Genomic DNA, 67,390 nt, shown 5'->3' with positions numbered 1-67,390 from the left:
TTAAGAATGGTGTGAAACAAGGCTGCGTTCTCGCTCCTACCCTATTCACCGTCTTCTTCAGCATGATGCTCCAAAGGACCACGGCAGACCTCGATGATCAGGACGGTATCTACATTCGATATCGTACTGATGGAAGTCTATTCAACCCAAGGCGACTGAAGGCCCACACCAAGGCCTTACAAACCATCTTGTCCGGGAGCTGCTCTATGCTGATGACGCCGCCCTTGTTGCCCACACAGAAGCAGCTCTGCAGCGTTTAACATCCTGCTTTGCAGACGCTGCTGAGCTCTTTGGGCTGGAAGTCAGCTTAAAGAAGATAGAAGTTCTCTGTCAACCTGCACCTCAGGAAGTCTTCCATCATCCCCATATCACCATTGGCCAGTCCGAGCTCAAATCAGTCCAGCAGTTTAATTACCTAGGTAGCTTCATCTCCTCAGATGGTAAGATTGATGGGGAGATAGACAACAGGTTAGCAAAGACATATAGTGCTTTTGGAAAACTCCATAAAAGAGTATGGCGTAATAAACACTTGAAGAAAAGTAGCAAGATCAGTGTTTACAGAGCCATTGCGCTGTCTACTCTCCTATACGGTTCCGAATCATGGGTCATCTACCGCCACCACCTGCAACTCCTAGAACGCTTCCATCAACGCTGCCTCCGAACAATCCTAAACATCCACTGGTCAGATTTTGTGACCAATACATCTGTTCTAGAACAAGCAGCAGTCACAAGTATTGAGGCCATGTTACTGAGAACACAGCTGCGCTGGGCAGGGCACGTCTCAAGGATGAAGGACCACCGCCTCCCTAAGATCTTGCTTTATGGTGAACTTGCCACCGGCTGCCGCATGAAAGGAGCCCCAAAGAGAAGATACGAGGACTCCCTGAAACAACATCTCAGCCTCGGCCATATTGATCATCATAACTGGTCTACTCTGGCCTCCAATCGGGAGGCCTGGAGACATGCCATCTATAATGGTGCTGTTTCCTTTGAGAACGCACACAGGATCACTCTCGAGGAGAAAAGACAACGCAGAAAGAATCGTGCCTTGCAGAATATACCACCTAAGGAGTCTTTCTGCTGTGCCTTTTGCAATCGGATATGTCTATCTCGTATTGGCCTCATAAGCCACCAGTGTGCTTGTAACAAACATGGATAGAGCCTCCCTAAATCTTCATTCGTGAAGCCTAGCCATGAAAATTGTATACAATTGTTTTAACTCAGGAGAAATGTCCAGGTATAATGGTTTTCTCAAAATGCAGAAAAGATTTTCTGCGAACACTTAAGGCTGAAAGAGGAAAGGAACTATATCAGGATCTGAGTGCTCTGTAGGGAAACAGCCATCTCAAAACCATGACTGCAGTGATGACTTAATAACTGTGTTGACTATCAAGTAAGAGTTGGCACTATGAGGTCTAGCAACAAAGCAGATTGAATGAATTAAGTACTTGAAAAATTCCAATGCGGAATGACAACCATCCAGATTGATGCATGTGTTTTCAGACAAATCAGAGCATTTACAAAAATACTTTTTTGCATTAAGACAGCATGATTTACTGTGCCCTCCAAGCAGTAAGACAGTGTTTTCTCTCCACAACAGGATTATCTCAAACAGTTTATACTGTCTGTGATTAAAGACAAAAGGATAGGGAGCATGACACATGAAGAGGGATTGCAAATGCTGCCCTTAACTGCTTCTCAAACCAGAACATCTAACACTCTTAATGGAAATACAGGGTTGTACTCTTACCAGCTCCCTTATACTGAGTAACATGACAGCTCTGAATCCCAGTCCCAATAGTTTTGAGACAAAGCAGAAAATTGGTGACAGGCTGCTGTGGACAATGATGGATCTATGGTGATTTGGAAGAACACGCATTGTTTTGAAGGATTAGATGTTGTAATCTGCATAGTAAGTCAACAAGAAGGCACCTTAGCAGGAACAGGCAAGGAACAAGCATCCAATTATTAATGCAAAATAATGCAGCTCATACTTGATTCACCTACTGTGATCACCATTATCTTTTATAAAATCACTCTATTGCAGCAGAAACTGCTCGAAGTGACAACACGCTTTCCCCTTTGAAGAGCTTCTACTCTTAACTGCAGATGCATCCAAATTGTGAGGGGAACATCCAAAAGCAGGCAGGGAAAGAGAGAGGAGGGCTGGGCTCACAGAGCTCTCTGGGGTCGCAGCAGAGCAGTGGGACAGAGGTGTACCAGGGTGACCTTTACATCCTACTCCCTCCCTGCCACTCTGCAGCCACCAGTAAAAGCCCAGGGCTAAGGTGGGTTGTGTCTTGCACCTCTCCAGGAGGAGAGTTATGGTTTGAGTACAGGGTTATAAACAAGACACTACTGATTGCCACTTCTACCGCAGATATTGAAAAAGAGAAGACAGACTGAGGAGGACACATGGGCTCATGTGTTAACTGAATTAACCTCCAGGTGCCTCTGGGTTAAGTGACCACTTTCTTCACGGCCATTTTGGAACTACCTGGCTCCTTTACTACTTGCTTATCAGAAACATCTTGTTATTCTCTGTGCGTCTTCTCCCAGCAGCCCCAGCAGTGCTATAGGGGCAAAACAGCTAGTATATAGTGGCAAGATTCCTGGGGATTGTTATTTTCTCAGCTTGGGTCATTAAAGCTTTAGCAGCATTGACAAAGGTGGACATTAATCATGTTTGTCTCTCTGAGATTATGAGCGCACGGTGAGAGAGAACATACTAACACCAGTGACAGAGAAAATTCCACAATTATTTGGCACGAAACAAAATATTTTGGTCTTGTGGGATACTCTTGGGGTAAATCTGGCTCTTAAAATACACTGTAAGTTTGGTGAGTCAGTGTGGGTTTTCAATTCTATTTAATTATTTGCTTACAGCACTGCACGCTGCAGGGAGATGCGAGAGGAAGAGGAAAATGCAGAAAAGTAACTGCCGTTAACATAAAATGCATAAAATTGGATTAAAAACATAGGGCTAAAAATTTGCTTCCACTCTAGCTTGTGAGAATTTTGCTCTCAATGGCAGAAAGCAAAAGACATTCTCAAAAGTTAACACCAGTTTGTAACATGATTATACCTCAGAACAGAGGGTTAGCGTGTTCACACCAGTTCTGTGCTGGAATCTCAAAATAGCAGTTTCATCCAGTCACTTGCTTCTGAGAGCTGCTAAGGACAACATTGTGAAGAAAACCTTGGTTGGAAGCTTTTTCTATGAAGATCAAGTATTTAAAAGTTAGACAAAGTTGTACAAACAGCATGAAGCATTTGTGGTCTGCACAACAGAAGAAAACACCATATTCAGAAGAGACAGACGCTGAAATTTCAAGCCTGATTCTTTAGTTCACTGATTAAGAAGAACAGTAATCACATCCTACTTATCTCATTGATAAAGAGCATGGAGCTGCCACAGTCAACTTGGATGGATGCCAAGGCAAACCCAGGCAGAACTGAAAAATCCAGTTAAGATGACTGAGTGGCAAATGATGGTTATTTATTCTGTTCAATTTGTTAATTTATTTCTGGAAAAAATGGATTAATTTGTTTCTAATAAAAACAAGGACCTATTCATTACAGTAGGTAGGATTTCTAATAGATTTTTTAAAAAGAAGACAGATTTGGTAGCTCATCCCCAAAAGACCATTTGGGCTCACTTCCCTGGAACACACACTTCCTACCCCTTTATCCAGGCTGATTTCAAACACCATGCTGATGGGCCTTCTACTCCAAGATCTTTCGTCCTCCCAGTGCTGACTTTTCACCCTACTTTCAGTTGTTCCAGCTGTTCACCTCCTACTATACTCTCAAACACTAGCATCTAACCTCTTTCCTTTGATTACCATTGATTTAGTGAGGATAACCCTGTCTGCTGAGGTCTCTGTCACCTCTGCTGCTGCTGCCTAGACTGAGTCACTTAGAACTCAACTTGCCACAGTGCTGAGATTCTGCCTCTTCTCTCTCAAAAGGCAGGATTATAATAGTCATGAGACACAAGTAAAAATTAAATGCAAGATATAACTTATGTTACATCTGCCCTAGCAATCCTTCTGTCTAAATCTCTAATAATGTTTAATTTGTCCTTTTCTGAACCCCAGCCTCATTGATTGCACTCAGATAACAAGGTCTCTGAAGCCCATCCTGAGCAAATATACCAGCAGCAATTACATCAGTGCTCGGTTAATAGGTCAATGGCAATGTCTTCACTCCTGGCAAACCTGCAGGTGCTCCAAGAGGACAGGGCTGATGTTGGGACTGATCTGCAGCCCAAAATGACACTGGTCAGCTCCTATCCCTCGTTAAATGCTAAACGTTTAGTGCCAAAACATTTGGTATTGTTTGCTTAGTTGTCCCAAATGTGTAATTCTGAAATGACATTTCCCATTATGTGACCTTGCTTTTGTTCCCTTACTGATAACAGCATGAGCACTTTGGGGAGGCCAGGAAGTAGAAGAACCAGCAGCCCAGCAGGTGGGCAGGGTGTCTCATGCTGGAGCTGGGCTGGCAAGGCCAAAACTCCCCCCAGCCTCATCCTTTCCCCCATCATCAGCTGTGTCTTACCTCTCCAGTGCCAGCTGCTTGACACCCTGAGCATACAGAGCCTCACTAAAACCCCACCAATCAAGCGAGAAAAGCAAGCTCCACAATGAAGGGAGACACAGCAGATACGTACCAGCCTCTGGTGGGCTTGGGGCACACTCCCCTTACTGTGGGACATAGCATGGGGACCAGGAAGCAGCACATCCATCTCCCAAACAGGGTGCTGCTCACTCCTCACCTACTACCAGCCTTTCTCTGCCTACACTCCCTATGTCCTGCTCCATGCCCTTTTGCATCTTAAGTTCTTATTTTTTATGTTTAAACAGCCAGATTGAGTCTTAATTATTTAAGCACCTTCCAGATTTAGAAAGTCATTTTGGCTGTGAAAGAAACACTCAGTGCAATCATCTCTCATCAATAAACCATGCAAACAAATGTGTTGGGAAGGAACTTTATTTAACACATTGAAAAGTGTTTTAAATAAAGTGTGAAAGATGTGAAAAGACCTAATGTTTGTGATGTTTCAGTGAGGTCAGGCCATTTTAGCTCAAGTGAGAAAAAATGGAACTTGTCTCTTATTCCACTAATTTCACTAGGACCAAGATGGCTTGACTTCCAAAACAATCTTGGGCAAAAGGCTTCCAGAAAGGCAAACTCACTTGAGAGTTGTGTTGGTTTTCACAATTTTTTGCTGTTTTTTTTTTTCATAAAGTGTTAAAACACACAGGCAAGGACTGTTGTGAGTGCTCACACCTTACTGAAACCTGCTACAAAGCCTCAAATCACAGACACACAAGGCATACAGAGGTTTGGTTCTTCAGGGAAATGAAGATTTGTGTTTTAAAACAAAAAGGGAGGGGGGGAAAGCAGGCACAGCATCGCCAGTCGCTTGAGGGAGGGGATTGTCCCACTCTGCTCTGCGGCCTCACCTTGAATATTGTGTGCACTTCTGGTCATCACAATATAAGAAAGATATTAAGCTATTAGACAGTGTCCAAAGGAGGGCAACAAAGATGGTGAAGGGAGGGGAAGCTATATGAGGAGTGGCTGAGGTCACTTGGTCTGTTCAGCCTGGAGAAGAGGAGACTGAGGGGAGACCTCATTGCAATTACCACTTCCTCATGAGGGGAAGAGGAGGGGCGGGCACTGATCTCTTCTCAGGGGTAACCAGTGACAGAAGCCAAGGGAATGGCCTGAAGTTGTGTCAGGGGAGGTTTAGGTTGGAAATTATCCTCGATGTCTACTTAAGGAGCTTAAGGAAGATCATTTCTGATTCCACTGGGAAACACACTGTGTTATTGTGTTGCCCATTTCCAGCCCAGCATCACCTCTGGGGACTGTTTGCACACTGAGCTTTGACCAGGCGAGGTGAGGTGGCAATGCGCTGCTTCAGCTAAATGACCATGGGACCAGTGCATTACTGCTCCAAGAAGGGTACTGGACGTTGGGCTGGCATAGCTAGTCCTAATGGCTTCACCTTTGTGCCTGCCTTCTATAGCCATGAGAAAGCTTCAAGAAACCTTTTTTACTCCAACTTTCTAAAACTGCTAACTTCCCATGGAGTGCAGAAACTTGATCCTAAATAAACCCCATGCAAATTGCTGCTTGACTCCTCTTCTTTGCAAAGCAAAGCTGCTCTTTATTTATGTCACATTTTCATTTAATTAGCAAAGAGATGGAACAAACTCTTGGGGGTGGAAAAAATTAAAATGTCACCTTTTGCCATGAGAGAGGGAAAGAAACAGACTACTTTCTTCCTGTTGGCGACACTAATGCCAAGGCACCCTCGCTAATGCCCCATTAGGGCCTCTTGGAGGTAATGAAGTGTCTGGAGAGGGTGAACGGGACTATTCTGCCTTTGCTGAGCATCCCAGCCACTGGAGAGGAGCCAAAGAGGATGCTTTGACATTCCTTCCTCAGACATCCGACACTGTGGGGACAGGCTTAACGTACGCATGTAAATTACACAACAAAACTAGTGGGTTTATAATAGGACCAAATTAAAACCCTACCTAGTTACTGCAGCCAGAGCTTACATTTGAAAACGCTGTAACGCTGCAAAGCCCATTACTTCAAAACACAGGAAACACATCAACTGTTATCTGCCTGGGGCCTTTAATGTAGGCCTGCTGCTCACTCATTAGGATAGTCTTTAATTACACGGTCCCATATCGTTTTTCACAGGGGTCCCCTTGCCTCCATGGCCTGGGCTGGAAGCCCTCCCGGCCCGAGGGAACCGCTCGCTGTTCCATGCAAGGTCCCGACTTGTTGGACGGGACCCGAAGCCGGTCCCTAAGCGGCGGGAACCCCGCACGGAGCCGCTCCCGACCCTCCTCCCGCCGCCGCACTGGCTCCCGGCACCCGTGACGTCATAGCGCCCCCCGGCCGCCGCCCGTGCGCCCCCCGCGCCACTCTGACGTCACGGTCAGCCCACGGCCGCCCGGGGGCGGGACCCCCCGCCCCGCGCCCGCCCCGGACCCGGCCCCGCCCCCGCGGCGCCGCAGCGGGACAGACCGGCCGGTGCCGCCCGCCGCCCCCAGCGCCGCCGCCAGCGCCAGGTAGGGCCGCGTCCGCGGCGGCAGGGAGGGCAGCGCCGCGGCTCCCCGCCCCGCGGCGGGATGCGGCGCGGCCTCCCGGGCCCGCGGGAGGATGCGGAGGACGAGGGGGGCGGTGTCGGGTGGGGGCCGCGGCGGGCGGGGGGGTGCCGCTCCGCGGGGCGCGCAACAAGTGCGGCGGCAGCAGCGCCGGCGGAGCGGAGCGTGGGAGGGCTCGGCGGCCGGCGGGGAGCGGCGGGGCTGCGGCCGGGGACGGGGCGGCAGTGGCGGGCGGGCCGGGGGAGGGAGGGGACGGGGCGGCGGAAGGGCCGGGGCTCTCGCCGGGAGCGTCTTTCCCCCGGTGTAGTTCGACAGCATGATGCAATCCCGCATTGCCATGGATACTGCATCCCGGGCGGCGGCAGCGCCTTCCGCCGTGGCGGGGCACGGGGTGGGGAGAAATAACGGGCAGGAAGGGAGGAGACCCCGCACCTCAGCCCCCACCGTCGGCTGTGGGCCGCCTCCTCGGGGAGCTCGGGGAGGGCTGAGCGCTGCCACGGCTCCAGATAGAACGCCTGATCCGTTTTTTCCGGCGTGGCGGGTGTGCGAGGTGTGCATCCCGCAGCCCGGCCTCGCTGAGGGAGCCGCTGCCGGCGGGGGGAGCGGGCGGCGCGGAGCAGCCCGGCAGAGAGGGGCAGGGTGTCAGCGGAAGGGCTTGTCGGGCTCGGAAGGGAAGACTCCTTCTGCTTCTTCTTCCCTGAGCTCTTGCCCAGCGCCCCTGACCGCGTTGCTGGTTTAGGACTGGAGCCGCTGGCGCGGTGGTTCCCGGGTCTGTGTGTGGAATAGGGCACACGCCGCGCTAAACCCGCGCCGTGGAGACGTGCGGTGCTTCCGAAAGGTGCCGGCCCGTTTGAAAATCTAGATGCTTAAAGGGTAAAAGCATTACGAAATGAGCGGAAAATGAAGGGCAAGCGATAGAAATGTGTCAGTATGTCAGATGCCTGTGCGGGGACTTTCTTAAAAACTTTATGACTTTGCTTCTATCTTTTCCATCTCCTGGAAGCCCTCGGGCACTCGGAGCATTAGAAGTCGGCAGTGCCCGGGGTTATGCGAAGTATTGTCTTGGGCATTTGATAAGTGTTTTCTCCTTCCTTGCCTGCACTTGCTGCTTTTCTGCCCTCACTCCCTTCCCCTGATTCCCAAGGATGCAGCCGCTGAGGATCTGACTCCAGAGAGGTTTCCGGCAGTAATCTGTGCTCTGAGTCTGCAGACAAAAGGCCAGTTTTGCAGACCTGGGCAGGAATAGTAGCACCTTGGCTTGATCAGCAAAAAGGGCTCCTGGCAGATGACAAGAGGCGTTTCTCCCTCCGGCAGCTGGGTGCAGTGCCTGCTCCGTGTCCCAGCCACGGCTGAACGGCAGTGCCCCGTACGGCTCATTTGTATTCTCAGTGCTTTGGGTGATCTCTGATGCTGTGGGATTCAGTGCCATGGCAGAGCACTCGTGGCTGTGAGGAAAAACGCCAGCAAAGAGCTCAGCCGGCTGCCAGCGATGGTGAGGGAGAACAGGGCAGGGGCATGGCTGCAGTTGGGATGCTTCCGATCAGGAAGTCTGCGAAACCGCTCTGTGCAAATGGAAACACGCCCTGCAGCTGAAACCAGAGGAGGACAAGCGTGCAGGCGTCTCCCGTGGCGGCACAGCCTTTCGCCAGAGTTTTGGGCCAGGTTGCTTCCAGGGTGAGGTTATCTCTGCCAGAGCAGCTCCCTGCCTTAAACCGCCGGCTTAAATTATCGTCGGTGGCCGCGGCTGGGTGGAGGGTTTTGCAGTTGTGAAGTTGTTGTAGGTGCGGGCTGACAGTGCTGCTGCATCAATATTAATCTGCTAGCATAGAAGGAGGGGATTTATTTGGTTTTAATAAGAACTTGTGAATAACGCTGAGAAGCTTTGCGATATATTTAACCCTAAACCTTTCTTGTTCGTTCCATGTGGGCGCAGCCTGAGATTTTTCTTTGCTGTTAAAATACTCCATAGCTAGAGATAAGTACTGGTGCATTCTCACCTCTGCTAACAGCAGTGGAAGCTGTGTCAGGGAGAGTAAGCCTGTGGCACACGTGATCGTCTGATACTGTTGAGCAATAAAAGCTGGAGTTTTTTATGAAAGTATTCATGTATTTAGGTTGCACTAGACATAGTCTGTTTTCAGAGCAGCAAGTAGCCAAGGCATGTACTCTGCCTGGGGAGGTGGACTTGCAAGCACAGAGGGAGGATTTCGTGGGAAAACTTGTGGGACCTGGAGATGGCTAGGGTCAGCTGGGTGGGGGTCCCTCCTCAGCTTTCTGTGAACTGAGGAGCAAATAAAAAGGACCACTGTGCTGAGTTTGCTGAAGTTAAGAGTGGGTTTGCCCTTGAGGATGCTGCCAGTTGACATGGGTCGAGAGCACTAAAAGACATGCCTGAATTTTGCTTGATTTTACTGAATTTATTACAAGGCACACATTATATATGTCATATATGCTGGAAGCCCTGCTTTGTGCTTTTTATATTCTGCATTCAAATGCAACCAGAGAGAGCAGCAGCGAAATGAATATGCAGTGTGGCTTTGTCTTGCAAGCTGGGGAAGAGTCTGGCTGATGGTCTTCATGCCTCACTCTGCTTTTTAAAAAGCAATTGCACTTTTTGTGAGTTAGTGCCTCTTACATAGCAACAGCTGTTCAGATGAAGTATCTTTGACTAAAACTCGTGCGTACTTGGTACTTAAATACAGAGTCATTAATGCTACTTAGTTTATGTGCTGTCTGACCAGTCTCTGGGTTTACTTATTGCAGTATTTTTAGTAAGTTGATGTTCTTGCATTTCTCAGCAAATATTCTTCTTGTTACATTCCTTGTATTTTGTAGAGCCAGAATTGAAATAAAGTATTTTGAATTCTCTGGTCTCATCTCTTCTTTCCCTGTTAACCTTCTTTTTGTGTTGTTTACAAGAGGAATTAAAGAAGATAAACTTAACAGAACTAAAAAATGTAATTTGGAAATAATACTGTAAATCTGTCAGGCCTCTGAACAGTTCCTTTAATTGCTCATTCTTTTGTAACTTGCTAGGAGCAAGTTTTTGGAAATATGTCTGAAGACTCAGATTTTTGGGAATGATGGTGGAACTGACAGTATTTTAGGATTTCAGGCTGACCTGGTGCTTGAGTCCAGTGGCCACAGATGGAAAGCTCAGTGCTGAGCATGATCCAGAGCTGCCCCCTTGGGAAAGCATATTCTTTGTAAGTGACATTCAGTTGGTAATTGGTTAAATGTTCTCAAGTACTGAGCTGACCTCATTCCTTTACCTTCCTCATTTTTGGGGCAGTAAACATTGCAACATCAAAAGCTTCTGTTTCTGCTGAGCTCAGAAAAAAAAAGCCCATACAGAGCACAAGGTTAAAATGCTCGTCTTCTGCCTTCTGGTGGTTCTCAGCAGCCCTCACTCAGTGGCAGATAAAGCAAATCTCCCAGTCTGCATCCCTCCTGAGACAATTTTTTGGGAGAGGAACAGCAATTGCCTACAGTGCCTTGTTAAAACAGTTTCATGCCTCTGTGTACTGTTGTGCCCTCTGTCCCTCTTGGAGCTAGTGCTAAAAGAATGTCACCAAGGGATGTTCATGCAACAGGCAGGGCAGGAGCGGTGTGGTGGTGCAGGGCGGTGGGAGGGGGGGCTCAGCGCCGCTTTAGGTGTCACCTTGCCACCGGCATGGGAGGGGGCTTAGTCAGTGTTCTGGGTCTGGGGTTCCTGCCACAGCAGCAGGAAGACAGAGCTGCCATGCTGTGCACAGAGTTGTCTTCTGGGACAGGTCATGCCAGAAAGGCCCTTTTGGACTGGGAAAGCCTTTTGGAGCAATGGGGTTTATTCCAGATATGGAGGGTTTGTTCTCTGACTTCGAATGAAGAGAGACAGGGGTGCTTTTTCATTGCTGAAGAGCAGAGCCACAAATACCTCTACCTCTTATATCTTGGCATGTTGTTTTACTCCTGCGAGTGGCATGCTGTCTTAAAATGAGTTGCAAGCAAAATGTTGAATTCTCACAGCTACTAAAGCTTTACTTAGTGTTGGTCGCTTTTCATATAGTTTGTGAAGGCATGTATAGGTAATGATGCTGTTTACTATAAGCTCTACTGCATAACTGAACAACTTGTTTGTTTTGTCCTCTTAATCCTCTTTCTTTGCCTTCTTTCATTGCCATGTCTTGAACTGGTCATGTAGGGGTGAGATCTATGAAACTGTTCAGACATAGGAATACTTTGGGAGCGATTGCCTCAATTCTTTGCAGTAATGCTTTTGTTTTCTTCTTTTTATAGTGTACAAAATTAGGTTCTTCCAGGATGGAGCATAAGCTTTTTGAAGCTGTTTGACTACATAATAGGCTGAAGAAACTGATGCTTTCTGCATGACAGTCAGAGCACACTGCTCCATATGCATCCAGGCACTTCACAAAACTGACAATAATCCTTGTAATCTGTAGCTGTTTTGTCATAGTAATATAGTTGCTAATTTGTGATTCTTAAATGTGTTAAAAATGCAAAAGAACCCTGCAATCCAAACAGTTTATGCATGCTAGCATTGGAAATGCTTTTTCCTTTAAATGGAAGAACACCCACAAGGACAAATAAAAAGGGTAATCAATGAATTACATAGAAATTGGTTTGTTTAAAAACTTATTTCCAGGTCAGATTACTTTGCTATGACCTTTCCTAAGGCTGTTTAAATTTGGTAGTGCAGCAATACAAGGGCATTGCTTAGGCTGACATCCCTGCAGTTTGTAAGTGCTGACTGGTAAAAGTGATTTATACCTGGGTTCCTGAGGGCACTGAAACCTGTCCCCATTATCCAACAGAACAGCAGTTAGATCTCTGTTTGGTAAAGGTAATGCAAACAGTGATATGAATTGATTTTTTGATTGACAAATCAAATAAGTGCTACCTCTGATCTTACTGTGGAAATAACTTGTAGAGTTGTTGTTGACTGTGTACAGATCCTTAGATCTATTAATTGAAATTAATCTCCTGAAATTTATTGCCTTGATTTCTCTGTTTTGGTATTTAGGACACATTATCTTAGAAGGTAAATAAGAGCACAAGAGCAAACTTGTCTGAAGTATGTCCTCAGTAAATGCTTTCCTGCTATATTGGATGCGTTGGAGAATTACTTAATTTCCTTGGTGAAGTTAACTCGTGTGAAACACAAAGCCTTGTGCATTTAGAAAGCACAGGGCCAGTCAACTAAACTCCCTCACCAGGTGTAGAGATTTTAGAGATGCATGCTGCTAAGTGCAGTTGTTGCTTCTCCATGAACAAATGAATCACACTACCTGCACTGATCTCAGTGCTGAAAATTAAGAGTTGGCCTCAGCATCCCATTGCATCTGGGTATTTTTCATGCCCTTATTAAAGGATTATTAGAGGTTTTGCTTCATTAATGGTAACCTTGTTAATGACCTGCTCTACTGAGCAGGTAGAAATATAAAAACATTTCATGAACTTGTATTTATGCTCAAGTTGTCTGAATTTAATTGACCTCCATGTCAAAACATACTGAACATTTGCCTGCCAAGTGATGCTTTGGGCGATGACTAAATGTGCTGAGTTGCACTAACATTTACAGGAGATAAAACTTGGTTGTGCAAGGCTACAGCAAACATGGAATAAAACTTTTTTCTACATTTTCAAATTCTGCCCTGCTCTTTGATCTTCTCATAACTCTACCCCTTGAGACACTGGGTCAGTGATTTGAACAAAATGACTGTTCCTCTTCTGTTATGGCCTGAAAGCGCTCCTCTCCCTCTGTGACCTTGAGAAAACTGTTTCTCTTCCTGCCAGTTGCCTTTGCAGTCACTGGAGGGTAATTGCTTTCTTCCTATGTGCATGTTCAGGCTCCCTGCTGTAAAACATATGCTTGAGTTCAAAAAGGAAGTAGTCTTGATTTCAGGTAACACTCCAGCTTTTATGCTTGCTGATGGACCGTTTTCATTGGTGTCATCCTAAGGATGTTACTGGTGTTAAACAAAAACTAACAAGTATTAATTTGCAGAATAATGTGGTTTAGCTTATTAAACCAAGTAATACACCTCAAAATGTCTTATGGTCTTAGGCCATATGGTTAGTTAGTTAATTCATAAGCAGGCACATTTGCATTGCTGCCTTTTTTTCTTTTGTTCTTTTTTTCCCCCCTCCCTTTACCTTTATGCCTTCTTCCCTTGGATGCTGTACATTTAGGGTTTGGAGCAGATCATAAGTTGGTGGAGGAGCAGCTCCTCTCCCTCTGCTGTTAAAACCATGGTATCCATATTCAAATAGAGATCTTGAAGCTCTTAAAAACTAACAAAAGAAATCTACTCTCAAATTTGCCATTACTGTATCAATTGTCAGCATAGTGGTCCAAACATAGAGGTCTAGTTCTTGAGCTAGTCCTGTGTCCTCTTCTTTGCTTAAGTTGATGACTTGGGAAACTATAGGCCTTTATACCTTAATCTGTATAGGCTTCCCCTTAGATGTGCTATTTTTATGCACATAATTGAATCAGAAGGCTTCTGTTAACCTTTTCCTGAAGGAATATTTCCTGCTCTGAGGTTGATTTTAAAAATACTGGTATTTTGAATCATCATTTTGAGAATCGTCTCCTTGCCAAACAGTAGGGAGACCCTTTGACTTCAATAACAATAATTAAACCTTTAACCAGTTAGGAGGATGACATTCTCCAATGTTTAACATTGCCCTGCCCTTTAGAAAAAGAAACTTGAGAAAGCTTTTCGCTTGTTGAAGTTCAAGTGGCACATGTTACTTTGGGTGCAGGGCATGTGTGCTTACCAGAAAGCATCTACAGGTTCAGTTTATTCATGTGGCTACTTGCATGCTTTTGGGCAAGAACTCCTGTGGTGGCTGCAGGACAGTGTTGGTAGAGGCACACAGATTGGGATTTGCCTTTGAAGGACACGATGCTAGTTGTGCTTGCATTTTTATGTGTATATATTTGTAGACTGCAGGGTAGCACTTGGTTATGGTGAGTGTTTGGTTGTGGTTTGGTGGTTCATTTCTCTTTTGCAGTACTGGCATGGAGAGGTTGGTTTTAGCTGATCACAGACCCTGTGAATTGGTGCAAACCCTCAGCTGGTTGTCCTAAATTAGGGTCATGCGTTTATCCCTTGCATCACACACTTATCCCGCAGTTCACTCATGTACAGTGGCCTTTTGGTGTGTTATTAAGGTTTACATTAGTCTTGTGAGCTTGATTTATTGCATGCATGAAGCCTCATTAATGGAGAAAATACCTGCACTTGTAATGCGGTGCAGAATGTTCTTTTTTTATTAACATATGTGATATACTGTCAGAAAATAAGCTGCCAGTCCAGCAGGCCTTGTTACTTATGGATTTTTCTCTCCCTCTGTAACAGACCTAAGCAGAAAAGCCTCTTGCAAAAGATTTGAGCAGATTTTTTCATATTTTATTGAATTCTGGCTTATGTGCCACCCAGAAGGCACAGCTTAGATCATGGTTGCTACTGCAGCCCCCTGTTGCTCTGGCTGTAGAAGCAATGGCTGGGCTTGCCCAGTGCCAGCCACCAGACTCAGCTGTGGACTGGGAAGTTTTGGGTGAGTGTTGCAATAACCTTCTGCAAGAGGTTGAAATACAGTGTAAGGGCTAGAGGAAAACATGACTGCAAGGGAACAACCCCAGCAATATATGGGGTGGCAGACCCATTACATAGGGGCTGAGAGAGACAGCATCACGTCAGTCAGGAGTACTGCATTTGTCTGTTCAATTACAAATGAGGAGAAAACAGTAATAGTAATACAGGTAGTGACAGAAAGGCCACTGTGTTCCAGTGTAGATCATTGCCCTGAGTGCATGAGTTGCTGCTGCTGCCTCTACTTGTTTATAGGTAAAAATTGTGCATGGCCATAAAGCATTTTTATAGTCGATAATGTCAGACCACTTGTCATGTTAGTTTAAATAGTAGTAGCTCTCTGTCCTGGTTTCAGCTGGAATAGAGTTAATTTTCTTTCTAGTAGCTGGATACAGTGGTGTGTTTTGGATTTAGTATGAAAATAATGTTAACACACCGATGTTTTAGGTGTAGGAGTTACTCTAAATGCAGGACTTCTCAGTGTCCCATGCTCTGCCAGTGAGTGGGTACACAAGAAGCCAGGAGGGAGCACAGCCTGGACAGCTGACCTGAAGGAATATTCCATACCAGAGAGTATCATGCCCAGTACATGAACTGGGGGGAATTGGCTGGGAGGCTCTGATTGCTGCTTGGGGGACTGGCTCAGCATCAGTCAGAGGTTGGTTTCTTACTTGGGTTTTATTCCTCCCTCTCTCTTTCTGTTATCTTCGTTTCCATCATCGTTGTTAGTGGTGGTGGTGCTGTGGTGGTGCTGTGGTTTTTGTTGTTGTTTTGTTGTTGTGATGGTAATGATGAGGATGATTAACTTAAGAACAGTTTAATAAATGAACTAACCTCAACCCACAAGGCTTTACCTTTTTCTAGTTCTGTCCCCATCCCACCAGGTCTGCATAGGGGTGAGCAAGTGGCTGGAGGATATTAGTTGCCAGGTAGAGTCAAACCGTGGCACTCTGTCCTCTGGTTTTGCAGCCTTCATTAAGTTCCAAGTAATTCTCCAAAGGCCATACTTGATCCACCTTTACTTGATGGGTTCCCAGAAGCTCTAACTTCCCTACTTTTTTTTTTTAGCTCTTTCAAAACCGCCATCATCTCCCTTTGAAGCACACAAAGGCAGGCTGCAAGTCTGGCCATGCCTTGCAGAACAAATATAATATCCTTTGGTACTTCTTTGTATTGATTTCTTGTTCTATCACCACTGCTAAGTGGCTCACATTACGGTACAGAAAGGACTGCTAATGTTGTTTTCAGAGGGTTTTCTTGCATTTTTTTAAATCTTCTTAATTGACTCATTCCTTCTAAATTCAGTGCTGAACTTGTTTAGATCAAATATACAAATTTAAACTCAAGTTGAACAATTACAGAGCTGTAATGAATTTGAGTTTTGCAGACAATGTTTCTTGGTTTCACAAAACATATCAGGCTCACACAATGCACCAATGCAGGCATCAGTTGCATATAGCACAGTGCAATTTTCTAAGCGTTTGTGGAGTTTGACTTTGTGTCTTAAAATACACATTTACGAAGCTGGTAAAATACAGATTTGAGTCCTCAAGGATGTACTTGGTGAGAACACATGGATGTATCCAGGTTTTAACCACCATTTACGGTGTATGAAAAATGATCATGTTGGAGTGAGTGCTTTATTTACATCCTGTAGTGCTGTGTTGCCTCCAATATGGCCTTGGGAGGAGATGACTGTCTTTGAAGCTGCAGTGACAGGGGCTGTGAGTTGCCACTTGCATGTGTGAAGGAGCTTACAATGAAGTTAAGAAGTTTTCCACCCCTCTCCTCACTTTGTTTTTCCTTGCTGCTCCTTTTCACACTTTCATGTTTCTGTTTGCATCTATTTTTCAGGCTTTGCTTTTTAAAAATCTTACTCATCCAATGCCCTGGGAGGTTGTTTTGCAGAACAGAGGGGCAGGGATGGGTTTTGTCCTGAGCCAGTCAAGAAGCGCTAATCAGCCATTGGAGGCTCTTGACACCTCCTCTTCTTGCAGGCAGCATCATTGCCCTTCCCAATTCCCACCTAAGCTGTCAGTCCTTAATGTGAGAGAAGAATGTTAACAAAATCTGGGGGTTTGGTGGTTTGTTTTTATTTCTTCTCCTATTCCTCCACCACATACCAGTTCCTGTGTGGGGATTTGAGCTTGAGCATTTAGCTTCCCTGGTCCAGAATAACAGATCTCTTTAAATGAAGAGTTCCTTTGCTGCTGTTTATTTTGGAGATGACACATCTGTGTGGAGGGCTTGTATTACAGGGAGATAAAAACGTTGTGGAATAATCTGCAATCACTTGAATTGTCTTTGATACTTGAAAAATTGGTTCATGGAAGAGTTTTTTGCACAAAATCATGTTTTGCTTTTAGCATACAGTAGAAAAGAGCTGTGGTGGTGGTGGTGAGATTTCAGAGGAAAGCTTTCAGAGCTCTGCCAACATGAATAAGCAGTTTGACTGCCTGAAGCATTATTTTGTATCCTACACAATCTGTACAAAACATGTATGAAATAGGTGCATTCAGAATATAAAAGTTTGGGTTTACCTGCTAAGCAACTTTTAATATGTTGTCACCTTTATAATTATTGTGCACAGTCTTACTATAGAGGCTAAAGAGCTTGTCTTTTGCCTAGTGTTTAAAGAGTTGCTTTACAAGTGTACTGATGAAACACTTCTTAATTCTGTCCTATCTTTCTCTCCTGACAAAATATGAGCACTCATAAAATACACTCTAAGTTAGGTTTTCACTTTGCTGCAATTAACATAGTAATGGAAAAAGTTTTATTTTCCTTGTGTAAATCACTATCTAGTTTCATAGCAATGTGTTTTTCTCATAGAACAAATTTAATTAGAAGCTTTGGGAATTAAGTAAAAAATGTTCGGTATTATCAGAAAATCAAACTTCCTGTTGAAATTTGGTCTTGGACTGCTGTGCTCAAGATGTGTCTCAAATCACTAGTAAGGTTGTTGTTTGTTGTTTCTTACAGTGTAACATGCTGTAAGGCTGAGAATTAAAAGGGATTCTTCCCTCTGTCCTCAAGGCCCTCAACTGCAGGCTGGCCAGTGTGTAGTAAGAGTTTTTGGCTGTATTCACTGTCTGTTTAACTTTGTATTTAATCTTTTTCTGTGTATCTATTTTTGTTAGCTCTGTTTCTATTGGAATAGTTTTGCTTTGTTTAGACTTAATAAAACATTCATGTTGCCTTTTTTTTTTTGAAAAAGAACCCAATCTGTTGTTGATCTCTGTCTGTTGGGTCTCTCAATGGTTAACCTTCTTCTCTTGTTCCTTCTTCCTCTTTCCTTTTTACATCTGACCTGCCTTGATATTTCAGGGATGGAGGCTTTTTTTATTGTTTGCTCTTTACAGTGCAATAATCTACCAGTTCATGCTGCTACAATTACGTTTAAGAAATCTCTGTAAGTTAGCTTTGACATATGCTGTATGATCTTTTGTTATTTCATTTTATATTTTTTTCTGCAATTCTTGTACTTTTCACTAGTACCATTCCTTTATGTTAAATGATGCTTGTGCATTGCATTTTGTTTTGGCCTTTTCTTAATAGCTTTTTAGAATTCTGCTTTAAAGAGTCTACGTCTTCCTTCTTGTCTGCCTGTTTTATTTACCTTTCTTTTTGCTTCGGTTCCTTGCTGGGTGCAATACGATGACTTTGCTCAGCTTCAGTCAGGTAAGACCTCTTTGTCACCTACATGCCTGCCTTGTGCCATTGCTTCTCCTGTAGTAAATCAGGAGGTGGGATGGACCCAGCTGAAAGCTGATCTTCTTGCTTGGTTGGTTTCTTTTGGGCTGCCTCAATTTTTCCAGGTTCCCTCCACCCAGGCAGGGTGGAGAGTAGGGAAGGAATGAAAGCAGCAGTGTCAGATCCGTTCTTGGTTGCTCCTGGTCACCCCACACACCCTAGGTATGGTTTTATAGCTATGGACCAGGTTGAATGGAGAAGTTAGGGCAAGGGTGAGGTGATGTGGTGGCTGTTAGCCTGAGGGTTCCTGATGGGTGTGAGCAGACACCTCAACCGGAGTGAATAGGAAAAATGCCGGGTGGACGGAGATTATCTTTAGGAATGAGTAAATTGCTGCAGATGTTTAAGAGACTTTGCACAAGCAGCAGGGCAGAGGAGGCATATCTGATGCCGCCTTTTCCAGGGGACTGCTGCCCTGAGGAGGACTGGATAGCTGCAGGGTTGTGGAGGAAACCTGTTGCCTGCTGTTTGTGTGGATATTGGTTTATCCCTGTATTTAAAGCAGATATATTACATCAAATTACAGTACTGACCCTGCTTTTGCTCCAGTGCTTTTGAATGTATTAAACAAATGTAGTAAAACCTTCTGCACCTTGGTGCTGGAGCTGGGGGTTCAGTCTAGCTGTGTTTTTCCATGGAACAGATTTTAATGGCTGCAGAGTTTCCACTACACCATGAATTTGTTGCCTCTTATTGAAATAAGAGTGGCTAAACTTTGGAGGAAAGGGACTTATTTTCCTGGAATTCACTGTCTGACTTCTGCAGATAACTGAATCTTTTATGTTATGAGCTTGCAGAAAACAGTTTGGAAGTTACTGTTAATTAAGTTCTGCTGCTATTTAAAGTTCCTAGAAAGAATTTGTGATAAGATCATGTCAAGCTTTACCGTTACAGTATTTCCTTTTAATTGGTTGGTTGGTCTTTCTGCCCTTAAAACAAAAAGTAAAATATAATAAACTGCAGTACTTGCCTCCTGGAGCAGGGTCTTCTGATGAAGTGACATTTAGGAAAGTGCTGCCAAAATCAAACCACGGAAATGTACAGGCAGAAATACTTTCTTTTCTAATGACTCCAGGTGTCAGTCCTCTTTTTGGGGGGCCTTGTAACAGCAATAATTTGGCACCCCAATATTTGCTGATTCTTGGCAGAAACTGGTTTGGTGTGGGTCTGGTGCAGGCAACGATGTTCAGCTCCTCAGGACCCACCAGGCTTTTCAGCCCTGAGCTTCTGTAACAGAAATGCGGCTGCATGGTTTTGGCAACCATTTGTTTACAGATGTGCAAAGTGTTGTACAAGAAGGGAAAGGTGGAGGAGAATGATCTGCATCTGTAAGGAATCTCCTTTCTCATTGTTTTCTGTCCCTATGCCAGAACCTGATATCTTAACTTTCAATACTCCTTATAAGTCCTGGGCAGGAACAGGGTCAAAATCTTGCCTTACAGAGTGTTGACACCTTTATCCTTTGGAAAGGAGATTAGATTTTAAAGGCAGTTGATTTTCTGAATGATTTGTCTATTATTTCTACACTGTTTCAAAGGCAGGGGTGCCTACTGGCAGGGTTTTGTCCTGATCAGCATGATGCCATGGCATAACACTTGTACCTGAAGTAATTTTTTTTTTTTTTGTCTTAGTTCTCAGAATGGTGGGAAAAGGAACACTTTTTGTACCTATTTCTGTTTAAATTTAGCCATCATCAGGAGTAGTCAGCATGGATTCACCAAGGAAAAATCAAGCTTGACCAATCTGATAGCCTTCTATGATGACATGGCAAGATGGGTCGGTGAGGGGAGAGCAGTGGATGTTATCTACCTTGACTTCAGCAAGGCTTTTGACACTGTCTCCCATTACATCTTCATAGGTAAGCTCAGGAAATGTGAGTTAGAGGAATAGACAGTGAGGTGGATCAAGAACTGTATGAATGGCAGAGCTCAGAGGGTCGTGATCAGCGGAGTATAACCCAATAGGAGTCTTGTAGTCAGTGGCATTCCCCAGGGATCAGGGTCCAGTCTTATTCAATTTGTTTATTAACGACCTGGATGAAGGGTTAAAATGTACCCGCATCAACCTCAAGGACCTTGACAGACTGGAGAGTTGGGCAGAGGGAAACCTGATGAGGTTCAGCAAGGGCCAGTGTAGGGTACTGCACCTGGGGAGGAATAACCCCAGTTACCAGCATGAGTTGGGGGCTGACCTACTAGACAGCAGCTCTGGAGAGAAGGACCTGGGAGTTTTGGTGGATGAGACATTGTCCATGAGCTGGCAGTGTGCTCTTGCAGCCAGGAGAGCTAGTGGTATCCTGGAGTGCATCGGGAAGAGCACGGCCAGCAGGTCGAGGGAGGTGATCCTCACCCACTACTCTGCTGTAGTGAGGCTGCATCAGGAGTTCTGGGCTCCTCAGTACAAGAAAAACAAGGAACTGCTGGAGAGGGTCCAGCAGAGGCCACAGAAATGATGATGGGTCTGGAGCATCTCTCTTATGAGGAGAGACTGGGGGGAGCTCAGACAGTGTAGCCCAGAAAAGAGAAGACTGAGAGGGAATCTCACTAATACATATAAATAATTCAAAGGTGGGTGCCAAGAGGCTTGTGCCAGACTCTTTTCGATGGTGCCTAGCGACAGGATAAGAAACAATGGCCATAAACTAAAACACAAGAAATTTCACCTCAACATGAGGAAGAACTTCTTACATTGAGGATGGCAGAGCACTGGAACAGGCTGCCCAGGAGTCTCCCTTTCTGGAGATATTCAAAACCCACCTGGACGTGTTCCTGTGTAACCTGCTCTGGGTGATCCTGCCTTGGCAGGGGGGTTGGAGGATGCTCTCCAGAGGTCCCTTCCAACCCTAATGATTCTGTGATTCTGTTACTCATACTTGCCTGACTTTTGTTAGTATTGTTCACTGTGTATGATAGTACTGTCTGGCATGATGTTTAGTATCTTAAAATGGAGGCACCAAGTATTAGTACAGCTGCAGCCATACAGGATTAACTTGTCTCATGGGGGTACACCAGGAAAATAGAGAAGTTTCGAAATTGGCTTCTCATAGCATGGCTGGCCATATGACAAAACAGCAGCTAGGCAAGCACACGCATGTACAATTGTCAGTATGCATTTTTTCTTCCTTTAAGTAAAAGTGTAGAAATTCACTTCATTTTTATTGAAGAATGTAACTAACTCAGTGTATTACATGTAATTTTGTGTGTGTTAGGGCCCATCAGAGAATTTCACTCTCATAGCATTCCAGGTACCACTCCACACACTTTGGAAATACGAGTAAGTACACAAATAAATACTTAGCATACTGTTACTTTCCTGAGAGTGACATGTGTGCTTTTTCAGTGTGATCTGGTTTCCAGAACACAAGTGGTCCTTCAAAAGGTATCAGTTACCCACCTGAACACAGGGGTTGTAGTTTCACATCTTAGAAGGGCATCTTAATTAAGGTTTTATGTCGCTCTTCTGCCTGTACTAGTCAGATTTGCATGATGTAGCATTACCTTAGTGACTGTCACCCCCAGCTTTCATGATCTTCTTCTAATTTCTCCACTTTTTATTGGATTCATGTATCTAGTCAGCATGTGAACCCCAGATAACCTTTTTATAGCTTAACCTTGTTTACTGGATAGCTGCATGCAGGCATATTTTGCTTTGTACAGTGTTTCACACATGCAGAATTTTAAGTACTTTTTTGGATTAGATAGCAGACTGTCGTGTCAAGATACTAAATGCAAAGAAGATAACCAAGAATTATGTATCTGTCCTATACTTCCAGTTTTATTCTTGAGATGTTCCCTGAGTTCAGAGCTCAGTGCAGCAAGATTTTGGCAGAAGGAGGGGGCAAGCTGGTGACAAAGGCTCTCTCAGTGCTCAGATTCGGTGCCACAGCTACAGCATGTTGGAGGAAATGAGGGTTCATATGGAGGGACAGTCCCACTTGTAACTCTTTTTTTTTTCCTATTTCTCGCTTTTTAAGTTTTATTATGCAATTATGAGATGTGGGCATTTAAAGAAAGGGTAAATTGAAACTTACTGTCTTGAAGATACACAGTGCTCTTGAACTCTGCTGTTTGTAATGGTCATGCAAGGCAGGGCTTCTCCATCCCTTGGTCTTGCTGCTGTGTTCTCATCAGCTCTGTTGTTAGAAAATGCAGCCTTTTGACCAAGAAGGCTCATTAAAATAGGCTTTGGGGGCTGTAACTTTGTTTTACTCCTGTGGAAGTATAAAGCTGGTTTGAGTGAAGTACACAGACAGAGATTATAGGAGTCCCTTTATTAAAGGGGAGTAGAGTTTTTCAGACCTTCTTGCAGGTGGCACTTGAATAAGAGAAATGAGACCAGAAATGAAAGCCAATGTCCTTGTGGCCCTTTGGACTTAGCTTTTGACTCCTATCTTCTGAGCTCTCTTTAGTTTCCCTGGCTTCCTGAGGCCAATTTTCCATTGTGAGCTGCAGTAAAAAGAGGGAGCTTCAGATTCAAAGAGTAGCTGTTAATAAACACTGCCATACTGCTTGGGGTGGTTGGAGCAAAGCTATCTAGCACATGCTGTGCTTTGGCTTTCCTTACAAAAAAGTCGACTTGTCGCTCTTGTGCCATGTACATATTCTCCCTGTTTCCATCTCACATAGTTTGCTACAGATCCTCTCTTCCATTTCTTTCCCATTAAAAAAAAAAAAAAAAAAAAAAAGGCAGTTCTTTAAACCCAACCAGGAGTTGTCTGTGCAGTACCCTTGTACATTTTATAATTGCAAGCTATTACAAACACAGCAGTTGAATAAACCTGTGTGCTTTGACTTTTCTCCCACCACATTTTATTTCTGTAAATACTTTTGCACTCTGCACTGTGTTGCTCTTAACAGCACCAGGGGTATAAGCTGGCAGCAGCGAGGAGGTTTCCAGTATCGCAGTACGGGGATACGAGTGCAGTGGCTGGGCACAGAATACACCCCTGAACACTTTATTCCAGGAAAACGTATGCTGTTGAGAAAACCATAGTGCTGAGGGGTGCCAGACCTGCTGCTGTTAAGGTGGACTTTGCAGCATGAAAGATCTTTATTTGCAGGTGGATGCTGGATGCATCCTTCTGGGATGGAGAGGCAGTGGTGAGCCATTTTCCACAGATTCTTAGTAATTCCATGGGTGTCTTTGTGTGGTTGCTTCCAACATGCTCTTCCTGCTTGGCCATTGCCCTTGGTGTTTTCCCTCTGCCTGAAATAATCCCCGCCGTATCAAGAGCTGTTGACTTCAAGGGGATGAATTTTGTGTGAATATCCTAATCCTTGAATCAGATCGTAATTCAAGCTAGTTTAGATCTGCTAAAAGTGTGAATAAAACTGCAAGGACCTATGATTTTTCTTAACTTTTCTATATGAAGATAATTATATTCTGATTTAATGAGGTTTTGGGTATTGAGCACAATTATTTACTCTGTTTTGCAGTATCCTTTTCTTGTATTTGTTTCTGTTTTGTAAAATACTTTAATTACCACAACTGTGTTTAAGTATGAAGGTAAACATTACTGAAGGATTTGGGGAGGGGGGTAGAATGACAGGAAAAGTAATGGCATGAAATTATACCCTATAGTTCACTGGCCAAAGTCTTCCTTTACCCTCTACATTTCCAAGTGGTTTGAAATCCCATTGAGGTTAAACTGTTTGAAACTAGTTTCTCTCCTTTGTCCTGCATTTTTTCATGCTTCCCTGAATTTTATACGAATGATTTATTTCTAAGCTTCCTTATGCTGGTGCTGCCAGGGAGTATGAAAGCTCAGCACTGTGGGTCCTGATGTGTCAGCAGCAAGCTGGAGGGTTTGCTGCTGATGCTAGGGGGCCAAAAATGTGCATCACTTTGCTAGAGATACAGGTGCAAACTAAAGTTTAAAATAGTTTCTTGTATTTTAACAAAACTAAAGTGCAAAATCTGCAGCACTTATGCTTCACCTGATTTCCCGTAAAATAAATATACCTACACTTTCAGATCAATAAGGACTATAATTTATTCTGAACTCCTTTTTACTGCTAATATTAAGCATGCTTAGGATGTAAGAGGGTATTCAGAAAAAGGAAAAAAGGGTAATCTCAGTTTGGCAGGAAGTTGAAAGGCAATACATGCAAGGAGTGGTTAAGGCTTTGGGAATGGAAAGGAGAAGCTGGGCATCTTTGGCAAATGGACAGAAAATGGTTGACAGCTTTGATTATCAGTGCTGTCTTCCATCTCTCAAGCAGCCGAGCATTTTCAGTTCCAGTATATCTACAAAAGCAAAAAACAATGTGATTGTTGGGTTTTTGGATGAGAGATAGTTTGTACTTTTGGAGGAAGAAAAAGAGAAGTCACCTCTGCAGTAGCAGGGACTGAGAAACATCACTTACAAGAAAACACAAATCAAGATTTCCAAAAGCAAGTACCTAAAATTAGGCTTCGAAGTCCTAATTTAAGAATGACGAAAGTGGCTGTTTTCCAAGAAGGCTGAGCAGCCAGGCCTGACAACGGGTTGCTCTCAGAAGCCAGCACAATTATTTAGATGCCTATTTTGGGAATTTTTTTTTTCAACTCAAGTTCAGACACTTAGATGTGAAAACTGGGATCTGTTTCAGGGAGTTCTTGAGCAGCAGGGTGAGAGCTGAAGGATCCTGCTTAAAGGGAGCAGGCTCCCAGTGCTTTGAGCTTTCAGCTCAAAATGTTTTTTTGCTGCTGTTTGATTTGCTTTAAAAGGGTGCCATGGGACAGAGGGCAAACCTTTATATTTTTATGCATCATCTTTGCACCTGGAAAGTTACTCCAAGAAGAAACTCAAGAAACAACATTAAAATGTGGCCAAGAATTCCTAAATTACTTTTCATAAACTCCCCAGAATGTGTTTTCAGTGCAAAGCATAGGAGAGAATTTCCTTTTGAAAGGCAGGAGCTGGGTGAAATCCTTCAGTATTTAGTAGCCCTTTCCTCAGAGACTAATGATGTGCATTAGAAGAGCATGTTGGCAATGCTTATAGCCTGTATGAAGCACTTTTTATAAATAAACTTAAAAAATATATACTGCAAGAAAAGGCTTTGCACTGTATTTTTGATTGTCACACCAAGATGCACTGGGGCCATCCATGCCTGGACTGAGTGGCAGGGTAGAGCTCACATCTTCTGCCCAGACACATCTCTGGCTGCTGGAGCATGGTGCTTGTCTCAGCTCATAGTATCAAAGTGAAACAAGGATGCAAAATGACCTGTGGAGGTCCAAAAAAACCTGTCTGTCAAAATCCAGAGGATTATTGAAAAAGTGGGACTTGATCGTGTTGGAGCAAGGTACAAGTTTAGCCTTCGTTATGTTTGTGTTGCAGAATTGAAGTCCAGTAATCTTGTTTTGTTTAAAACATCAGATAGGTTTTCTCTGGATTAGATACTTGGACTTGAAGGAGTAAAATCTTTCAGATTGTAAACCTGAGTGCTTCCAGACTCTGATTCAAATTGCTGTAGTGTTCAGGGCCCTTACTGCAATGATAAAATTTGGTAGCAGAGAAGATGATTTTTTTTCTGTCCATTGTAGAAACTCGGGAAAAAATAACCGGTGTATATAGAGGTACATGTTTTAAAAAGTATTGTCTAGCATAATTGGGTCTCTTTTTTCTTTTTTACCTGACTGTAGGCACTGAATAAGGCTACAGATGTCATCTGTCTAGTCTTCTATAAGGCCTTTGGCATGTGCCCCCCCAACATCCTTCTCTCTAAATTGGAGAGATATAGATTTGATGGGTGGACTGTTCAGTGGGTAAGGAATTGGTTGGATGATCACATCCATAGGGTAGTGGTCAGCAGCTCAGAGTCCTGATGGACAAGTGGTGTCCCTCAGGGGTCCATATGGGACCAGTACTGTTTAATGTCTCCATCAATGACATGGACAGCAGGATCGAGTGCACCCGCAGCAAGTTTGCCAACACCACCCAGATGAACAGTGTGATTGACATGCCTGGGGCGCTGTCCCAAGGGACCCAGACAGGCTCAAGAAGCAGGCCCATGGGAACCTCATGAGGTTCAACAAGGCCAAGTATAGGTCCTGCACCTGGGTTGGGGCAGTTGATGGCATGAGTATGGTTTGTGGGATGAAGGGATTGAAAGCAGCCCTGCTGGGAAGGACTTGGGCTGCTGGTGGATGAGAGTCTGTACATGAGCTGGCAGTGTGTGCTCACAGCCCAGAAAGCCAGTTGTACCCTGGGCTGCATCAAGAGGAATGTGGCCAGCAGGTCAAGGGTCATGATTCTCCCCCTCTACTCTGCTCTTGTGAGACCTCACATGGAGTACTGCATTCACCTCTGGAGGTCCCAGATAAGAAAGACATGGACATGTTAGAGTGGGTCCAGAGGAGATCAGAGGGCTAGAGCACCTCTCCTATGGAGACAGGCTGAGAGAGTTGGGGCTGGTCAGCTTGAAGAAGAGAAGGCTCCAGGGAGACCTTATTGTGGCATTCCAGTACCTAAAAGGGGGCCTACAAGAAAAATGGGGACAAACTTTTTAATAGGGACTGTAGTGATAGGACAAGGGGCAATAATTTTAAACTAAAAGAGGGCAGATTTAGACTAAATGTAAGGAAGAAGTTTTTTTACAATGAGGGTGTTGAAACACTGGAACAGGCTACCCAGAAAAGTGGTAGATGTACCATCCCTGAAAACATTCAAACTCAAATTGGATGGGGCTCTGAGCAATCTGATTAAGTGGAGGATCTTGCCCATGGTAGAGGCGGTTGGACTAGATGACCTCTAAAGGTCCCTTCCAACCCAAACCATTCTGTGATTCTGTGAATAATGTGCCTTGCTCTGGGATGACTTCCAGGTAAAGGAGCACTGCTGTTGATCTGCTTGTGTATGTGGTCAGCTGCAGAATTTGCTTACTTTCAGTATTAGGAAACATGCCGATTGCAGTGTTCCAAATGGCCACTGGTTTAATTTTTCTGGGAGTCGATGTTCCTCTGAATTGGTTAACTATTCTAATTAAAAAAGAACCCTTGTAGTTGCTGCTGTTGAAGCAGTGTTTAATGTTGTGTGGCTGTTGGCAGGAGACTTGATGCATTTTCACATGACCCCCTCTGGAACAAAAGCAGATTGTTTCCTTCTGTTTTTCTGTTACACAAATGAGTTCCTTTTGAAACAATTTCTTTTTCTACAAATTCTGGAAATCAACACTAGGAGTAGTTTTTCCTTTGCTGTGCCTTTTCCAATATGCTGTCTGATAATACTGGCTCAAAAACTTGCTTTGGGGTACCAGCTCAAAAAAGCTGAGACTTCTGCAGAAAGACTCTTCCTCTTGGAGTACGAGTTTTTCTTCCAATTTTGTGGAAGGGTCGAACATGGAGTTTCATTTCTTTCTATCTTTGCTATAGCTAGGCAGAGTTTGTTTCTGCTTTCCTAGTTGTTTCTGCATTTTTAGTGTCAAGCAAACAACAGTATGTAGCAAGTTAGTTCTGAATTGAGCTTTTTTTGTATATTTTTGTGTAACAAACCCTTGTTTTTGAAACAAGCTCTCCCCTCTGAAGCCTTCCCCTGTGAGGAGGGGAGTTGAAATCAGACACAGTTGAGGGTTATTGGCTGATGCAGTGCTGTGTAACTAGATCAATCAGTACTGGATCAAAGGAGCAACAGACAAATTGAGTAAGTGGGGATTTCAAACAACAAAATGAGTTATCCGCCAGGGAGTGCTTTTCCTGGTGATATTTAATAGCTGACAGACTGAAAAAAAGAAAGAGCTGGGGTGAAAAAAAATGCTTTCTCTCATTATCTGTCTTCTCCTTGGAATTATATACTCATTTATCATAGCCTTCCTGATGCTCATGCTTCTCATAACACAGCATAGGCTTTCTCACTTACATTTCCTTAATCCTAGGACACCAATGTGCCAGTACTGTGGGCATGCACACAGATGCTCACAGTTTGTGTACCATAGCTGATGAAGTGATGTAATCCCAAAAATGCACTTTCTTGTGAAGTGTTTGCTTACTTGGGCTGGGCTTCTTCAGTCAGAAAGTAAAACCGGTATGAATTGGGACTACAAAATACTTTTAACACTTCTGCTTATTTTGATCAAGCTCTTTTGTTAGTGCCTGGTGACCAGATTCCAGGGATGTTTCTGTGGCTTTGTGTAGTCCAAAGCGGTTCAACACAGAGGGGAAAGTCTATTCTTTGTGTCCCTGAGAGCCCTGCAGGGAACTGATGGGCTGTGGTGCTGCCAGAAGTCCTTGGTGAGCATATCAGCCTCCTGCCTGAGGCCAGTGGTGGAAGGGATGTGGACTTCTGTAGAAGACCACACAATGTAAATGCATTTATCTAAGCCCCTTGTATTTTTTTGGTCCCATGGAAAGTCAAAGACCCTGTGGTTGCTGGGTGGCTCCCTGTCCTGCTTTGTACCTGGGAGAGAGCATTGTTTGCATCCTGCTTGGCTTTTCTTGCTGGACCCGGAAGAAATGGAAGTTTCAGTCTCAGCTGACTAAAACCAGAGGACATACTATTAATTTTACTTGCATATATCAGTACCCCTCTAGAGGTGAGGTTTTCACAGGTGGAAGAGAGATGTTTGTTTAGCTACAACTGAAAAAAAATTAACTCTTTTGTTGTTATCAACTACATGTAAGCTTGTGTGATTGTTTTGGTTTGTGAGTATGTTGGCAGCTTGTGTTACTTATGTTATTTCCCCGTAACAAAAAATTGCTACTAATATTAGTACTTTAGGGAAGGAGAAACATCAAGCAGTGAAAACCATCCTCTTAAGAACGGGTAAAATTTTATTAGTGAAAGCTCAGTGCAGTTCTGGGTAGAAAAGAGGAAATTTTTTTCTTAATCGAGAAGAAAATCGCTTCCTCTTCTCTTGAGAACAGCTTCTTGCACAGTTGTCCCTGCTCATGGAAAGTGTTGCTGCTTTCCTGCTTTAACCTTAGGGAGGTACAGCAATTTAAGTACCCCAGTGTATTGATCAGGTGCTACCAATAATTAGTGCCCATGTGAGGAGCTGGCAGATTACATTTGAATTCACTCTTCACTCTACTAATGTTGGATGAGCTTTATCTGGTAATGTTTTACCAGTAAGCAGTTTCTGGAACTTGAGATGCTCATGCCATGAACTGCAGTGTGTCCTCCCTGGCCTCTGCAGCCCCTCCTGTCACTCGGTGACTGTTGATCTTTTGGTTTTATGGGCTATTAATCAGGGCTGTAATCAGTCACCTATCTGCAAGTGATAGCAGAGCCAGTTTTCACTTTTTTCCCCCTTGCCTTCTCCCCAGCTAGCACTGCCAGCTATTTGAGTCTGTTAAAAGAGCTTCATAGTGTTTATTGGAACATTTCACTGTTGCTGGCTTTCTCAAAGTCCAATCCTCCTCTTCACTGAGGGATTTTGCAAGATTCCATTTTTTATTTGCACATACAAAATACAGAATTAAAAAGAACTTCAGGTTAATCTGAACTCATTATTTTAGCTTCTGTGCATCTAGATCTCTGATGAAGTACTTCAGTGGGAAATACAGCTCATACACCAGTGACTCGAGAATAAAATAAACTTTATGTACTTTGTATCTGATGAGAAAGTCCACTATGTTTGCTGGAATTTTTGCATACTAGTATTTTCTTTGTTAACCCTAACAGATGGTGTTCACATGATTAAACTGTTTTCATGAGCTAACTTTGTCCTCTTCTTTCCATTTCAATAGGTTGTAGAATGGAAGTTCTGGATAAAACAATCAATAGTTACTTTGGTGTTTGGCTTGGACCCAGAGGTAAGATTTCTCAAAAGTTAAATACATAAATAAAACTGATCTTACTAGAACATAAGAAACAGCTTCCCTGTGACAGGTGACTTTCTTAAGGATTGCAAAGCATCAAAATGCATGACAGTGTAAAAAACTAAAGTCTATTCAGTGCTTCTGATCTTTTGACCCGAAGACCTGCTAATTTTTCGGCTGTGACCATTATAGGTGCTGTTCTTCTCACTATCAGTTAAGCTCATGTTGTCATCTTAGTGACTGACTTACTGACTTACCTCACTCAGATCTTTGCCGTTGTTTTTTTTTAGAATTTAATAATAGCTTTTATTAAAAAGAAAAACTTTTAAAATTTGCATTTAATTAAAAATTAATTAATTAATTGAATAAATAAATCTTGCCCTCACAACTGGAGCTGCTTCGGAATTTTTCACTAGAAATATCTGTGGCTTTTGGAAAGCATTGCTGCTTTGAAACCTTTTTGTTTTAAAGAGGCAGTGTTCTTGGTAGGTTTTTCATTGGGAAAAAGTCTGCGGGTGGAGAACAGCAGCAGCGGGACCAGGACAGGCAGTGGCCTCATGCTGAGGGCTTGGGTAGGGATGGCTCCATTCCACCTCATTCTGACCAGGGGGGATTAAATGTCAGCATCTTGTGTGCATTGTGCATAGCAGTGCTGCACAGTAGCCTGTGCTTTCTTCCTCTGACTGCTGCAGTAACACCTTTTCTGCCTCTTTCTTTGTCCCAGTGAGGCTCCGGTGGTGGTGCCACTGCTTCGCAGGACAAAGTCAACAGGAGGTGAAACAAGCCTCTGATTCTTCAAAGTGTGTTTTCTATTTGCTTTTATTAGTATCTTTGGTGCCTTTGTTGCCCCTCTCTTCATACTAAGCCTGTTTAAATTAGTCTGGATGTTCTGATATAACTTATTGTGAGTGCTGGCATATGGTCTGTATTTGCTGTGTGTTAAAAATAATGAACCGTAAAGGTGGCAAATCAAAACAATTCCCCAACTTGCTTAATTACTTCCCAACCAACATTTTAAGGCATCATTTCTTACATGCAAGATCCACATATGAGTCCTTTAAAATTAAGTCAGGACTGTGAATGCTAGCAATACTTGAATTGTTCATTTATAGTTTGGTAAACTTGGTTTCAGTACTTTGGGCCGACTTCAGTGAGAGGAGTGAAATATTGCACTGTTGCTGGGTATGGACAACACAGTTGTGGTTCAAAAGGATCCCACGACTGTTACAAGTGTTCCCCTGAAATCCTCTTGTTCCATGTGGTTTATGCACTTTCCCTGAGAAGTTAATGTGTTGCCAGCTGGACTGGTTAGTCAGACTGGACTGACTGCTCTGTATTTCATTGCTCATGCAAGGACTCCAAAATTTAATTCTTTCTAATAGCACATACATAAGTCTAATTGTGTTAGTACTGATTAGAAAATAATTATCAGGATCATCCACTGATAACCACAAAGGGATCTGCTTCACTCCTAGGTTTGCTGACTCTGTAGGAGATAATGTGTGCACCATCGGGAAGGGTTGGTTTGAGAAAATAAGGGGGAGAGATTTGTTGAAGGTTTTCTTTATAGTTTAAGCTCATCTATGGTATTCAAGTGGATGACAATTCTGAATGGTAATGAGTATTTAAAAATAATAGTAATATCTTAACTTAATAAGAATATTTTTGCCTTAGGAAGAGAATTATTTCTGCTTTCTTTAACAGCTGTACAGCTAAAACCTTGTTGTTTGTAATTAGCACTGTGGCCCTCAGTAAAAGGGCTTGCTGCACTTCCTTCATCTTTCTCTGTTATTCCAGCACTGGATGCATTTTGGGTACAGCTATTTTTGTGTGCTTTGAATTCTTCCCCTTACAAAATCCAAGCGTTTCTATATTTTTGTTTGTTTATTTCAGACCCCAGAGTAAAAGGATGGCTTCTTCTGGAAAACTATACACCTACCTTTATCTTCTCGGCCTTGTACTTACTAATTGTTTGGTTAGGACCGAAGTACATGCGGAATAAACAGCCGTTCTCATGCAGGGGTATTCTGGTGGTCTACAACCTTGGACTTACACTGCTTTCTCTGTATATGTTTTACGAGGTAAGAGAAGAGGGATTGGGTCAGGGTTATTTTGCAGTATCTGTTTTAACTATATTGTTTTGTGTTGAAAATTTTATCTCTGAGGACAGTGCTCCTAAACTTGGGGAAGCATTTGCAAAAGTGTTTCAACCATTTTCAATGTCACTTCTGTGGGGAGAAAACTGTAGTTGTAATGTTACCTCTAAAGATGGTGTGAAACAAACCTTGCCTTAAACATCCTTGCTGACCTTGGTTAGCAATGTTTCAAATGCACTTTTCTCAGTGGAAATGAAAGCCCGATCTTTTGTTGTGAACCTGGCTACTCTTTCAGGAACTCCTTCTTGCTTAGAAGTCTTGCTCAGTGTGATTGTGCTGGTGGATTGTGCAAAGTATTTCATAGCTAAACTGTGGCTTGATCTGGATGGGAAAACGTGGTTTATTTACTTTTATTTAATCACACACACACTCCTCACATCTGTTTCTGTAAGCTTGCAATAGCTTCTTTTGCATCCTCCTTGTTTTGCTGGGAAGAATAAAGTTGCTGAAATAATGTTGTTGTGCTTCATCTGTTTCTTGGAACTTAAAATCTAAACATACAAATATATTTCAAACCGAATTGACCTTTCTGTGGACTTATTTCCTTTCATAAAAACCCGAAGATTTAGGCAGTGTAAAGTTTTCTACATCCCAGAGAGCCCTTTAGCTGCTTTTACTCAGAACTGTATGTTCTTATTCAAGTGAAAATGAAGAGCTGTAGTAGTCTAAATAACAGTGCAGTTAGAAAATGACTATGTCACTTTAACGTACAGGATACTCTGGCTTGCTTTTAACCAAAGTATTTCTCATTTCTGTAAGGAGATATTTCATTGTCAACATCCTCTTTTCAATTCTTTCAGTATGCTCTTTTCAAATACAAGCTAGGGCTAAAACTACTATTCTATTTTTTTTTTTGCCTGTACATACAAGCTGTAATTTTCCTTTAAGTTTGTAGTTAATTCTACAGTGTTTTACAAGGTGAGTGTTTAGAGACGAAGTGATTTAAATGTAAAGTTATTTCTCTTGTGTAGTGAATTGTCTAGTCAAAAATTACTGAGTTGGGTTATTAAGAACTTAGATACTTAATTGTTCAGTTGGGAGCAGTTTTGGATTCAGTAGATGCTTGGAACAACTTGCATTCTCAATGTGCTTACATTTCTAACCTCCCTGTCAGGATGTTATAATCCAGAAAAAATTGTGTGTTGATCTATTTAACTTGTATAAACTTAGTGTTGATGTGGACTGCAATGTACATTTGCATTATTTTATGCAGATATTATTTACAATTATATAATGATCTATTGTTTTAACCTTTTGTATATTTATGTTATTGAGGATTTACAAGTGTTGACTTTCCCTCAGTTGTACCAAGTGTGGATAAAACTCTCAGGATAGCCAATCTTTTTTCCCTGAATATTTGGAATAATACTCATAGTTTCCAAATTACTGTAATATTCTGCCATGTTACAAAACCTGCTGATAAATTTAAACAAGAGAAAATATCTGAACTGTTGATCTTATAAATGCCTTTTTCTTGCTAACAATGAACTTGGTTACCAAGAAAGGGCTGTTTATTATTATATGCCAAAGAATAGCTTTTATAATGTGAAGCAATGAGGCAACTAAAATACAGCGAATATTAAGGATCCTCCTTCCTATATAGTGAAACTCTTTACATCAAAGCAAGTGTTGCTCTTAATCTAACATTATCCATATGGAAGTGTTCATTAGTATTGTTCTCGTTATAAATGGACATAGATGAGGCTAGAGCATTATGAAGACTATTAAACTCATGATAGTTGCAATGAAATGTGGTTGGCAGCACTTGCTGCCCATGTGAGGGCAAGCGATGCTCTGCAGCAAGGTAGTGATCCCCTAAAACTGCTGCAAAGCAGAGTCTCGTGCTAACACCACATTGCTTGATGTTTGCAGGGAGAGAGCCAAAGGGCGTAGGGGAAAAAATCATGTCCTTGCACCTCCAGGTATGTTCTCAAGCTGAAGTGCCTATGCAGTTACCTCTATTGGTGCATGGCACGTGATGCCCTTGCTTGGATCTCTTCCTTCTTGGAAATTTGGCTTTAAAGGATTAGCCGTGTATCAGTAGCACTTTATAATACACTTACTCGCTTTTAAGATAAAAAGGTGATGAGCAGCATTCAAAAAATTTATATAACTCCCTGTTCTCTTTCTTGTTGTCATTTTGAGTTTCAGTTGGATTAAATTTTTTTCAGTCCTGCTGTGAGGAAGGTCATAAACATTATCATTTATGAACTTGTTTACTAGCCTGTCTGAAAAGAAGTTGCTTTAATAGCTTGTATACAATACACCTGAAACTCTGCTTTGGAGTTTTTTCTGAGTTATGGCTGTGGTGATTCAGGTCATGATTCATAGCATCACAGCTTAAGTTACATATTATATGACGAAAACAAGATGTTAAATGGGGCATCCTCCCATCTAGGATGAAAAGGATAACCTGCTTGTTTCTTTGACCTTTACATCTGTGTGTCGGTAAACAATAAATGGGGAAATTTTGCATTGTATGATTTGTATAATTCTAGGTATTGTGTACTTGTACCATTTGACCTACTGATGTAAAATAATATCATCATCATCATCATCATGGCTAGGCTTCGCGAACAAAGATTTGAGAAGGATTCCATCCACACTTGCTACAAGCGCGCTGATGGCTAAAAGGGCCAATGCGAGATAGACAAGTCCAGTTGCAAAAGACACAGCAAAATGTCTCCTTAGGCAGTATTGGCAAGACATATTGATCATCATCATTGGTCTACTCTGGCCTCCAGTCGGGAGACATGGAGACGCACTGTACATAACACTGCTGCTTCTTTTGAGTACACACACACAGAATCATTCTTGAGGAGAAAAGACAACACAGAAAGAGCCATGTCTTGCCAAAATAATATAACCTTGTTCTAAAATCACTAGAAATCTTAGACTTCTTATTTGGAATTCCTAGTAGTTTCTGTGTGTACTTGCTATAACTTATTTGGGTATTTAATGACCAGGCTTTGATACTAACAGAACAGAGTAGTGGACTGCACTTGTCCCAGACAGTAAAAAGGCAAGGCAGATCTAGAGGAGGGAGAGTTTTCTCTAGGCTGGCTTGTCACTCCCATACTTCAGGAGGAGGGAATGCTCTTTAGGGGCAAACAGTGTTTTATTCTGTAAAAATGTACAGTGCTTGGGTGTTGAGGAGAAATAACACTCCTGTCTCGGGCAGGGACAGCAAGGGGTGGCCTCCTGCATGCTAGAGAAGGTGTGTAGTGGGGTGGCTGGCAGAGGGGTTACAGGACATGGCTGCTGGCTGGCACGGCTGTGCCTGAAGGATCCGTGGGAGCAGCTGGAATAGCAGAGACAGCACTGCTTCCACCTGTGCCACTGCTCTGTGCTGGGGTCATGAGTCAAGTTGTCTTGCAATGCTGTGAGTAGGGCCTATGCCTCTGCGCAAGTCTCAGCTGGGTAATTCAGCAAAGAAGGGAGAGTGCCAGCTACCAAGTTACACAGCACAGAGACCTGTTATTATGAGGGTGTTTGTTAGCAGAACTAGCCACATGATTTGGACCACCCAGGCTTATATTAAACTAGTCAGTGATGAGGGCTCACTTTCTTAAGGGATCTCTTTACTGTCTTTTTTTCTTCATCTGAAAAATTAATTCCATGCTGAATTGATCTGCAAAATGTCTTGGATTTTCCTGATGAGGGAGGTGTTGCATATGCTGTAGGAAAAACATCCTCAGATCTGCACTCTGTTTTAGGAAGGAGGGTACTCTGTGAAGAAGTGCCATGGCATGTGAGCCACAGGTGACAGCTAGACTGTTCTTTCCTCTCCCCTTTCTTTCTCTACTGTCTTGAAGTCCTTATCTCTGTCCCGGAGTGACTGTGTTCCTGTAAAGATAAAATTCCATATCTCAGCAGGCATTTGCTTTCTTTGATCAGAGGTGTGAACTTCTGTTTCTCCTCACTCTAATCTAGCTGTATTTTGAAGCTTGTAAACCCATCACACCTTGACAGCGTGATGCAGTGCTGAGCACCTTATCTGCCCCACTCCAGTGAGTCTCAGACTTTAGTTTTATCACAAGAAAAAACAAAATCCTCCCCAGTAGCATCTCTCATACAGTCCAGTTAGACTGGTGTGCTGGTGTTAGTGTGCTGGTTTATTTTGATAGCAGAGTTGATAGAAATAGCATGTGGCACAGTGTTTTAAAGAATTCAACAATGGAATTACAAAATGAAAGCCATATGAAAAAAGAAAATTTCAGTGCAGGGGAAGGAAGTGTAAGTTGCTTGAGCACAAAAGCGACCTTGAGCTACAGGGTTTTCCTCTGAGCCAAGGGACTTAACATTGACTTTGAGTGCCATTTTAATTGGCTTATGAAGGAGCTATCTCTTTTTATGCTGTTTAGAAACCATGTACTCTGGTGAAAATAGTTACAGTTGGCCTTTTCTGGACAGGTCACTTTCTCGAGAGAAGATGTGCTTGCAGTTGTGCATCAGCAGTGCCATTAGCAAGCCTGGGCTCCTGCCAACCTGGAGATGAAGGACTTCCTAGGGCCAGCAGGCAGGGAAAGGTTGTTTCAAGGCTGGGTTGGCTGAGGAGCCACCAGTCTGTTGCTGGGCATGTTTCAGACCTGCTGTCCAGTGGCTGTAAGAAGGGCTTGGAAATTATGGCCGTCCAGGGAGCAGACCACAACAAGCATGAGCAAGGACTTGAATGCACTAGCTGGCAATTTCTGACCCCTCCTTATTGTTTCTGTGGTGGCAGGTAAGCAGCTCCCTGGGGCTGTGCATAATGGAGCCATCTGGGAGCCACTCGTGATCAGGTCTCAGAGCAACCCATTGGTTTTGTATTTTGAACCTTCCAGCATGTGCTGCAAGTATTGTGGGTGCAAGAAATAGTGGTGCCAGGCAAAGGAGCTGCTGGGTAACTGGGGAAAAGGATTATTTACATGTTGCATGTTGCACTGACCGAGGTTTATGGGCAGCACCAGCAGTTTGTGGGCAGCAGTAGCAGCTTTTTACCTATTAGTTCCTTCTGCAAAGGGAGGATTAAGTTATTTTTGTAACTGTACTGACTATTGATATGATAAAAGATGTTAGCACTTTCTACAAATGCTGCTTTGCTTCTGTCTTTTAAACCCCCATGGCTGTGAGGGTTTTTCAGCTCCTAGCTTATAATATGTTCTTTTGGAAACAAGGGAGTATTCGGGTTTAGCTGAAGCTATTGCCTATAGCCACACTGATGCAATTCCCTTCAAAGAGGTGGGATCCCTGCTGACACCTGTGGTTGCATTACACTTTGGGTGGTGAACCTGTATTGTTTGCTGGAAAAGCTCTTTGGGTTTCACTGTGCTGCCTTTACTTGGAAGAAGTTTATGGAGTGCAGCATTAGTGATGGATGCTGTTTGGATTAATTACAATATAAACATTGTGATTATCCTTCTATTCGTAGCACTTCTTTGAACTGTATGAAAACATCTGTAAGTTCTTAACAACACAATCACAGCACAATATGGTGGTCTTCTGAGGGACTGGTGGGCACTTGCAAGGCCACAGTCTTTCCCTCAGTGCCCTGACAGTGTCTTGGTGCAAAGCTTGTTTCAGGATGTAGCTGGTCCTTTAGCAAGGTACCACTCTTAAACTGGTGTCCTTTGCACAGCCATGCCTGCCTTATGGCTGGAAGAGGATTCCTTCCATGGCTGCCTTCTCTTTGCTGCTTGGGTCCAGAAACTGCCTGGGTTGTTGATGTGCATGGCTGCCCTGCTCTTGCTGTGGCTGGGTGCTATTGATTTATCTCTGATATAGGAGATAATTCCAAGTCTATATGTTATAATTAGATGTAATTTTTCTCCCCCTAAATAGGGGTAATAATTCTATCTCGGAAGGTCAAAAATAATGACCTGGGCTAACTGGGTATTTTAAAAGCTAATTTAGGGGGGAAATGAGGCATGAAAGAAATAACATTAGGGAAAAGTAGATCATTTAAGTGATAATCTTTATTGTACCTTTTAAAATTAGCTTCCTATTCACAGTTCTGAGCAGCATTTAGTCATAACAGGTTTTGTACTCCTTTAATCAAGTGATCATTTAAAATGACTTATGGTACAAGGCGTTTCCAAAGTAGCTTTGCAAAGATGTTTTTTATCCTGCAGGAGAATAGATAAGGCCAAAACCGGACAACTTGCTTGTGCTTTTCAAATGTGGTTTTTTGGAGATACCTAGCAATTCTTTTTTTCACTTAGGAGTCATCTAAAGTTGTTACTCCTCTCTTCATTCTATTCACAAGAGGAAAAACATCTTTGTGAAAAATGTCCAGTGGTCCCTTCTGCTGAGATATTAAAGGGAGCTTGCTCGTGTCCTTCCACCTACTCCCTCCTCTCATTCCACCCTCAACCTGTCCCTCCATCTCCCACCCATGAAAGGATGAGATGTGAACATCCAGCTTTCATCTTGCTTCTCTGTGGATTTCAGCCAGCCCCACTGCAGCAGGCACCTCGTCATCCTCTCGTGACTAATAGCTGGTCGTTACTCTTATTAAAAATAATTCCGTTATGTTTGAGGTGTTATGCCAGGAAGTCAGGCAGGCAGTGGCATATCCTGCAGAGGAAGTCATTTATATTGGGAAGGATGTAATGTGCTTGGCATGAGTGAATTGCTCAAAAATATCTTGAAGAATCACAATGCAGTGAAACATCCATTGTCAGCTGTTAAAGATAGCAAAGCTGAAGATTTGCTCTGTTATGTAGTTTAAAAAATTATAATCACATCTCTCTGTATAAAATTTCTTAAAAATATAACTTTTTATTTCCAAAAACAACCAGAAGAAAAATATATCTACTTCACTTTGATCGTTTACTTTCTCCTGCAATGAGATCATCAGCCCAGAAGGGGATTTCTTGAGAATCTGTGTGGGATAAGTGAGCATAAGATGCTACCTCCTATTTTTATTCTGGTATACACTAATAGGAAGAATTTGTTAAATCATCCTCCACTGTGATTGGATCACTGCTTGGAAGTTGAATTCAACCTGGTGCCGCACTTGTGCCCACGAATCTCTCAACACCAGAGCTGCAGTGGAGGTTTATAGGTGCCATGGGGTTCAGCCTTCTCCCCAAATAACGTTTTATTTTTTTCATTTGCTCAGCTGGTGACAGGAGTGTTGGAAGGAGGATACAATTTCTTCTGTCAGGATACGCACAGTGGAGGAGAAGCTGATATGAAGGTACCATAATTGAGACTTAAAGCTGATAACATTTCCAATTGTCTACTTTAGTGTAAGTGAAGAGCACAACAGTATTGATTATGCAGATTTTACTTGAACTATATGCTTTTTTCCCTCCTTTTGCAGTACAATGGACAGTGCACTGTCAAACATAATAGTTAATATTACAATAATCATACAATATATTCATGGTTGGGTAAGTAATTATGTGTAAATTTTCAAGTGTTCTTCTGGTCACACTTCTGACCTCTCCTTTACAGAGAGCACTGTAGCATCAGCTCTGGTTAAATATTTTGTTTCTCCCAGGACACTCCAGGTGCACAGCAGCAGCCTCATAAAACAGTCGTTGTCATCCTGTTTTCAGCTGTAGCTGTGGATTTGTACCTGAGTCAGAAGCATTATGGAAGATCCTAGCAGAGTCGTCAGTCCAAGTAGTGCAGGACAGATTCTGGATTTTAATTACTTAGGTAGCGGAAGGGTTGAAAGCCCCCACAAGGTGCAGTGCTTCTAAAACTTGCTTCCTCCTTTCTAGATCATACGTGTCCTCTGGTGGTACTATTTCTCCAAACTCATTGAGTTCATGGATACCTTCTTTTTCATTTTGAGGAAAAATAATCATCAGATCACTGTTCTGCATGTCTACCACCATGCAACAATGCTGAACATCTGGTGGTTTGTTATGAACTGGGTGCCTTGTGGTCACTGTAAGTACTGGGTTATGGTGGGGAACATCTGCAACACGGGCTTTGTTTTGGTTTTCTTTTGGTCAAACCAAACATCTCTGGTCCCTTCAGCTGCAGGATTTGTTCTGTCCCATATTAAGCTGCTTTGCTGAATCGCAACTATTGCAGATAGTTGCAGGAATTAAGCTGCCAGCACAGCATCTAGAAAAGGAATGTCTGTGTAGTTTGAAGAATTTGTGTGGCAGTGTGGCCTTTAGGAGCTGCAGTAGCCCAGGTCAGATATCTGTCAACCTTGCTCTCTCTGTTTTTGTGGTAGTTGCAGACTCTCTAAAGAAACAATACTCTTTTTGAAGTCAGGACCAGAAGCTTGTTTCAGCTGCAAGATGACTAATAGTGACTCTTGTCCTTGTATCTGTCAAGTTCACTTGAGATGTTAATTTCTTAATTTAATCTCATTACACCACTAGCCATAACCAAATATTTCAATTAAAATCGTGTTCCCTGAGCACTAATGAACATGACTGAATGCATTTTAAGTTGAAGATTTCCATGTCTCTCTTGTCTAAATCCTGCTAACCTCTGGCAATATGGCTTTGATTCTCTACTTTCATTGTGTTTAGTTGGCACCTAGTTTCCTAACTGCATTAGCATTACTTAGTTGTGGTTCACATGTGCAGTTTATAGATACTAACTGTTGAACACTCCCTCCAAGAGAAACCTTTTCAAATCCAATGGATGTGAACCACTGGCAGTGCAGACCAAGAGGCTGCGTTCCTCAGGAGTCTGCTCTCTGAGCCAAACAACATAGAAACTGGTATTTGTTTTGTGTTGTCAGCACAACAGTGAGTAATGCTGAACTTATAAAAAGTGTGCATCTGGAAACATATTCTCCTCCAAGGAAGTCAGTCCCTGTTTATATAGCAGTCAAAAATGCAGACACTTAAGAGTCTATCTTGTGTTTGTGTGGTCTTGAAAATACTTTTGTGCTACTTCTAGTCATCTGTTTTTCTTCTTCCAAGCTTTTTGTTCTGCTTGGTCATCACAGTTCTGTGCAGTTCAGTGTTAAGCTAAAAGTTTTTTTTTCATGACTAAAGGTGCTGTAAACAAGGACCAATAAAATGGCTAACTTGAAGTTTCTGAAGATATCTGTTGTTTTTGGCTATAAATGACAAAATAGGCTCCTGCCTGGAAGGAATGAAATAAGCCTAAAAGTAGATGAGTGAAGTTGTCAGTTCGTGGGTATGTGAGTGTGCCTGCTTTTTATCAGCTTCCTCAGTTTTTTGAGAAACCATAATGTAGATGTGCAAAAGAGTGGAGGAAACAAACCAGAAGACTGGTATAAAGTGCACAACTGCAAAGCAGCTCAGCTACTGTGTTGGGTGAGCAGAATAAAAATCAAAGTGGAAAAAAACCAAACTTTCTTGCGTTTCTTCTAAGAGAAATCATATTTTAAATAGTAACATTTTGAACTTGTTATTTTTGTAGGTTCCATGAAACAGCATGTTCCTTCCTGATAATGCAGTGTACTCTCTTTTTCCCTTGCCCTTTTTTTAGCTTACTTTGGTGCCACACTGAACAGCTTTATCCATGTCCTCATGTACTCCTACTACGGACTGTCTGCTGTTCCAGCAATGCGTCCTTATCTGTGGTGGAAGAAGTACATCACTCAGGGGCAGCTGGTGAGTGATTTGCTCTTCAGTGCTTCAGCAGGCTCTTGTATTGGTGATGAGGTCTTTTTGTCTTTACTGAGTTAGGAAATTTTGGAAGGGAATAGAAAAAGGGATAATGAGGGCTAGTACCTTCTGCATCTTGTATTGCTTAAATCACCTTAGAAATCCAGTTCCTGCACGTCCATTTGCCCTGTTTTCAGGACCGTGGGGAGCTGGGGATTGATGGTGTACATGAATCAGTGCTGAGGTCTGTGGGGTCTTCACCTCACCATGTTGTATGGCTAGATGTATTTGGGAGTTGTGGTGCTGGGTTTTCTGGGACTCAGTAGCCAGGGAGGAGGGAGAAGTTTTTCTTCCAAGGCCCCTTGAGCTAACGTGCTCTCCCCTGTGCTTGGTTGGTCAGGCTAATGACAGACCAGAAACTGAATGCAATGCAGTCCATAACTTGTGGCCCATTCTAGTCCTGTGGGACAATGCCTTTCCTGTCTCACTTTTGCATGCAGTTGCAAATTGTTTATTAAAAAATATTCAATATTTCTGCTCTCTTTCTGCACTTTGAATGGGCAGATTTTTTTTGTCTTGTAGTTCTGTGTTGGACTCCTTGTATCCATTTGCATTGTTTCCGGTGTGTACAGTGATGAAGCCTGAATGCTGTGTACTGGAGGTGAAAAGAGCAGTGAAATTAAGCACTATGGCACTTGTTGTAGTGATACTGCACGAGAATCAGGTTTTCATGTGTACAACATATCAGAACACCACAAGGAAATAAGCATTGGTGTTTCATTTTCCCCGTTTTGTAGGGGAGGAAACTGAAGCCTAGAGATAGACTTTTCTGTTATCTTCCCCCCACCCATCCTCCCTTAACACCCTCTCAGAGTTGTGAATAGTTTTAATAACATTTCTGGTGATGATTAATAACATTTGCTGCCAGCAATTCAAGTGTTGATTCTTAACATCTTTATTCTCTCCTTCCTGAAGGATGGCCAAGTGTTGTAGCTGTGGGCTCATTTTGTTCCTGGGAGGGATGGGGCAGTTGCCTTGGTTTGGGGTTTGTTTTTGTTTTTCCTTCCACATTTAGGCTCTATTCTTCATTCTGGTGGTTCAAGTGCAGTGTCTCAGTGCTTCAGTTACTCCCCTGGCTATTGTCAAAGCTGCTTTCACTTCCTTGCCTGCTCTTCATGCATAGCTGTTAAAGCTGCAAAATAGCAAAGCAGAACAGTATTTCCCTTTTTAAATAAACATTCCCTAATCTGGTAGCCTTCATGTAAGGATGAATTTTGCTTAAGGCCCTCTGCAGCACTTAAGCCCAAACTCTGTTTTTCCAAAAGAGATAATTGTAGATAACTGGATCCCAGTCCTCCTTCCTGACTCCCCAGCTTCCCTGCAGCCTTTTACTACAATATTTCTTCCACTGGAGCCATGTGCCAGACAGTTCCTGTGTGTGGGAGAGGATTTCACTGTCTATGTGTAGACCAAGTGACCCAAATCTTCTGCAACTGAAGCAGTGAGATGCAGATCTACTTCTTTAGGATAGTAGAGTCAAACCCCACTGAGCTGTCACTAGGAAGAAGGTGGTCTTGTTCCTTAGGATATCTATGAGTCAAGTCTACATTACTTACTCTACTGTTCTGAAATGGAACAATATAAATAAAATAAACAGGCTTAAAGAACAGAATACCACAACCTGAATGTCTGCTAACTCAGGTTTACAGAGAAGATAAACTTGTTAAACACACAATATTACGTATCTTTTACTTGATTTAGAAATACCTGTTGAGATCTTTGTCACTAATGGTTTTTTCCCTTCTTCCATTAATGTGCTCCATTTCTCTTGGTTTTTTTTCTCTCCCCAGATTCAGTTCGTCCTGACAATCTTCCAGACCAGCTGTGGTGTTGTTTGGCCATGTGCATTTCCTCAGGGGTGGCTGTATTTTCAGATTTCTTATATGATTTCTTTGATTATCCTCTTCACAAATTTCTATATTCAGGTAAAAGTAATATTTGTCAACTCTTTCTAGCGTTCTGCTGGCAGTATCTCTCTGGAAAGCTGTTTACAGAAAGATATGCTTGAAATGTCCTTTCGCTATCTTCCACTAACATGCACGTGGTTCTTAAAGTATTGCACTTGTTGATCTACTCTCCACTTTCAGATCTCTTGGTGTTTTGTATCTGCAGTTCAGAATGATAAGTAATTTCAGTAAGCAGAATGGCACACAAAAGTGGCTTACTAGTGCAATTTTAACTGCAGATAGGGAGAGGAATAGCTTTATGTAAGAAGCAGCTTTCCACTCTGAAATAAACCAATAGCATGTGAACCTGTGAAGCACCTGAAGGAATTGTTCATTACTGCTTTGACAAGGAGAAATTCTTGTTTTATATCCGGGGAAACATCTTAAATTCCCAACACACAGAGAAATCTGGTTCTGGTTCACCTTTACAGGCATTAGTTTGTATTTTGGAATTTTCCTATGGAAAATTAGTGTTATGAGTTATGTTTCTACAAAGCTGATTTCATGTCTGAACAGATCCAGACTTGGTATGTGTTGTTCTGAGCAGTTCATAATTGGGCTCTGTACAAAGATGCACCCATCTTCAGAAAATCAAACCAGCACAGCCTGCTGTCCCCAAACAAGCAAACTCTGTTACATTTTAAATGTCTTTTGAGAGATTTGAGCATTGTGGTTCTGGTAAGAATGATTCATGGAGGGAAACACTGCAGGCTTTCCCATCTGATCTTTTTCTACTTCTTAAAATCAGTCCGATGATTCCTATCACTTGCTGCATCTGAACATGCTAAGTAAACATTATAGTATATTCCAAATATTACTCAACTTTCTTCATCAATTTTACTCACATTTTAACTTTTAACCATTTAACTTCCTTTCACACACAGAAATTCTGGGAAATGTACTCTTGTCAGGCAACTGAGCCCCTCTGAAAAAACTAATTAATATATATTTTTTCTCTAATTTGTTTAGACAGAGTCCCTTGTATCCTGTTAGTTTTGTGATTCTCATGTTGGCCAGTGGAAATTTCTTTCACATTTCTGTCTCTAACTTCCCTCATTGTTCTTGTTTACCTACTTCTTGTTCTGGCTTTGTTCAACATACTGTCACCTGCAGTGCCTCAAACCTCCTTCCTCACTACTTGTTTTGAGTATATTCTTGTGCTGTAGTCTGCTCATAAATTCACTTCCCTTGTTTCTAATTTACAATTAACATAACACTAGCATCATACTGCCAAGCCTTTTTCTTTTCAAGTGAACTAATTCTCTTGCTGTGATGAATGAAAGGCATAGTATAGTTTCATACACAAGAAGTGGTAGAGCTTGTTAGACTCTACCACCGGCACAAGGTCTTTAAAAATGATGAATGCAAGTTTCTAGAGTTACTCTGAGGAAGTGGTTATTTATATCTAATTAAGCAAAACCATGTGTCTTTCCCTATATTCTAGACTTACAACAAGAAGGCATCCTCGAGGAGGAAAGAGTATCAGAACGGCTCTATGGCCACTGCAAACGGGTACACAAACAGCTTTTCTTCCCTTGAGAACAATGTGAAACAAAGGAAACAAAGGAAGGATTGAAGACCAAACTGAAAAACCATTTTGATAACCCCAACAACAAAATCATCTGATTGTAAGCACAATGAGAGTTGTGCACTAATACTCTAATGGCTACTGTAACTATTCCTGCCTAGAATAGTGTGATTTATGTAGGACTTAACCAGTGCAAACACCCTAGAAACTGTATACAGAACATAAAAGTAGGTTAAAGTTTAAAAATAATTCTGGGCTGTCACTGACCCTGCTGTAGACTGTGGAAGGGAGTATTACCATATTATCCAACACTGCTGTTGCCTTACTAGTCAATATGATAGGTGCTGAATTATGATTCACAATTTGAAAACACTGTAATCTAAACCTCCATTTTTTTTTACAATAGATCATGCATGTGATTGTAGAGGTAATTTGTATGATGCTGGTTTCAGTAGATAAACACACATGCCTTAAATTAAAAAGCAGGGCCCAAAGCTTATTACTCGTTTAAAAATTAGGGTTTCAACTTTTCAGTTGACTGACTTTTTATTAAAAAGTCACTTAGAAGAATCCATTGATCATTTTACTGTTCTGTATGTGATACACAATGTTACGTATCTCTTACTCGATACAGTGAAATTGGAAATGGCGCATTTAGTTTTGTATATTTGGCTTTGACTAAACAGTCACAAACCAGATGGAAAAATTATTTTACCTTTTTAATAGATCTTATTTTTTTATTTGAAGTATGTCACTGATGTAAAAGTAATTGGCGCTTACACAGTCCAGTAAGATTAAATATTGTCTCTAAGGTTTAGAGCATATACAGGGTGGACCCATCTATTCTTTTCACTTTTTTTCCTTTTTTTTTTCCTTTCTTATTTCTGAGAATTCTTAAATGCTAAATGAAGAGTGGTTTTTAATATGAAACTGGCAGAGTTTCAAGTGTTATTACCATAGCCATATCCACGTTTTAGCAGCTACTGTTTAAGTCTGTGACATATCCAAAGGCGTATTTAAAAGAAGAGACAGAAAGATGTTTTTCTGATGGAATTGTCTGTATTTAAGTTGGTATCTGAACTGTTCTTCATGTAGCATATGTTCACTTTTAAAATGTGCCTAACACAAAGGTGGTTTTTTTTCCCAAACAAGCAAGTTTAAACAGTTTGAGTCATACCTAATGTTTTTTAAATGTTACTGAAATGTGCTGGAAATGTCTGTTTCTGTAATGTGAGTTGTGTATATCACTGGTAATGTTTTGGCTTGTTATCTGAGGATTTGATTTGAGTGCTGGTTAAAGTTACTCCTTCTTGTAAAATCTTGCCTTGCACATATGAGGAGTAAGTTGCAAAGCCAGTATCTGTTGCTGGTGTTCCGCTATCTGCCATGGTGGAGTTTGGCTTATGAGTATTTTATTCATTAAGCTCTGAAAAACTGAATTGTGCAAGACATTCTGCTGGTCATTGCTCAAGTTTAATTTTTTTTTTTTATATTTATATAAATGCCAGTTTTAACATGTTTAATTGTTTTTAAATCTTTTTTAAAATTTTTGCACATCTCTTAAGGAATTAATAAGTTCTACTAGCCTTGTGGGTTTTCATTCCTTGTTTTGAAGGAGAAGTGTCTTTTATGTTTACATTATCAAAGCTTATGCTTGTGTCTTCATTTCTAGGTACTGGTTTGCAGAGTCTTTACATAGCTCAGTACAGCAGCTATAATGTTCAAAATAGGCTGTCTAAATGTGCTAGAAATAAACCCTTGGCTCGTCTGAATATACTTCATTGTTAATGTTTGACATGGTTTAATCATTAAAACACTTTTGATGATCTCTGCCTGAATTCTGTGGGTTTGTACAGATTTAATGCGTTGCCCCATCCTGTGTCAGGCCAAGGAGGGGCCACCAGGATGGAAGAACAGCTGCAGATATTCAGAAACATTTACTGTACCACAGATTTGGTAACAAATTCTTTACAGAAACCCTTGGCTGTTACTGAACACTGTTCCCTTGCCTGACTGTAGAAATACTGGTCCATGTGATGGATTAAACCTCCCGCTGGGATTACTGACTCACTGAATGCAGAGCAGCCCAAATAGTTCCAAGATGATGAGTGCCAGGTGCAAAGCTTGATCTGTCTGAGAGGGACTTTCTGCCTCAGCTGTCCTGTCTATAAAATGGGAATAATACTTCTCTCCAGAACGGGAGTGTTTTTGCAATTTCATTATAGCTCCCCTTGCCCTTAAGTGATGGTTTTGGAGCCCTCTCCAACTTAAGTGTTTAATCAGGACATCACAACACTCTCAGATAGGCTGGTGATGGACTTGGTAAAACAGAACTACTTATGTAGGTGTTTCCTTCTCACTTGCAGGCTCTTAAAACAAGAATTGTAGATCAGGGAAATGGGTTTTACACTTCATACGAAGGGCTCAGAGGTTTCATGCTATGCTGGTCTCCTCTGGGAGGTGCTCTGAATGCCTAAGATGGTTGCTAAGAGAGTTTCCTCTTCTTCACACATCAAAGCCAATTCAGCTTTGAAATTGAGCGTTTTTCTAAGCAAGGTTCAGTAAGGTGCAGTTCTTTGGATGATAAGCCAAATCTAGAGGAAATACCTGGAAGGCAGAAGCCACAGCACCAACCTGGCCTTCCCCAGTGTGCCAGAGGGGACTGGGCTGCTGCCTCCAAACCTCCCCTTCAAGGTCAGTGGTAAAACGTGATTGCTTTATCATTGTTTTGCACCATGTAGACCCACTGACTTTGGCCAAAACTGGCAGGAGGTGTGATCTTGGGAACAATTATAGCATCAGTAGTGTTCACACCTGCACAGAAAAGACTGTGGCTCCTGGCTACTCTTCTACGCTCTCGGCAGCAACTGAAAAAAGTGTCTGAGATGGGTCTGTGTGGGTCGGATCAGACATCACCTTACCATTACTGATGGACCAGGCAGGAACCTTGGTCACCTGGCTGAGCTTCCAGTGCATTACCTGACCTAGAATTAGTAAAAGCCTTTGGATTACCTCCATTCCCTGATCTCCTGCAGTTTTCCTAACAGATAACAGCTGTGATTGGTGCTTGGGATTATGAAAGAGTCCTCAGAAAGGACTTTCTGTGTTGTGAAGGCTGGAGAGATGAAAAAAGACCAACTGCGGCCAAAGGGGTTGAAAAAGTTTCATGTAAAGTTGGCTGAGGAGAATGTGATAGTTCAGTAGCTATTTCCAGGGTGAATGACCAAGCTTCAAACTGTTAGGTTAAGATCTTGTGCAGCTCATGAGCTGACCAAATCCCTCCCTGCACTTGGGCCCTACAGCCTGAGTGATGGAGAGAGAAATGTTAAGCTTTTAAGCTGTGAATGGGATAGATAAGCTTAAAGGCCCAGAACACAGCTTTTCCTAGGGTGGTCCTGGTGTGAAGACCCCAAGTGCTGTGTCACAGATGTGTGAGCCACCCCTGGGGCCAGGATCACTCAGGCACTTGGATTCCTGACTTGGCAGGAAGAAGAAAAGCAGAGAGAACTCTGGAAGTCTTTGCGGTTGATTGTGTATTTTATTTGATGCAAGGCAGATGCTAAGTAAGCGTTGGAGCTTCTGATAGGACATCTACCACCAAAACTGGGGCAAAGAAACCCCAAAAGCCCCAGACCTAATGGAGAGCTGTTCTGGGGGTTGCTTCTGCCTTTGATATGTGGTAGCTGTATTGAGGTGTAAGTTGATAAAACGTGTGTCTCTTGTATGAGACTGGAATGTATATTGTTAAAAGGTATGCATTATTCAAAAAAGGGATGTAAAAGTAAGCTGGATGCTGAAGAAAAGTATAAATAAAATTGGAGGCCAAATTACTTTTACTGTGGGTTCTGCTGGGAATCCCCTCAAGGCAGTGCAGGAGATGATAAAATATAGATAGAGATGTCTCGTTAGAGAAATGTGGCTCAGAGTTGTATCAGTACAGAAATTTAACTTACATTGTCACTATCATCCTCTTGCCAAGAATTACTGAACCAACAAAGGTGAGTAGTTGTAATCATCAAGATGTTTCAAGAACTGGCTTGAAAAGCAAACTTGAATTCAATTTTCAACTTTTAATCCATTTAATTTAAATAGATGGATATACACAAAGGGGTCGAAATGTTTCTCAGTTTCAGTACAGCACATTTGGATGAGCAGGGGAAGCTGAGTTCCCGTGACATGACAGTAGTTGAGGCATTAGATTTTAAGTCAAAGCTGCTAAAATCATCTCAAACAGAAAGGGGAGAAAAGAGCAACAAAGGTCCAGTTTGAAAAATAAGTGTCTTTTGTTTAAATCAGTCAAACTGGGATGTGGAGAGGAGGAAAGAAGAGTTACATGTTTTATGTTTCAAGGATATATAATGTAGATACTATATTTTCTGTAGGAAGAATGTAATAAGTGGTAGCTGGTAGACTTGATAGTCTGATTTCAGTATGATGAAAGGTTTCAGAATAAATGGGAAGAATGGTTGAGTATAAGGAAGGAAAAATAAAATGGGAGAAAATGTAATGCAGCTTTTCTGGAAATAATCACACCTGACTTACCCATATTGGGTAAGTTTTTAATAAAAAACACCAGGTAGATAAAGGAAATAAATCTTCCATCCATCTGGAATAGGTTGTATTTTTAGTCTTGGAAATTACTATCTAAACTAGAGGGTGTGGTGACCAGCCACGGGATCTATGGACAAGCAAGGTCAAACTGATGAGCAGTTGATTTGTCTCAATGCTTTCAGCCTGAACAGAGCCCATTATAAATGTTTTAAGACAGAACCTGGTATGAAAAGCAGGACTATTTGCAGTGATATTTGGAGATGACGTTAGGAAGCACTGTTACTGCCAAGGAAGATTACAAACCCCACACCAACAACCACATGACCTTGATGGCTGGAGTAAGAGATGGGATTAGTGTAAATCCCCCTTAGGCACAAGTAACAGAATTTCAACTGTTTCCACTGGAGTTTTAGTTGGACATGACTGAAGAGGAGAGAAAAAAAAGATATTTGAGAACCATCTGTTCAACAACTTATAGCTGCTACTATGAAAAAAACAGGGGAGGGAAGTCTTATTTGTTAATCGGTCCATTTCTAGTAGAAGGAGGAATGTGCTAGAGTGGGAGAATGAGGATGAGGCTCTGGTAGGACTTCCTTTTGAGGAATACACCTGTTCTCAAAAAAACTCCTTCTAAAAGATGCACTGTGCAGAAGAGATAGGGGGGCAGTCAGAGAAATGGAGAAGTCCTGCAAAATGGGTATTTAGCAAGACCAGGAAGGAATGAGAAGGAATGTAGTCACACCCAACACAGACATCATGACAGCAGACAGCATGAAGGAAAATGAGCTATTTTAAGTGTGTGACACAAAACAAATGGGTATAAGCTACCCAAGAGTCAACCTAGGCTAGAAATAGGGAAAGGGCCTTTGTTAGTGCAGTATGGCTCTGGAGCATTTTTGCCATGCGTAGTATGAAGGTCTGGGGGATTGCTTGAAGACAAGGCACTGGCCTCTTCTAAAGCTTGTAGGACCACAGGGTGTCCTGCTCTGCATTCTGACAAAAAGCAGCTGTTGGTGCCTTTTTGCAAGTATAAGAAAGGGCAAAACACTGCTCAGCAGAGAGGAGTGAGGACAAAAGTGTGAGAAACACCCCTGCAGACACCAAGGTGGGAGAGGAAGGATGGGGAGGAGGTGATCTGGGTGCCAGAGCAGATTCCCCTAGAATCTGTGGAGGAGACCACATCAAAGCAGATATCCACACTGCAGCCCATGGATGACTGCATGGTGGAGCGAGTGGACGTGCTCTGAAGGAAGTGCAGCTTATGGAGAGCCCACACTGGAGCAAATTTATCCCAAGGGACTTCAGCACATGGAAAGGACCCACACTGGAGCATGAGTAGGAAGGAGCAGAGAGGAGCTGCTATGGACTGACCACAACCACCTCCACACTACTTGGAGCAGGGGGGGTAGTGAAACAGTCTTGGAAGAAGGGGATAGGGAGGTGTTCTAGTTTTTGTCTTTGTATCTCACTATTCAATTCTATTTTAACTGGAAATAAATTATTTTTCCCAGAACCTGTTTTAGCCATGATGATTACTGCTGAGTGACCTTCCTGTCTTTATCTGAAACCTCAAGCTTTTCATCTTATTTCCTCTCCCAATCCTGTTGAGAGGGAGGGAGATCAGCAGCTGAGTGGCCATCTGGCAGGTGGCCAAGGTCACCCCACGCCACCTGGGCACTTTGTCTGCTTACAAATCCAACAGTTTGGGCAGAAGGCAGCTTCCTTGATGATAAGGAAGGTCTACCAAAGGCCATGAGATACCATGGCACCAGAAGGCCTAAAGTCCTGATACAGCTGGAACTCTTGTAGTCTGGGAAAATATGCCCCCCTGGAGTGAAGCAATCACTCTTTAAAAAGAATTTATCTTGTTTTTTTCAAGTCTAATACATGTTAAAGCAACACATTTTCCAGGAATCTGGCCTGTAATTCTTGGAAAGTTTTTAAAGGCAGTGGAGGAACCTCCTGTTTGCTTCCGGAAGGTAAAGCAGTGGCACAGTGTGTGAAGAAAGCCCATGTTCAGCAGAAAGGTCCTGAATTTCCTCATGAGAGGAATTGCCTCACACCCTTCAGAGGCAGGTGGAGCCCCAGCTTTTCAAACAGGGATGGTCCAGCCATGCAACAGCAAGAAATGGAAAATTGCACTGTTTGCATTTCATTTGGAAACAGGTGAAACTTCAAGGGAACTGAATCTGTTAACATAAAAATGCAATCCCATATGAGTTGTCTACACCTGTGCGTTTGCTGCTCCTGAGCTGGTGTAATGGGGAATGCACAACCCCTGTGGCACAATTGCACTTTTACTGCTTCAGACTTGTCTAAGTAGATATTCACAGTGTTTCCACTAGGATTAGCCAGCTCCAGAGCTAATGCTATGTGGTGATAATTTACCTGGTAAAAGTATTTAAAGTGAAGCCAAATGAAATTTATTCCACGCATACTGAAGTAAGGTATTCCTGTAATTGATTAGACACACGGTGTCTCCATCCCATTTAGCAAGCGGGAAACATCTTCATCAACTGTTCTGTCTGCCACTGGAAGCCAAATGTTAACTAAATGCTACTAATTCAATTTTACCAGCTGTTGTAGGAAATCAGAATCTCAGCTCACTAAGCAGAAATAGGAGCTTTTTGAAAATAAAATTAAAAAGCCAAAAGAGAAATCTGCAGCCTATGCAGTTACCTAATTGCCTTGCTTCCTTTAAAATCAATGGATCTCAGTGCTTCAGGGCCCTTCTAGGTCTGACACCTTTCTGTATATTTAGAAAGGATTGCCTCTGAAAGATCTTCTGTTAATTTATCAACTTGCTTTGCTTCCCACAGCACTTGGGGTTGGAAGGGAGTGTGAGAGCAGCTCTTGGTGTGCTGAGCTAGTAGGGACTTGAGACATCTTAGATGCAAATGCACTTTTGCTCAGTAGAATAGTGATGAGTTTGCCGAAAAGAGCAGGAAATACCTCCCATGCATACAGATGGCATAACTATTATCAGCTAGCTATTATCAGCTGTATTTCCTTTTAAAATTGTACAGATTTTTGCAAATCATCATGAAAAAGACCCTTCTGTTCTCAGAAGTTTAAATAAAGAGCTAAGAAGTCATCTTTACATCTGACTCTGGTTTCCATGTGAAGTAGACTGGAAGAATTGCTGCACAGTCCTGCTGTTATAAAGCTGTACAAGTAGATTTTGAAATGCGTGGGAACTCCTGAAACCAGACCTGGTAATTTGGTGATGGATGCTCTGCTTAGTTTCTCAGCATTTTTTCAATATGCAGGATTTGCCTTGCAAAACAGGAAAATTGGAATAATTAAAAACTAACTCTCGTTTTGTCAGAAAGGAACAACATAGAGGGTTTCAGAAACCTGCAAAAGTATGGGGCCAACTACCTGGCTCCATCTGGCCAATAAAAATGATAGTCAGTGTGAGATTTTACTTTATGAAGTACAAGTAAAAAAGTCCCAAAACCAACAGAACAAATACCTCCCCCTCAATTCTCTCACAATCAAAACCCATCCATCCCACCCTGCCAGAAGAATACTAAAACGAAACAAAACAAACAACCCAAACACAACTATGTTCAGTTTTGCCTTTTGGCCTCAAAATTGGAGAGAGTAGCTCTGAGCAGCATCTGCAGAGGTGACTTACCTCTTGGGCAGATGATTTTAAGGAGGTTTAAGAATGGTGTAAGCAAGCACTGGGATTTTAAACCAAATCCTCCAATAGTCAGGTCTGGTTAAACCCAGAACTGATGTCTCTTTCCGGCTGAGAGGGAGAAGCACAGGAGGTGGCTGAGTCCCGATAGGGACGGTGAGCACCTAGGACCAAAAGCCGGGTGGGGGATAATTGGGGGCTGCGCACCCGAGGGGATGCACTGTGAGCCGATGCCCTCTCCTGGCGGCACCTGTGAGGTGACAGCTGGGGACAGGCTGCTGCTGCTGCCAACACCCTGGAACCAGGAGGATTTCATAGAAAACTAGAGCTGACACCGGTGACATTTAGTACACGCGAGGATGGTAGATCAATATTTATATCATGATACAGACTTCACAGTCAGAGACTTTTTACTTGCAATTGCACTGTAATATGTTCTTCAAAGACCATGTTTAGCCCCTTCTTAAAAGAGGAAGATGGGGCAGAAAGGTAGGTGTTAAACAGAGCTCCTGACTTATATTGGAAACATCTGCACAGTAGTTTCTAGTAGTAGCACAGATGAACAGAGTATAATTGATTTTGAATAGCAGAAGAATAAACCAGCATGTCTCATGTTGTCTTTTATTTCACAGCTGCAAAGACTCTGTAATCAAGAGCATTTCCTAGTGTGGAAACAGGGGTCATAAAGGAGGAGGAGATTAAAAGCAAGCATATCCTACATAATAGCTTTTATGATGCACCTGACCTTGATTGCACAAATAACCTTGGGAATGTTGGCTTTTGGGGAAAAGCAAGAGCTCTTTTTTTTTTTTTTTTTTTTAATGATCAGAATGCAGATCTGTGTATCCTGATACCCAGGACTGTTTCAGAGCTTTTTATAGGTAGAGGTGAATTTATCTGTTTAAGCAGGGAAGAAAAACGAGAGCTCTTTTTTTTTTTTTTTTTTAATGATCAGAATGCAGATCTGTGTATCCTGATACCCAGGACTGTTTCAGAGCTTTTTATAGGTAGAGGTGAATTTATCTGTTTAAGCAGGGAAGAAAAAAGATAAACACTCAAATTCAGCCAAAATCTCAAATCAAATCTATTTTTACATTAAATCTTAGCCTGTAAGGGTTATTAACATAATACATCATCATCTGTCCAGCACATACAAATGGCTGGTAATTATTTAATAGCATTCACTATCTATCATGGTTTATACTAGATAAATTTAGGTGAGCAAACCCCAAAATGTCTGGCCTTGGAAGAGGACCACGAAGGGTGATGCTAGGACAGCAGCTCCTCTATGTTACAGAAGAAAGCATCCTCCTTGCTGTGGTACCTTGGAATAACAAGCAGCTAGTTGGGAAAAAATGAGGAAACACAGTTCAGAGGAAAACATTCACAGTAAGAACACACACAGATTGCTAGAAGAAAAAGCTAATGAGAGGAGAGACTCTAGCTGGCAAGAAAGAAGGATACTCTTGTGGCAGTTTTGAGAAGAGGGGAAGGAAAAGAAACTGGAGAATGTGAACCGAATTGCTCCCATTTTCAGCAAGGCAGGGGAGATTCTGCACAGATGAGAACACACCACCAGATCAGGATTCTGATTGGCTGCAGTTACTGTCTGTCTCAGCAGTAGGTGTTTGATGGACACCCAAAACCATCCCTCCTCTCTGCAGAGCAGCCACAACTCAGGCTTGATGGGTAGGTTTCCTTCAAGCAGCACTAAGAAATGTGTTCTCTGTCTTTACTCCATTCTTTCTTTGGCGTTATGTCATATGGCCACATCCACCATCTAGGCACGGTTTTGTTTCTCAGGATGTTAGTCTGGGTCAAATGATTACCAGTTCTGCTGGCAATCATGCTGCTCTCTTCATCTTGTCTGTATAGAAATCTGGAGCTGGACTTCCACCACATTCACTGATGTTGCTGTTTGCTAGGAGCACCTTCTGGACTTAGCTACCTGGTAACGTTTTCTTTACTGAAAGCTCTTGTGCATTTTATAACCCTTGTCTCCAGTCTTGATGGCTCTTGTTGAACAGAATCATTTAAATATCTATAGAGAGAGAAATAGGTTGTCATCAGAGCACCACAAATAGCATCCCAATACTGCTGTTGAAAATAGTGTCACATATTAACCCTTGATGCCTTTAGGACGGTGCAGTTTGGCTAGATGTGGGTTGTGTGGGAACACCTCTCTCCTGGCAGCTGGCCTCTGTCCTGGGCAATAGGAGCTCAGCACAAGCTGAGACTAATTCTGGGGGGAAATTGAAATATGGTGGAGTATGGGGGCAACGGAAGAGGAAGGAAAAGGATTGCTGGTCTTCCTCCTTCCCTCAGTCCCATCGATCTTCCTGGGCCCATCCTCAGCACTAAGTTTGGCTGCTCACGTCCTGGGGAAGTGAAGATGGCCAGTATTTGGGGGCGAGTTTTCACTCTCTCTCCTCCATGATGCTACTGCATTAATATACTGTCCCTTCAGATGCACTCACTGCAATGGTCTGACAAGTTCCCTGGGAACCCCTCCCCTAGGGAATACCATATCCATTGCCTGAACGCCAGGTGTCACTGAGGCTTAAAGACAACATTTCCTTGCTCTTTATTTTAGCTGATATTTTTCAGTTATTTTGTTGAAAATATGGGAGGGGTTCCCTATGGAAAAAATACATCTCCATTTCTGTCAAAATGATCTATAGAGAAACACAACACAAAAATACTCTCCTACAAGCAGTAGTAAAACATAAATTAAAAGAAAACACACTCTTAAGTGTCCAGAAGCCTCTTTGATATTTGTCGTACTAAAGCAAATGAAAACAAGCCTTGTCACTGCTAAAAGATCAAATCACTTCAGTGAAGCAACATTTTCTCAAAATAATGATCAGAAACATTTATGATTAGACCAGAAGTACATTTTTGTTGCAGAACTGTAATAACTTTGCTGACTGTTGAGATGCAGGTTCCTCTCAAGGGAAAGGTTATACGTTAATCATTCCTGTGAAGAAACCAGGTCATAAGGACACTGAACACATTCTAAAAATAATGTAATCTGGTGGGGAAATGAAGAGGTCTGCAAGATGCAAAATTAGAGGACACTCTGGCTTGACTCTTTTGTCCTTTGAAACTGAAGATCCCAGATCAAATCATACCTGGGTCTTCAGCAGCATGAGACTGCAATATGTACAGGCAGCATCCCATGTTTAACTTTTAATTGAGTGAGGCTGTATACCCAGCTCCACTGGGCTTTTAGGCAATTTGAGATATTTGGGAGCAGCTTGTTTGTACTTAAAATGTCTGAAATCTCAATTGTCCTCACTTTTCGAGGATGCCTGTGTTTCTAAGTCCTCTATCTACCAGAGGGCATTGAGATTCAGGGAGCTGCAGACTACAGTGGGGGGGACAACTCACTGCTGTCTTCAGCTGCCTGAGGGTGATAAGAAGGAGGAGGAGTAGAATCTCCTTGGAGGGGCACAGCAGAAGATCAAGAGGTACAATAAAAGAACAAATGCATAAGTTGCAGCAAGGGAGGATTAAATGTAAGGAAAGAAATCCTTCACAATGAGAGTAAACTCTGGCACAGGCTTTCTAGAGAGGCTGTGGGATCTCCATATGGAGATGCTCAACCGGTTCGATCCTGAGCATCCTGCTGCAACTCTGAAGTTAGCCTTGCTGTGAGGTAGGTGATCTCCAGAGGGACCCTTTATCCCAAATTATTCTGTGATTGTAGCAGTGCCGAGAGCCAGAGGAGACAGACATCCGAGGTCTAGTTTACAGGGGGAAGCAACTGCAGTAACATTGCTACTCCAAAAAAGTGGAATGCAGTACCTCGGACTCAGCCCAAGCCAAACGCCCAAATGGGAGTTGCTGCAGTGGAAAGCCAGTGACAGTTTTGTAGCATATGAACTTTGCATAGATGAACTCTGAGAGTGACTGAGAGGTAGCTTGGTTTGTAACCAGCACTACTGAACTACCCCATTAGTAACCCAGTGGTGCTTATTTGTTCCCATGTCCTACAAGGATTCAGTCTAATAGAGGACTGAGCTCTACGGAAAGGCAAGTTATAAAGATGAAATAGAAAACAAAGCTGGAAGAGAAATGTCTTGTAAACTTGGGGATAAGGGAAGAAAATGTTGACTAGGGCTTGCAGATAATGTTTTTGTAATTTATTTCTCCAAGGGAACAGCCTGCTATCTCCTATTGAGGGAAATAAAGGCATTTATCAAAGATTTTTTGGTCTTCTTCATCCATGCTCTGTTGAATCACAGCCGGGAGATACTGCCACTCTTTGTGGCAGAATCATGGCTGATGGGACCTACAATTCCTTCTGTTACTGATTACATGGACTGCTAAACCATGCATGTCAACCACTCTTAAACTGGCACACCTTTCAGTCCTGACTGTCGACACTTGCTGTTTCCAAGCTTCAAGTGGTGCGGAAGACAGCTTTGTTCCTGCCCTGGGACACTTTGTCCTCCTGCTCTGTCACAGCCCTGAGGGAACATTGCTGGCTCCTTCCTGTAATTGCCTCCAAGTGGCAAAGACTCCTGAGATCAGGGAGCCTGAATCATGTGTAGTGGGGTTTTGCCTTTTTTTATGGTCTCTATTCTCATTCTGTCCACAGACTGTAAAATACACAGATCTCTATCAGTTTAATGTGGTTATGAAAGTAAAAGCACACGAAGGAAGACAAAGAAAACAACATGGCCAGGGCAGCCGGCAGGTTGGGTGTGGTGCATGCTCACCCATGAGCACAGGGATTGAAGTGACTCACTGATACAGCAACATGGAGGCACAGGGAGCCTCTCCAACATTTTCAGCTAGCGAGATCATTTATTATAGTGAAATGATTCAGTGACCTTAAGAAGCAGCCAGAGGCTTTCTCTGGAGACTGCTGAAGAGGCCAAGTAACCTAATAGATGGGAAACTACACTGAATACTTTTTTTCTTGGTCTCTTTAACGATCTCATCACACACAGCCCATTTCAGCTCTCTGAAAATAGTTGGCAAGTTATTCTTGAGATTTTCCAATCATTTTAGGGCTGGTAATCAATTACCACTGAGGAGTATAAAACATATTTTAGCTGTGTAGTGTTTATTTTCCAATGTATTTTTGAGACCTTTTGTAACATAAGTGTCCATTCCTTATTTATTAAGGTCATTATAGAGCACTTTCCTCTAGAAAAATAAAAATAAAAATCCACCTTAAGTCAAAACTGGAAAAACACTGTGTATTTGGGCACAAACTGCACATAGCTCGGACTAGAAAGAAGCAATTCAGACAAGCAGTGAGTTTAGGTGACTTTCAAAGTTTGTTACTCCCAGCTTTACAATTCTGGAACATTTTTTAAATTTTACATATCTGTGCTAAATATGAAGGCACAGCATATGAAACTGGAGCTAGTAACATCCAGAACAAGCAGAGAGTGTCTGTCAACAAAACAATTTGAGCACCTTATACACATCCCTTTCAAACTTGTGGTTAGGGATTGTTGCTTCCAGTTCCCACTCAATTCAAATGGGAGTTTGCCCTTTACGCAGCTTAGGTGACACGGCGATTCCTGAAGTTATGCTGGAGCACTTCCAGCACTGTAGGGCCCTCTGTGCCATCTCTGTGGAAACTGCTGATTTCTCAAGATCCTGAAAGTCAATCCAAGCTTTACTACAGTAAAGCTCTGGTTTCATACTAACAAAGGCACAATATAAAGAAAGGAAAGCAGGAAAACTGACACAGGCAGCCGACTGCCCCACAGCATTTTAACCAGAGATCCTTACAGGGGCTGTTTAGCCAAGGAAGGGTTCGAAGGTGGTTGGAAGTAATTTTACTTTGTGAACAATCTCCATAGGTTGTCAAAGACAGTGACAGAAAATGGACCAGAGCAAAGTGTAAGGGCATGTTGCACATCTTGCACCTGCACAAAGTCCTTTCCCATCTTGTTCTCTGTTTTCCCTCAGTGTTGTGTAACATGGTGGGTATTATATTATCAGTGGATGTTTATCCCAAATCCAGCCATTTATTTTCTTATTTGCCCTAAGAAGATGTTTGTTCTGAATGAGATGACTGATTCGAGTTTTTTTTCCTTTTGAAGAATTTGCTGAATGGGAGTGAAAGAGGCAGCTTTCCCTGAATGCGTAACCACTTAAACTTTGCATTCCAAGAAGTTACATGTTTTTGCTTTTTTTTCTTCTGCTGTTATGTGACTAATAGATGTTGTAGTGATTGCTGTAGTCATGGCTGAAAAGCCCCTTTGCACAAGTTCCTTATATATAAATAAGTGAGTTTCGTGGCTTAAAAAAAAGCCTTGGTGAGCTCAGCTGTTGCTGACAGCAGCAGTCTCCACCTCTGGGATGGTCACTCACTAAAGGCCCAATACCCAATCCCGGTCCTCACTTTCCACATGTGCCTCAGAGAAGCTGCATGACCAAGTTTTTATGTCAGTAGCCAGTATGGGCCTTTTCTTTGTGTTGCTTTTTTCTGGTTTTCTATACAAAAACTTCTTGGGACTAATTTCTGTGATTCAACTGCCTTAAGGGTCAATATATGATAGAAATCTTATGTGCCCCCAGACATGCACAGTAACAGCAAGATTAGAAAACAGCATCTTTATGTGCAAGGTAATTTATAAGAGCGTCTCTTGCCTGTACCTACTTAAAACTCATATATTTCAAGTATTTTACATTTTACATGAGGAGGAAGGTCAGCAAAATGAAGTGGGTGAACAGCAGCTAAGAATGCAAATCATCATTTGCAAAGCCAGAGGACTAAACTGTAGTCAATCTACTTGGAAAGGAGAGAGGGTTCTCCTGGTGAAGAGGGAGCAGTGAAAATTTGTTTCTGACCAGAGTGCAGGCACAAGCTTTTGAAGAAGGTATGAAAACTGCTGCCCATTAGAGCACTAGGACACCATTATTTTAGAAGCACTCTTGAAGTTGTAATTTCTCATATGGAGCTTTCCAGATTAATTTGCTGCCTTTTTCAAGGTGAATTAGAGTCATGCACATTCTGTGGAAGGAACAGACAAGAACATCCTGTCTTTGTTTGTCTTTATCACTTTGCAAGAACTTCTGTCTAGCAGCCTTGAAAGTAATTGGGAAGGGAGAAGGGTGTAAAAAGCAATTTTCACTTGTTTATCAACAACAATAAAAATGGCTTTTTGGCATAAAATTAGATGATCCCCAAAGAAGCACCTAGCTAAAATCCAACTAGAAGAAAGGTAATTCAGAAAACAGCAGTAAAATTATTTTAGTATCAGTGCTTTGTAGTGAGCTGTACAGCACTATGGGTCCATTGTTTCCATAAGGTTAATATATATAAATAATACCACATAATCAGTAAGACTTCCTGCCATACCCAGACCATGGGTGTACCCACAGGCTTCTGCCCAAACACACAGGTTCCCTGTCTGCTGTCACCTCTCATTCATTGTCTTCCTGCTCCTGGTGGCCCCACAGAGGGGAACTGGTGCCAAGGTTTGAGATTTCAGGAAACTTGATGACAACTTGCATTTGGTCAATGCACACCGTGCCATAGCTTCTGTCCTAGATCTCTGCTGTCCTATGTCAGTGCCAGTAGCAATGTCCCTGGCTCTGTGGGACCAGGACCATGCTGCACACTGCCCTCTCTCCCTGCTGTCACAGATACAAGTCTGAAGGCTTTAGTTCAGTAACAGTCTGTGCAGAAAAAGCTGCTGGGCTTCATCTTCATGAAGGACAAATGGACAAACAAAACACAGAGAAAGTGAAAGACAGGCTTGTCCTTCTGTGCTGATAGCAGTAGGATGTGTAAGGAAACCCAGTGGTACTTATCAAACTCCTGCTGCAGTTTGTGCCCCAGCATGACAGTGCCTACGTAGGCAGTCACTGGAGTGTGTCATCAAATTACCTGAAAATTGCTGCACCGTGTTATTAGATATGCTGAAAACTGTACTGTATCTTATTTCAAACACAGAGTCCATCTTCCAAAGGGGCAGTGGTTTGTTTGGAGCAGACACAGAACAACCTGCAATACCATGCTGCTCATGTGGGTGGGCTTTTATAGTAAGGCTGGTCTGACACTCGTCAAACTGAGCAGAAAGACAGAAAGAAATTCTCATGATATAGCGCCAGACAGAAAAACTACAGCCAGCAGAGCTAAGTAACCTTTGCACAGCAATCTGGTAATGCAGCTGCACAGCTTCCAGTACCTAACCAGCTACCTTGCTTTATTAGAGACATACCTAGATTTTGGTGAGCTTGGGGTTCAGGTTGCAGGAGTGCCTGACAAGTTAGTCACTTATTCTGCAAACATGACTCAATCAAGGCAAAAGAGGGGAGGTCAGCCTCAGAGCTAAAGAACAAAGCAGCCATTCTAAGCTACTAGTTTTGCTGCCTATTATTTTATATGTAAAAACAACTTGGAGAAGCTGTAGGTATTGTGGACACTGTACTGTGCACTTTCTAGCTAGCTGGGGGATAGGTGAGTGTGCATGAAGAAAGAAAGCAGGGTAAGGGACATGGGGAACAATGCTGCTGTCACCACTTCTAGGAAATTCATCTGTTAGCATGTGAGGACCTTAGCTGCAGTGGATTTTTAGAGAACAAGGTGTTGTCTTGTGCCACTGGATTACGATTGGCGTTACAGGTGTCCTAATATGAATCTGTGCTGTGAAGTGGCTACCACAGCTAGAACCAGGAGAAAATACAGGGAGGGTTCACAGGTCTTTTGTAGAGGGAAACAAATGGTGGGAGTGAATTCCTTCCTATGGGGATATGGTGGGTATCAGACACCAGCTCAGAAGACTGAGAAACTCAGTTGGGCCCCCTGCTCCTGGGGTAGATACAATAGCAAGGACAGAGAGAACTTACAAGAAAGCAGATTTTTTTTCAAGCCAGTCTTGAGAAAGAGACAGCTTAGAAGTGCACTAATGTGATAGATGGATATTGAATGAGAAAAGATCATGTTGGCCATAATGTTGACAAAGAAAGAGGCAATAATTATCACCTGATCAGTACTGTCAGGGACTGCCCATGTGGGTGGACATATCTGTCTGGATCTGGCTTGTTTCCAGTTCCCATAAGGCAGAAGTGCAGCTGGCCTTCACAAGTTTTGCTGAGTACCTACAGAAATAGTTGCTGGGAACTGCTATGAAGGCGAAGGAGAAAATGTTTGCAAAGAGGATATTGGAGCAACTTTTGTTGGGTTGCAGTAGAAGAGGCAAATGGCATGTAGGGAATTCCAAAGCGTGACAGAAACAACCTCAGGAAGCTACACCAGACTGCCAATCCTAGGCTTATAGCTGGGATTCCTCTCTCCTAAAGCAACAGAGATAGCACCTGGAATCGAAAAGATAATCAATCATAATCTGGCACTCCCCAAACTGTAAAAGATCTGATCTTGTGTCACTGTTAAAATTTCCACCAATCCCTTGGATACTGAGCCCAGTCCGATGGGAAAAATAGCTACGATTTCTCAGGAGTAAAGCAAGCTATGCCCTGTTGCAAAGTAAGCAACCAGAACAAAACTCAGTTTCTCCCACATCATGGGAGTTGCCCAGGCTGTGGGAAAATTCCTCTCGTTCTTAAAAGTATGGCAGACCAAACTAGTTAGTTTTATAGTTCTGCCTGAACACTTGAATCTGTGAGATAATGTAGTCTATAGAAAGGGGAACAGATATAGGATCTCCCCAGCAGCTGATTATACCAGAAACAGTGGCTGTTCTGAAGTTAGGGCATGATTAACTGATAGGAATTTATTTTGGAATTACCTGCAGCTGAGGATGGATTCAGTAGATATGATAGTCCACCTGACCATGGAGAAAAGCAGCACGTGCTGTCAGAGGTATCAGAAATGAGGCAGTTCCTACAACACAAAAATTAGAATGCGTATTGCAACAAGAGAGTGGGAACAAGGAAAACGATAATCATAGTGATATACCAAATTCCTGCTGTGGAGCAGATGAACATGAAACACAACTCGTTTAGCAATTACACATTCTTTAAATCACAACAGGCGAAATTACAGAATTGCAAGGAAGAGAAAAGCAAGTGTCAATCCATGAGATGGGATTTTGCACGCATGTGATGTTCATGTCAGGCAGAATTGCAAAATTAAATGTATTTGCACCAGATGCAAAAGCAAGGTGAGGAGTGGAATGTCAGATCAAGAAACAAAATGAGTGAATGCACTAGGCTTTGAAAACTAGCAAAATAAGAAAGCAGAATGGCCATAAACTAAAGTAATTTTTAAATTACATCATAATACCATCACTAAGAGACTGTAATAGTTAAGCATATGACCCATAAAAAGCATTCCAACTAAAACTTTAGATAATCCATGAAAGCCAGTGATTTCAATGAAAGCATTTGAATTTATGATCTCAGTGAAAAAAAAAACCAAAACAAAACAAAACAAATAAAGCCACACAAACACAAAGCCAAAACCAAAAATCCACCAATATATATGGTTTATACAGTCAAGAAGATCACAGAATCACAAAATATTCTGAGTTGGAAGGGACCCACAAGGATCTTCAAGTCCAAATCTTAAGGGAATGGCCCATACGGGGATCAAACCCACATGCTTTGCAAAGTGTCTGATATGTTAAGAGAAAAAAAAAAAAGAGATCAATAAAAGGAATAAAAAGCTAGACTTCACCGCCAAAGCGTTACATCTTGTAGCTTTCATAAAGAACTGCCAAGGAATAAAGTAAATATGTATTTGCACACACTCAAGCATCCAAACAGATGATTAAAAAGAGCTCAGGTCCCAAACCTGTCACTTGGAACTATGTTCTTCACATAGAAGAAAAAGATACATTCATAGCAGTTGATGCTAAAACACTGCCCTGGAGAGAGGAGGGAAAAAAAAAAGGAGCTTTCAAAGGATTATTGATAGCATTCTGTTCAATAGTAAGTCATTCAACTACCAGACTACCAGCTGAGAACACTGCTTAGGAGATAATGTACAGGTGGAGGAACATCAGTTTCCTCAAGAAGAGGGACTGAGAGGCCTGGCAGAGATATTTACTCTATGAGATATGAGTGGGTGGACATGAGGTTCATGTGGCAGAGCCTCTGACAATCGTGCCCCCAAGTGCATCTCTCAGCTGTAAATAGCCAGGGAAGTAAATAGAAAATGAAAAATGAGAATATGGCAGCTGAATGACTGTTTAGCTGACACAGAGGAAAAGCTGAGATGATTGAAAGCTGTTCAGTAAGAGCAGTTCAAGAAATTACCATGTCAACAGCAGGATTTGAAAAATCCCATTATTAAGGTGCTCCAATGTGCATCTCTGGTCTGTGCAACACCAGCAGGCAACACACAGCACCTCCCAAGTGGTCTGGCAGAACCACCCTGAGCAGCTGTACTGAGTAGTGACCTAACCCCATGAGGGCAAGGGTGATGCAAGCTACATATTTGTAGCCTGATAAAAAAGAGTCCAAGACATTCATCAGTGTTTGAGCTCTGAGGTGAATTCTCTGCTAATCTGTCTGGTTTATAATCTACAGTGTAGATGTGTCTGTTTTACATGAAGTGACCAGCAGAGAACCCTGCAGAATGTGTCACTTGAGACAGCACTCTAGAAAGAGGATATCTGGAACAAGTAGGAAACAAAATTTTTAAATAAAAGCATTTTTTAAAAAATTGTTCAATGAGTGTGACTGGAGCAGCAAAGCTAGAAGAACTACACTACCTCCAACTGACTTCTTATCTAGAGCAGTCCAGAATTCAGAAATATGGTAACTGAACAAAAATATGAGATTATCAACTGGTTCTAATCTCAAGGGCCAGTTTTGAGAAAAGAATTAAAGAGAAACGAAGGATAAACAAAACCAACCAAGGATTTAAAAGTACTTCCATCTCCAAATATGTCCATCTTTCTTTCAAAGAGCCAGACCACAAGGCAGAAACCTTCACTTTTGGATACTGAATGGTGAAGACAGCATAAGCATTTCAAATGATGTTGAATACAGGGGTAGCCAACTTGAGGATACATCAGGGCAACCTGGGAACAAAAGTTTGTCTCCAGAAAATGAGCAACACCCCCAGTGCTTTTTTCCACAGGCAGAATCTATCTCCTCATTATAAATTATGTGTCTATTTGTAGTGAGTTTATGCTCCACATCTGGGAGATAATCATGTTGCTTCATCCTACTGCTTAAGTTTATCAAATAGCAAGATTGAACTGGAAGATAAAATTGTTACTTTTAAGCTTACAGAATGTTTTTTAGGGAAAAAAAAAAAAAAAACAAAAAAACAGGCTAAATTGGAGAAATATCCTTCAAGGAGTATCAGTAGCACCTTGGTATAAGAGACTTGTCATCCAAACATGTTTGTTCCTTGGTTCCTGTGGTGCTGCACAATGAAACTCAGCAGTAATGAAAGTGAGACCAAAGAAGGACAAGAAGCATGCAAAAGCAAACACCTGCAGTGGAGGAGAGGCAGGAGAGCTCCCACTAGGAGGGAGGAACTTTCAGTGTTAGGGAAAATCATGCGCTTGAAGGCAGGGCACAAAGCAGCCATGGAAGATAGTGCAATATATGCTGTTGGCAGGACAGGTAACTCAGATCATGTAAAGGTCCTCTGACTGCACCTGAGATGAGTTAGAGGTTGTCATTGCCAAAAGATGACACCAAAGAGCAAAAGGAAGACTTATGGGAGCACTGACAAAAGCACCTTCTTCATGGGGTGGTAGAAAAACACAAGAAAAGAGCCTGGCTGCTCTGTGACAGGTGACATCCACATGTTCCTGGTGCCAGCCACTGTCCTTCAGCAGAGCTGGGCAGCCAGACAGCGGAGGGCAACCCTTGCAGCAACAGCTACTTTCCTCAGTGCTGCTCTGCAGGGTTTGCACAGCCCTCTCCAGAGTAGGAGCCTGAATGCAAAAAGCTTTTTACAGCTCTGGGATTTTTTCCAGTCCTTGATCTCCTTGTAGATGGCTGCTGAAGAACTCCTGACATCTATCTGTGGTTATAGTCTGCCAGACTGTTCTTCCAAATAAGAGCTTGCATATTATATTGAATTAATTTAACTTGTAAGCTCATGCAAATTGATAATATACATAATTTCTTTTAAAAATTCATAGTCCTTTTCCTAAACGGTCAACACCAAGTACTTCTAAGGAAAATAGAAGAAATCTTCCTAATCCTTGCTAGTTAAAAATTTTCAAGAGTCATAAAATACAAGGCTTAATATCTCATTCTAAATGTATTTCTAAATGTATTATAACATATTTCAGATATTATACACATTAAGTAGCAGATCTTCAGATATTATTTCTTTCCTATGTTTTTGATTTTGTCTTGTCTAGTGTTAAACCTTCATGACATACTAGACCAACACTAGTAGTAATACTGTAGCATAAGAGTCTAAAGGAACAAGTGCAAGGCTTGTAGGGAGAAGGAAATAATCTTCATTAGACAAACCGATACTAATTATATAGTGATCCAAAAATACATTTCTTTGCTTCATTTTTGAATTTACCAATTGCTTTCACTCTGTGCTCCTGAGCTCTTGGGCAGTTAAATGAGAATCACTTCCTGCTCCCTCTACACCCTTCTGTATTTTAGGAGGGGGGAAGGGGAGGGGAGAGAAAACTATATTTCAAACCTAAGAAGTTATAAAGCTGCTACATTTTAGTAATAATTAAAGATACACAAATAACAATTATAAATTTGATATGCCACATCATCCTTCAATTAGTGCTCAAAATTTTGCTACTATTTCATCCTTTGCTTTCAAGTAGCTAAATATGTATGATTCTCTCTAACTTCATTT

The 67,390-nt window shown here is 42.3% G+C and overlaps 1 protein-coding gene across 2 annotated transcripts; it reads left to right on the top strand.

Annotated features, from left to right (window-relative positions):
- Positions 1-7,051: 7,051 nt before the first annotated feature.
- On the top strand, positions 7,052-47,290 carry ELOVL5 (ELOVL fatty acid elongase 5). Of its 2 annotated transcripts, none has more exons than XM_017814523.1 (8): positions 7,052-7,100; positions 30,161-30,226; positions 32,126-32,313; positions 39,491-39,568; positions 40,101-40,272; positions 41,806-41,930; positions 43,775-43,909; positions 45,375-47,290. In XM_017814523.1, the coding sequence occupies exons 2-8, from the start codon at positions 30,169-30,171 to the stop codon at positions 45,504-45,506; spliced, it is 888 nt and encodes a 295-aa protein (XP_017670012.1). In that variant the 5' UTR covers positions 7,052-7,100; positions 30,161-30,168; the 3' UTR covers positions 45,507-47,290. The 2 variants fall into 2 exon arrangements, with proteins under 2 accessions (XP_017670012.1, XP_017670013.1); XM_017814524.1 differs by lacking the exon at positions 7,052-7,100 and adding an exon at positions 10,200-10,342.
- Positions 47,291-67,390: the final 20,100 nt, after the last annotated feature.

This window comes from Lepidothrix coronata, unplaced genomic scaffold (assembly GCF_001604755.1).
Source record: "Lepidothrix coronata isolate B3197 unplaced genomic scaffold, Lepidothrix_coronata-1.0 Scaffold45, whole genome shotgun sequence".
Taxonomy (NCBI): domain Eukaryota; kingdom Metazoa; phylum Chordata; class Aves; order Passeriformes; family Pipridae; genus Lepidothrix; species Lepidothrix coronata.
This window is presented reverse-complemented; position numbering and strand designations above follow the sequence as displayed.

Bases quoted from the DNA above. Each gene is read 5' to 3' on its own strand.
- ELOVL5 (XM_017814523.1), top strand. From the start codon at position 30,169: ATGGAAGTTCTGGATAAAACAATCAATAGTTACTTTGGTGTTTGGCTT. The intron at 30,227-32,125 runs GTAAGATTTCTC...TGTTTATTTCAG, and splicing joins TGTTTGGCTTGGACCCAGAG to ACCCCAGAGTAAAAGGATGG. The intron at 43,910-45,374 runs GTAAAAGTAATA...CCTATATTCTAG, and splicing joins TCACAAATTTCTATATTCAG to ACTTACAACAAGAAGGCATC.